Source organism: Centroberyx gerrardi, chromosome 21 (assembly GCF_048128805.1).
Source record: "Centroberyx gerrardi isolate f3 chromosome 21, fCenGer3.hap1.cur.20231027, whole genome shotgun sequence".
Taxonomy (NCBI): Eukaryota; Metazoa; Chordata; class Actinopteri; order Beryciformes; family Berycidae; genus Centroberyx; species Centroberyx gerrardi.
Window position 1 is genome coordinate 7,086,039 of NC_136017.1, and position 71,816 is coordinate 7,157,854.

At 43.5% G+C, this 71,816-nt stretch overlaps 3 protein-coding genes and 1 pseudogene across 5 annotated transcripts; 2 read left to right on the top strand and 2 right to left on the bottom strand.

Annotated features, from left to right (window-relative positions):
- Positions 1 to 25,492: 25,492 nt before the first annotated feature.
- Positions 25,493 to 32,911, top strand: LOC139921158 (cyclic AMP-responsive element-binding protein 1). The gene is made up of 8 exons (XM_071911319.2): positions 25,493 to 25,590; positions 26,616 to 26,707; positions 26,914 to 27,060; positions 27,413 to 27,513; positions 27,989 to 28,128; positions 29,000 to 29,179; positions 29,711 to 29,864; positions 30,718 to 32,911. Exons 2-8 carry the CDS (start codon positions 26,624 to 26,626, stop codon positions 30,860 to 30,862), a joined length of 951 nt encoding a protein of 316 aa, XP_071767420.1. The 5' UTR covers positions 25,493 to 25,590; positions 26,616 to 26,623; the 3' UTR covers positions 30,863 to 32,911.
- Positions 32,912 to 33,180: 269 nt separating this feature from the next.
- On the bottom strand, positions 33,181 to 35,042 carry mettl21a (methyltransferase 21A, HSPA lysine). Of its 3 annotated transcripts, none has more exons than XM_071911316.2 (3): positions 34,793 to 35,042; positions 34,591 to 34,702; positions 33,181 to 33,849 (listed from the first exon to the last, which is right to left on the bottom strand). In XM_071911316.2, exons 1-3 carry the CDS (start codon positions 34,937 to 34,939, stop codon positions 33,458 to 33,460), a joined length of 651 nt encoding a protein of 216 aa, XP_071767417.2. In that variant the 5' UTR covers positions 34,940 to 35,042; the 3' UTR covers positions 33,181 to 33,457. The 3 variants fall into 3 exon arrangements, with proteins under 3 accessions (XP_071767417.2, XP_071767418.2, XP_078147189.1); XM_071911317.2 differs by having other exon boundaries at positions 33,181 to 33,862; XM_078291063.1 differs by having other exon boundaries at positions 33,735 to 33,881.
- Positions 35,043 to 36,231: 1,189 nt separating this feature from the next.
- LOC139921163 (cyclin-Y-like protein 1) lies at positions 36,232 to 44,735 on the top strand. Its single transcript, XM_071911324.2, has 10 exons — positions 36,232 to 37,239; positions 38,350 to 38,424; positions 38,527 to 38,561; positions 39,487 to 39,587; positions 39,947 to 39,982; positions 40,657 to 40,708; positions 40,830 to 40,949; positions 41,759 to 41,925; positions 42,587 to 42,749; positions 43,910 to 44,735. The coding sequence occupies exons 1-10, from the start codon at positions 37,080 to 37,082 to the stop codon at positions 44,024 to 44,026; spliced, it is 1,026 nt and encodes a 341-aa protein (XP_071767425.1). The 5' UTR covers positions 36,232 to 37,079; the 3' UTR covers positions 44,027 to 44,735.
- Positions 44,736 to 46,846: 2,111 nt separating this feature from the next.
- LOC139921166 (frizzled-5 pseudogene) lies at positions 46,847 to 48,598 on the bottom strand (annotated as a pseudogene).
- Between the last annotated feature and the right edge of the window lie 23,218 nt (positions 48,599 to 71,816).

Below are 71,816 nucleotides of genomic sequence, written 5' to 3' on the forward strand. Positions count from 1 at the left end.
TAATGAAAGCCCTAGCCTCAAGGTCTATCTCAATGTTGTAATGTATGGTCGAGTGTCTAGGCCTATTTGTCGTTATAACACTTGAATCTAATCAGAGGATAGGCCGCTTTTAGAGTGTTTGGAGAAACCACTTGTGCCCACAGGCAATCAACACCTCATCAGAGGCCCCCCTCTCATGTGGAGAGAAGGGGGCATGAGGCCCGGCAGTGAAGAGCACAATTTGTCTCCTTGTCTTTCTTCCCCCTTTCTTCCTCTCTGGTACAAGCAAAGAAACATATTTTTATGGTCTAAAAAGCAAACGCACACACACATTGACTATATGTTCGCCTCACAAGCTATGTGAGCAACAAGTCACTGGAAGTCCGTTGACTTTTATGACCTGCGACAAGTTGACCATGGTCACCATCGTTTCTGGTTCTTCAGGAAAAGTTTCATTTATTTTTGCAACAATGCTCATCAGCAGCCAATAAAATACTATCACTTCTCATCACTATTGAAAAATAATGTGTTTGTTTGGTTAGCATTCCAGTAGGATCACAACAAAAGAAATTATCTTTTCATTTACTTCTGCCTTTCACAAACAACGGAACAAGTTACCGCTGATTTAAAAAATTTGATGGTACGCATAATAGAACACAACGCGTGTCTCCACTGATGACAGGTTTAATATGTGTCCAATCCAAAATGCATTTAGAAATATACGGTTGACACATGAAGTTTTGTTCTGACAGAAATTGACAAGCTCAAATTACCCACATGGTACGCACAGTAGCATGGCAATGTGGTCGCTAAGTGGTCTGAATGCAGATTGAGAAAAAGACACAGACTGTTTCTGCAGACGTTGCTTCACAGTTCCGGGTTGAACACTTGGGTTATATGTGCTCTACTGGGAAAAATACAACTTGGGCCCAGAAGATTCACTTCAATTCTGCAGGGGGAGTTGTCTATGCATTCCCGATTGTCACCCGGTAGCACTGCATATCTCTTCACTCCAGCACAGCACACTGATCTGCTTCTGAGACCTAACAGAGGGAATGTATGATGTCTGTTCTCTCTGAATACTCTTCCACCTGTTTCTCTACTATTCCCGTCAAGAGAGACAGACAGGGGGGAAAGCGGGAGAGGGGGTGAAAGAGGAGAGGAGGTAAGAGAGAGAGAGGGGATAGAAGAAAAGAGACATTACACACACACACACACACACACACACTAATGATGTTGTCAGACAGCCTGCAACTGTTTGAAGACACTCCCAGTTGTGTTTGTGTGTGTGTGTCTGTGCGTGTGCATGCCCGTGCACACATCACATGTGGACTAACACATCATTGTATTAGACAGGCACTCCATCACTGTCAAGTGGCAAATTTGGAGGGAGAGGCAGCTTCCTCCAGTTGAAACAAATCTCAAAAAGCCCTTTTGTGTCTGTCAGTCTAGGAGCCTTTCATTTTGACGGCGGAGAGAACCAACAGCATCAGACCCAACAGTGTTCTTTTCATCTTGCCGGGGATAAAGGAAGACAAACAAACCAGTTGTGTTCTCCTCTGTCTCGTTGTCACATAGTCCAAAGGGTATATATCTCTTATAGGAGCCAGGTAAAGATGCACTGGTAGAATGAGGATATCTACTGTTGTCAAACAAGATTACCTGTCTGGTTTTAGCATCTAAACTGGCCTTTAGATGCTAAAACATGCACGCAATGGCATTGCCAATAAACAAGGCATGGTTACCAAACAAAATCTATTATTGAGTTAATTACACCTTTCCTTTGACACCTAGTAAAGTCATACTGTATAGCCGTTATTGTGGGTTTTAATCACAAACGCAGTTAACACTAGGTGTGGAGGGTTAGGATTTTGAGCATTAGTATTATGATAAATATCGTATAAACAGTATATTATTATTATTATTATTTGGCTGCTATACCTTCTCAGCAAGCCCCTGAGCCTATAGTGAGGACAACTTTGCACCTGCTTGGTTTGAGTAATATTATTCATGGCGTACCAGAAATCTTTCCCTGACTGACACATTCATTATCACAACCACTATCTGCTATTATCTGCTATTATCCTGCGTGATCAAGTGTATGGTTCTGCATGTCATATGCTCTAATAGTTAATGTATATTTTGCAGTTTGGTGGCTGCAACATGGATAAGGACATTTACAAGTACAAACAATATCAATTATGATGATGCCACACATCGTAAGTACTGAGTGAGACTATGAGAAAAATGGTGTAAAATGGGTAAAAAGCATTATCTTTAAAATAAATTGCAGTTGCTTTGGTTACTGCAACTACTACTACTACAAAGACGACAACTACTACTACTACTGCAACCAGTATCACTGCTAGTACTACTATTACTACTGCTACTACTACTACAACTACCACTACTACCACCACTACTACTAATAGTACAACAATAGTTACTTCAATGCTACTAATTATTCAATCAGTGATACTACTACTACTACTAATTCAATCACTGCTACTACTACTACTACTATTACCACTAATTCAATCATTGCTACTACTACTACTGCTGCAGCTGTTAACTCCGACTGTCAACTACTAGTTATAGAAGATTAAAACACGAAGGGAGAGCACATATGAAAACACATATGAAAACACATATTATGTTTGTGAAAATGTGCTTTAAGAAGTGATTCAGAAGACGCCACGTTGTTAAATTAGCCTTCCACACCATGTGCTTCAGCAGAGCCGTTAGCAAGCCATAGCGTGTTTAAGACATGTTAGCGCAGCAAAACAAAGACAACAAAATGCCAGAATGTGATACAAATCTGCCTTGTTGTGTGCATGTCTTGGTGGATGAATTGTTTGTTCTCCCCCCCCCCCCCCCACTCCCCCCCACCCCCTCGCCACCATCTCCTCCTCATCCAACTTGAGAGAGACGATTCCTCTGTTCGTTAATGATGTCTGTGTGGGAGGGGCTTTTTCACAGCATCAAAGACAAGACACTCAAAGGAGAGTAAAAGAAATGACTTAATCATTGCACCAGCAGACACACTCTCTGTCTCTCACCCTCTCTCTCTCTCTTACTGACACGCACATGCACACACACACACACACACACATGCACTTCTTTCTCTGTCTCCTTATGTGTAACTTTGCTAGAGGCGGCGGCTTGGCACCTACTCGCTTTCTTTAGAACATTCTAGCACTAATCAGTGGAACCCTGTCCTCGCCCGGCACACAAGGGGGGTTTGTGGGGCATGAATAAGGCACCAGGCTCACAGCCATGTCAGCCATGTTCTCTTTTTCTCTCTCTGTCACCCCCCCCCCCCCCCTCCTAAACCCAACCCCACCCCACCCCTCCCCACCGAGCCCTGGGTGAGCCTTTCTGGAGACAGCACCCTTCTTTTTGATGTTTGACAACTGAGAGAGAGAGAGGGGAGAGAAGAGCGTTGGGGTGGGGGGGGAGGGAAGGACGAGGGGTTAGGGGAGGTGGGGGGACTGCACCTTTCATCCAGCGGATCCTATCCTAAAGGGAAAGAAGGGAAGTGTGTGTGTGTGTGTGTGTGTGTGCATATTTAGTGCTTGTGTGTGTGCATCTGTGCGTGCATGTGCATGTAAGGGGCCAACACAGTCTCAAAAAATCTTGTGGAATGAGACTCTGAAACGCAGATTGTGTGTTATTTGCGGACACAAATAATGTAAAGATTACGTTCCTCGACCCCGAAAAGAATTATGTGACAGTAGCATGAATTGGACAGGCAATTTCCACGTGTTCGTCATGTGAAAAGGTTATAGCTAACAGGGAGGTTTAGGCAAGTAAAACAACTTGGTTAAGGTTAGGGAAACACTTTGGTCATGGTTAAATAAGGAAAATCTTTCCGTCATGTTACCCTTTCATGGTGGGAACATGCAATTCTCTCACTATTCGTGCACGGAGCACGTATTTATATTTTAAGGCTTTGTGCTTATTTCACGAAATTCCAGCAGCTGTGTGTCCATGTGCATGCATACCCATGTGCGCCGCACTTGTGGGTGATGTGCATTCATGAACCCTCCCATCCATGTTCCGCTACGCCGTCGCGCAGTAAGGGGTGAAGACAGGCAGGCCGCGTCCCTTCCACTAACACAAAGCAGAGGAGAATGGAAGGCATGTATGTCCTTGTCCCTGCATGGAGGCTCTTGTCATTGCCGGGCGATAGGCCTATGATCTCCCTCCCTCTCTCGCTCACTAACATAAAGCCCCCTCAGGCTTCTCTCTCGCCCACCTAAGGTTTCAAGGTTGCTCCTCCGCTGTCACATTCTGCCGTGACTATTCGTTTTTTTCCCTTCTCTCTCTCTCTCTCTCTCTCTCTGCTGTGAATAAAGCGCTCACCTCCCCCTCGTCTTCACTGTACGCTCATCATTATGCCCGGATCAGGGTTTGGTAATGGCAAAAACGCAGGAGTCTTGAAGCCAGTTTAGACCCATCTCCTTCCCTATATTCCCCATCATTACATTAAACTATTCACTTCTTCTTTGATTTACAGCAAAAACGTCCGCTTCTTTCATTTAGCAGTGAGGTGAACATTTCGGTCTATTTCTAGATCGGAGTTTGTGACAGCATTGTTGCGTATTAGCGATGTTAACAAAATGAGATTAAAGGAAAAATCCACCCTAAAAACACTTCATCACCAAAGCTCATGTTGTTTGGTGGCGTATTTTTCTTATTCCTATGGATAACTGGCCAAAAAATAGACAATGTGACATCACGCAAAGATATTTCCAGTGCAGCTACAATGCAGTTTGATAGCAGAAAAAAATACAAGATTTTGGTGTCAGTCCCTCAGAATCAAAGAGCGAGGGCTTCTTTCTAGAGTCACCATTTTGCACCAACGTTCAACAATCATACAGGCAGAAATTCATTGCAGAAGAGGCAGTGAGACCAGTTTCTCCACTGACAGCAGCCTCAATAGACCAGAATGCAATGCAGCCACAAGACATGTTGCGTTTCGAGTGAGAGACACAACGAGTGGAAAAAACTCGCTCTCTTGCTGTTATCGTTATCGCTATTTTGCTCTGTCCGCCTACATGTACTGAACGCAACTAGTTCAGGCAACTAGTTCTCTGGGGGCTGTTGAAAGGCATTCTGGGAAATGAAGGAAATCATTAACTGAAGCAGGTGAAGTAGGTTGAGGGAAAAGTCTGTACACCAAAGAAGTAAATTACAACACTTCATCACAAAATAACTCCTGGAATGCCTTGAACATCACAGATCTGTGATATATTACAGTATAAGAAAATCCAAGGATGGATTCTTCCTTTAAAAAATATCTTTAAATTCCTCATATTGTTCTTCTGTTGATTCACACACTGGAAATGGCCAGTATCCTGCATGGTTTGTGAGAGTTGACTCTTTCTCTAATATTCTCTCACTGTTTCTGAGGCATTGAACAAACTGCAGTTTCTTTAGGAGTTTCAGAAGGTCAGGCAGGACACTCGCAGCCTTTACACACACACACACACACACACACACAGAGACACTCAGGTCCATAAATCCAAGCACGTTGGCCTTGACGCAGTAAAACCAGCAGTCCTTATTTCTGCCTCTGTATCATTCCTTACAGAGTCGTCACACAACCCAACACATCCGTCCTCCCTCCATCCCTCTCTCTTTTTACCGACTCCTCTCACCTTCGCTTCATTCAAACACATCCAGGCCTTGGCAAACTAATAATTGAATAGAGTTTGAATGCTTGAAAAAGCACGCGGCGCACTTGAATCACCTTTTCATGAATTGTCTCCTGCGTGCCTCTGAGTCTGCTTAAGATAACGCGAGTGCACTTCAACTCGCTCAAATGTTTGAACTCACATACCTTTTCACAAAACTTTTTTTTTTCGGATTGGCAGCCGAGCATTTTTTGAAATTGTACAATGGGTTTCGAAAGTGTTTCATAAGCCCAGGAGTCATACAAATTCCTCAACCCTTAAAGGATATAATGCTTCAGTTCCAGTAGAAATGCGGAAATCACCAAAATTAAGAGTTATGACAGCAATATTTTTGCCCGGGTCTTATCCCTCCCGCTCCCTTCACCCCAGCGTCCCTCCCTCCTCTCCTCCTCTCCTCCTCTCTTCATCATATATCTTATCCACCCCATCCCTCTTGTCCGCACTTGTATGTGTATGGTTTTATTTTTACAAGGACAGATACAACCGCGATGACATACTGCAAGCAATTGCCCATCGCCTTGTATCACAGTATTTTTGCTGTTATTGGCCAAACGAGTAACGCTCCAATACCTGTCTGCCGCACATAAATATGGATTTTAGGCGGCCTTTGCTTAGGAGCACTGCGGTAGTATTGGGAACTGTCAGTATCAGGTATTTAACTAGCAACCTTTCAACTAGTAGACAGCTTTCCTGGCTGCTTCAGTCCTTCTGCTCTTGAGTAAAAGTGAGTAGGAGGTGACGCAGTAGGAAAAAAAACACACTGCACAAAAACAATGCAGAAAGCTTGAAGGAGGAGGCTATGTGTAGTACATGATGATATTTTCTTCACTTTAAGACTGTTGAGCTGTACTGCTGTCAACATGATGGATAATGTTTTTGGGGTAGGTCTCCTGGGACTGATCTGTTGTCTGTACTATCAACTGTGGAGGGCAGAGACGGAGAGAGACAGCGAGAGAGAGAGAGAGAGAGAGAGAAACTGACGGAGAGAAACAGACAGAGAGAGCAGAACCAGTCCTCATTACAGCCAAATCCTGCTGGGGGTTGACCAAACTGGGGCGATTTGAAGTTTAAAGTTTAAAGAAATTCCCTTTCTCTTTCCAGCACTATCTCTCTGTACTTTAATAACAAGGAAGACACGCACACACACACACACACACTCGCTCGCTCACTCACACACGCACACAGTGCCCTATCTCCGGCCTATGGGAACTCATTATCTTCCCAGACGAGTGGCGCCACAAGTTGCCAGGTCGGTCCCCTGCCACCCTGCCATTTTGTGACATCAGGTTCGAATAGCGGGGCTATAGAGGCGCTTGGATGGGAGGAGATGGCAAAGACTGGCACAGAGGGCGCCATTTTGGCCTTAGGGGTGTCACACCAGGCGCCCGGGGAGCTTTGATGATTCATTCGGATCTCACTTTGGCGTAGGTGTATTTGGAGAGTTAATTTCTAAAACAACATGTATTCATTTTGGAAAAACATCCCCGCTGGAAGTTTGTATGTTTGAATAGCTCTAAAATCTAAAGGATTCAATCTGTGAAAGTGGCATCATTTTGTCAGTAATGGAATCCACATTTCCCATAAACCCTTTCCTGATGCAAAGAGAGCGCCGCTACTCCCCGCTCCCCCCCCCCCCCCCCCCCTCCCTGGCATCGTTGCGTCTGTTTTGAAGAGCAAGAAGAAGGATAACCGCCCTTGATGACAGAGCAAGTGCATTCCAAGGTAAGCGAACGTGAAGTTGAAACGATGCAGTAAGAACTAGAATGAAGTCGTGTATCACTTGCAAAGTAAAAAACGGTCAAGATAGAAGTTACACGGCATACTTTGTAACTTGGTTTAAAGAAAAAAAGCGCTTTACAAATATATTTATTTTTAACACGCAAGCAAAAGTAGGTAAAATTCGTGTTGGATGGCGGCACAAAGACGGCTACGGCTCGTTTTTTTCCCCCCAAAATTCAACCTTTATGGTAAACAGAGGCAGCGGGACTGGATGCCCACTTCAAAACCACATCAACTCTCCTCGAGAATCTATAATGCGAGCGGCGGTTAAACCCGCTATCTCGAGCGCGCCGGCAAGCGTTGATGCAGTGACCCTGGATGGAGGTTACCGGGTCGTCCGCTCGCCACTTCACAGATGATCTACGCGCCGCCTCGGAGAAATAGATCGATGGCGTGAACTAAATCCGATAGGAATATTGCTTTTCATTGATTTTTTTTTATCCACCTTGGGATAATACATGTATTTCAGGGAACGGACGGGGCCTGGGCAGGGTCTGTTTTCTGCGTGCGCGTGTGTGTGTGTGTGTGCACATGCATAAACACAGCACGGGTAAATCCAATGATGATTGGTCGTTACAGTGTGTGTTGACTAATGCCTTCATCATGAGCGCGAATGGAAACGTAACTCTTCTCGGACATATAGGAGACATAATACAGTATAAGACTATAACTTAGAGGGAGTGGGTTATTATTAGTGCACAGCGCTGCGCTCGCCAGCCTGCTGCTGCTGCTGGGAGAGACGGAGGAGAGTTATTTGTTAAATGCCACTGCGACTGTACTGGGGTCCTAATTGGATTTCCTCTCCCGCTCAAAACGTCCGCACCACTCTTTATGGGAATGACCTCTGAGTCGGTCACACACACACACACACACACACACACACACACACACACACACTTTCTTATTCTTACATATTCACCTAGAAACGCAAGCATGTACATATGGGAACCTATGCTCTCTCTCTCTCTCACACACACACACACACGTACAAATATACACTGAGACACACACATTCGGGTGTAGCTACACACACACACATTTGGCATACACGCATTCATACATATATTCACTTACACATGCTTTCTTATCTTACATATTCCCTACACACACACACACACAAATGCCGTTGTCACTCATACACACACCCACACACTCATACACACATTCAGATATACACACACATACATGTATGCATGTGTATTCATGTACTGTACATATGGGCAAGCATGTACACACAGAGCCAATCTTTCTCGCTCTCTTTCACACACACACACACACACTGTCATTCACTCATTCACACACATATATTCAGCTACACATGCACACTTTAAATACACACTGATACGCATAAATATGAACATACAAGTTGCCACAAACAGACAACATAGAAAAAAAATGCACAAATTGATCAACAAATCAACAACAAATCTAATCTTTTTGCTGTCATGTAAAGCATATGTTCCGCTGACTTTGACTATTTATTTATGCCACTTTACTAGCTTTGTCTCATCCTTCTGGAGACAAACCTGTCCGCCCATCTACTGATGGAGCAGCTCAGAATAATCCTCACACACACCCACACACACACTGGCTTCATACCTCGGCCCATGCTTCTACGCAGCAACTGTCCCCTTTTTCTCTTTTCTCTTATACGTTCCGCTCCTACCTTTATAGCTGTCCCTATATACAGGCCTGGAAACTCCCACACATTTCAATGCATGTGTGTGGCGTCGTGTGTGTTTTCTCACAGAGAGCGGGCGGTAGGCAGATGCTGGATTGACGTCTTTAACTATCTTTAAATCCTCAAGACGTGGAAGGAACCACAGGTGTGACACATTGGCATGTTTTCCCAATTAAAGCTAATTAATGCTAATGAGCCTATCAACAAGGAATCATGTGTCGGCAGTGTTTAATTATCGTATGAATAAATAAAGTGAAGCGGTAACATGAAGTCAGCATATTGTTGACTGTTTGTGTTTGGCCAACATAGATCCAGCAAACGTGTTCATTTACATACATGATAAGAAAATGGCTCTGCACGGCTATTAGCATGTAAATGGCTCCATTCAAAATGTTGCCTATTCAGGCAACAATCAAACCTCTCAGCGGGCATAAGAAATAAGCTGTTTCCAAAGGTTTCAAAGGATTTAAATGCAATTTTATGGTGCAAATTTCAACTATAATTCAAGGGGGAAAAATTAAATGCTACGAAGAATGATATAATCTCTGCAGGAAAAAAAAATGGTCGTCATTTTCACCTCAAATTATTATTCCTTCTCTCTCTTTTCTTCTCTCTCTCTCTCTGTGAGGGGAAAGGCAGAATGTCACATTTAATATTCACAACAAGCTTCTCGCCAATCCCCCAGAGTTCCTCGGCGCCAGATGACGAGCAGGCTGTCAGGGGTCACCCGGCAACCCGGCCCGCTCTCTAAACACCCGTCGGTCCTCCGCGGAAGTGACCTAATATCTGTGCCAGGCCCCCCCCCTCCCGCTGCGCCCCCACCATCCCCGACTCCGCCGGCCGCTCGGTGGCCGCAGAGCGTGATCTCGCCGCCGCTGCCTTCGAGGATCAGACCCCCCCCCCACACACACACACACACACACACACACACACACACACCGCCACCCCTCCCCTCGAGGAATCCACACCACTCAGATCCGCTGAACAGTTTTACGAGTTCTGGTTTTATGAGCTTCTTCTACTTCTTTTTCCTCTTCTTCTTCTTCTTCTTCTTTTTTTACACAAGGTTTCTTCAGACAGCTTTCTCAGCTCATTTCCATCGGATGCCCTACAGGGAATTGCGGAGCGTAAAGTTGTGTCTATCCCTAGCCGCCGCTCAACTTCTAAGCCCATAAAGCAAAATAAAAATGTGCTTTAGTGATTTGTCAAGTTGTGTCCTCGGGGAGATATAATGTGGAGATGGGCTATCCTTGAAATCTATTGTTTGGAGATGCTGCGTGAGCCATCTTTCAAAAGTGTTTGTGGCGAACAGTTTGTGTTGTGTTTGTGTGATTGTGTGTGCGCCATATGTACTTTTTGTTTGCTTGTCCCTGCGATATGATCTGTGAAGTTGTTACCATTCATGTGCTACACTGCAGACAATTCATCCATATGCCTTCGGTTTCCACGGCAGCCATCGGACGATATGATGGCTATCAGCAGCCACATGACTCGGTCCTTTCTTCTCCTCCCAGTCAAAACCCCCTCAGCGCACCACTTCATATTCTTTGTCATTCAAACATGACTCCACCTCTTTTATCCTTTTATTCCCTTTTTGTTTTCCTCTCCCTGCTCAACTTCCTCTCAACATGGATCTGGATGAGGGACGGCCTCCGAACCGGGTCTTTGTGACCCCCGCTTATCTTCTATTCGTTCCCGCTTCCCTGCCCCGCCTTCTCCCCCCCCCCCCTCCATTCACACCCAGCCCATTACCATCAGACAGACAGACAGACGGGCACGTGCTGCTCCCTGTCCCTCGCCCCCTCTGACGGATGGCAACAATAGCGACGGGAGAGCCAAAATGGCAGCCGCCCGCCCCCGTCTGGCCGGTCCCCGGGGGCCAGTCGCATATCGGCCCAGCCAATCTTAATGCACGTCTTCCGCAACAAATTGGCCAGTTTACTTAAGAGTCTGCTGTGGCCCATGAATATTTGATGCGGCCTGGGCTGCGGAGTAGAGGGATACAATGACAGGGTCTTATCTTATTTAGCCAGACAGAGGGGGTCGGTTCCTGGCCCGACCCAAAACACTCCACTGCTCTCCTGAGATCTGGAAGAGCCCAATCCAGGAGAAGTACACACCATAAAAAAAAAAAATCAGATTTGTCCACATTTGTCCACACCTTTGATGTGGAAAGAGCCCCGGTCTTGAAATGGTACCAATTGCTGCTGTTGGGTGAAAACCAAATTGAGAGAAGAATGCTTATTTTTCTCAGTGATTGACATATATTTGGGGAATTATACAATGGGCTTTTAACAGGTTTAATGAGCCCGAGAGTGATTTAGCACACCCAGCGCTGTCTCAATAAATGACCGTGTAAATTTCAATTCAAGTCAGAGAAAGAAAACAAATTGCGATCGCGAGGGTTTTTACCCTACAGCAGCGCCGTGCTCGTGTTGCATATTCCTATTACAGCTTCTGGATCTTCTTAAAGGTGAGGGAAATTTCGGCGGCAGTGTCGCAAGATGAGAAGACATTGTTCATGAAGAAGCTGGAGTACGAACATGGAATATGTTATTTCGCTCTGTGATTAACTCCACACACCAAGGTGGGAGTCGTGTTGGCAGGCAGGGAGAGGAAACAAAAAAGGATAGTTTTCTCAATTATTTTCCTCTCTCTCTCTCTCTCTCTCTATCTATCCCTCTCTCTCTCTCTTTCTGTGCCTTTTCTCCGTCCCTCTGGGCTTGGGGTAGCAGTGTGATTTAAAAAGGCCTCTCATATTGCCTTGGCTGTGATGGCTAGTAATACTGTAGCCTCCAAATCAATGGAGCCTGTCCTAGATTTCGCTGCGGTCTCAACTCTCTCTCTATAAAGGGATCTGGAGGGCACTCTATATTTTTATTACCTGCAGAGAGAAATGGAGAGGCCGGGACCTGGATCTCATTTCACACACACACATACACTCACACGCACGCACAGAGACACACACACACACTTGCAGAGACACGCACAGGCACAAGAGCATGCTCAAATGCAGGCATACACGCACACACACATGCATGCAAGAGCACCCAAATGCTCAAACATGCACACATGCACAGACACACACAAGCATGCAAAAACACACATTTGCACACACACACACACACTATTCCATAGGCCCGCTCTGTCCACCTGCCTGAGCCCCCTGGTGGAGGGTTTATGGGGACCCTGGCAGAGGCTGTCTCTCCTCATTAGGAGCTGGAGACACACACACACACACACACACAGACACAGGGGCAGGATGCAAATGCCACAGTGGGTTACGCTGACTACTCTGCTGACTGGGCAGATTGGGAGGCTGCAGCAGGAAAGGTTGCATCCAGTTTCTAGCGCGCAGGGAGGGTGAGAGAGGAGAAGGGTAACAAACAGAACTGAGACGCTGTATATTGTGTGGCAGCGGGAGGGAGGAGGAGGAGAGTAAAAAATCCCCAAAGTTTGCGCCAACTCATGCGACATCAACGGAGCCAATTTGACTTGCTCAGCAGCAACACTGTCTTGACCTTATGCTCGGTTTTTTACCATAATCCTTCACAGTTACCGGTAAACGACTACTTCGTTTCACGCGCAGCGGCGGCGCATGCAGAACGCGCGCCAGCTCGGCAGCTAATGTACCTCGACCTATCGACATCGGCGGGTTAAAGGCGACCCGGCGCTCGTTTCCCCCCTCCGCGAGCCTCTGCGCCCCGTCCGGCATGCCACGCTGCCAGCCGGCCAGCCAGCAAGCCAGCCAACCTTCGTCAGCAGCTAATTAAATCTACCGCTATTCATTTGGCCTAATGTGCTTTTAATTGGATTACAGGGCTGGTCATGGGGAGGGTTCAGGAAGGGGTGAGGGGGACGACAGAGAGGGGGGCAGGAGGTGAGGGGAAGAGGGAGGAGAGGCTGTTGACACGAGCGAGGTAACCTTATTATTATGTGGGAGCAGGGGGCAGAGCGGAGAGGGAAGGATGGATGGAAGGAGGAAGGAAGGAAGGGAGGGAGGAGGGAGAGGAGATGAGGCTTTCTAATGATGCTGCGAGTGTTTGTTTTTGCAGTCGGCAGGAGTCGGGTTTTTAAGAGAAACTCGGCACATCTGCAACTGGCGGAGGGGACAGAGAGGGGCAGGGACGGAGTAGAGACGAGAGGCGGCTTTGATGCGGCGATAATAAAGTTACACTATGTAGGCATGTTTTGGCATTTGTGAGGGAAATGAGAGAGAGGGAAAAAAGCAAGACAGCGCGCGGTGATAGCCAGAGACGGAGAAGAAAAGATCAGACGGGCGAGCGAGGAGTGAGGAGAATGCGGATGGCAGCGAGAGAAACGGAGGGTTCGGTGCCGCAGTAGGAAAATGTATGAGTTGTTTATTGTCTGCAGAAGTCCTGAGGCTTTGGGAGATGCAGACAGCCAACGCAGGGGTTGAAGTGTAGCGCTTTTAATAGTCTTGTTTTCCCAACACTCGCCTGTAAAAAAGAGAGTGGAAGCAAGGGAGAGAAAAATTCCACTTCGCCATCTCACTTTTATCAACTTTTTAAACGCAAAAATATAACAAAAAAAGCCCGCGTTGACACACTCGACCACTTGCTTGGTATTCAAGTCACCGAATCCAACAAGATTAAAAGGCGTATTTTCAAAGAGCGGGGTCAATGTTTAATTTTTGGTTGAATTGATAAATAAATTACAGTTGGATCGATGGAGTTTTAATCTGCGGCTGGTCTTGACGGGCGGCCAAGTCTCGCTCCCCCCTCCCGCCCACTGTTTGCTACAAGCCATGGCCGCCTGATTATGGATGAAACTCGTGTCCAGCAGGCTGACCCTTCATCTCCGGTGCCCGGCCCACCTCCTTTACACACACGTACACACACATACACATCCGCACATGAACACCAACACACATTCGCATGAAAGCACAAAAATGTGTGCACATATTTTGCAAATAAATCTACTTTTGAATATGTTGCATGTAAATGTATGAATGTTCTCTATCTGTAAGTGATTATTTTTGATTGGTATTTGATTCTAGACATGTGATTTATTTCTCTAGTGTGAACTGCCAAGTGAGTGCTTAAAGGTGCTGCATGTGGTATTGTGTGTTTCTCAAAATTAAGGCTAAATGAACCCCATTGCTTCCTATTGCAAAGAGGATGTTGATACTAGTCTCCCCTCCCTCTCCCTGACATTGCTCTGCATGTATTTGTTTTGAAGAAGAAGAAGAAGAAGAAGAAGAAGGATAACTACCATTGATAACAGCCAAAATGCATTCTGACCAGGTAAGCTGGCATGAAATTGAAACTATACAGAATAGTGGAACTGGAATAAAATTGTATATTACTTGCAAAGTAAAAAACGCTCTCTGTTTCGTGTTATAAAGCATTCTCCCTTTGTGCCATAAAGCAATACAGTAGATTTCCAACCCGGTGGTACACAATGTAAAATGCAGTGTAGAGGCTGGTAGAAGCTGCCAATCTTTTCAGCAATGGTCTCATTTGTTTATGGTAATTATACTAATGTCTCAAAATTAATATGGTAGTGATTTGTTGATGTTTAAATGCTACATGTAGCACCTTTATATTGAAAAAGAAAAACAATCAAACCAACACAGGCATACATACATTACAAATATATACTTTGCTTCAGGACATTTAATATCTTAAAGAGGATTCTGGACCTGCCCCAGGTTTAACATAGCTGTGATCCGGGCTCTGACCCGGGGACCTTGGTGGCCCTTTAGGCCCGCTGACACAAACAAGGTGACACTTTGGTTGCCTTGGTTTAAGGCTCAGCCTCTGAAGCACATCCCAACCAGATGATGTCAAAATCAATATGGCAATGTCATCAGGAGTAATGATGGTCGCTCAACCTGGTGTCCAGCCGCGCTCCCTCAAACACACTCCAAAGACATGCACACACACACACACACACACACACTTAAACACACCCACATCACTCCCCCACTTCTTCATCATATCATCAAGCCCATCAGCAGGCTTAATGGGGAAGGGATCAATACATGGTAGGGGTCGAGGTGAGCGGGGCGAGCGCGCCGGCGACTCGTGACACTCGTACTAATGGGCCGCGAGCCAACACCGCTCTACCCATCACTGTCAAACTAACTGTCCCGAATCAGCCGCCCATTGTCCTTATCATCGCCGCCTCCGCCCTCGCCTAAGCCACTCACTGTCGCCACGGGTGACCAGCGCGTTGGATGACAACGGGGCAAAGGTCAATCCTTCTTGATACTGCTTAGTCTTCGGCGGAGTGCGGGAAGGAGCGTTCCTCCTGAAATCCAAATGAGGTCTCGCTGCGTTAGAGCGGGTAGTCGTCGAGGTTTGTCGATTCAGCGGCCGGCCGTGTGTCCGTCGGTAAGAGCGCGGCTGGGAGTTTTCTCGTTGGCTCGGGCGTGGGTTTATGTTTTGCCTGTCCCGTCGCCCTAACCCCTCGTTACAGCCAGTTTATCATGCCAGGAAGAGAGTGGCAAAAACAAATTAGTCCACGGGAGGGGAAAATAGCCGGGGATATCGATTTCGGCTTTTCATGCCAGAGTGGAGCACAGAAAATATTGGGCTATAAAAGGGAAACAAGGATATAAAGCCATTACGGTGCGCACTTAATTGATCCCACTTCCCATAACAAATTAATTGAGCGGAAAATGGCAGATGGCTTTGATGAATGTCATAAAAAAGGCTTGTCAGCAAGCCCTGTGTGCGCGACCCCCTTGCTCACTCGCTGTATCGCATGAAGGAGCTGCTTAAGACAGGGGCTGGTGGGGGTGGAGTGTATATTTCCCCAAGTATTTACATTCCACTGATCCTGACTTTAATCATGTTGACTTATTGACATAATTGCTAATTGTCTACTGTTTCTTTGGGGGATTTTTTTTTTTCTCCCCCTCTCTTTTCTCTTGTTTTTTTTTTCCCCTTCTGCGTTCCTCAACTGCAATTGGCGTGCAGGTGCATATTTGTTTGCCTGTGTGTAAGCGTGCCTGCGTGTGTGTGTGCGTGTGTGTGTGTGTGTATGAATTTCAGTGTATGTTTATACTGACAGGCTGCTGCCCCAGTAGCAGAACAAATGCTAATTTAATCAATCGGCTATAAATCCTACTGGCCGCTGACTCGTGTGTGTCTTCTGCCCCGGGGACTCCAACAAAAACCCTGCCGGTGCAGTTTGTTCAGCACTCGCGCACACACACAAACACACACACACGTATACAAGCATCCATCTTCCATTCCCAGTTTTTTCCTCCCCCCGTCATGTTCACATCAGAATCATTTGAGAGCAGCCAGCAAGCACAAACACACATGCAGATGTTGTCATACTGAGATAATTGCTATTTTTTCTTCAGCTAATATTCCTCAGCTGTGCAGGCAGCTTGGTAGCGAGCTGCAACTGATCCATGTGTGGCAACTCATAAACACACACCACACGTAAATGTGCAGACACACACACACACACACAGGCATCCATCTCACTATAACTTTCCCGCTACCCATCTTAACCAGAAAATTATTTATCGAGAGCAAACATATTCCTCCACACTTCTGCCCCTCTCTCTTACACACACGCACACGCACACACACACACACACACACACACATATGATGCTGACACACCTGCAGTTTCATGACATCCAAATCTGCTAAAGCTGCTGAGACAGCGTCTTCGGGGGGGCTGTGAGACTGGTGGGGGGTGAGGGGCGGGGGGGGGGGGGGAGGGGAGGGGGGGCACGGCGGGGCGATAGAGTGACAGAGAGACAGAAAAACAGGGAGGCAGAAAGCGACAGAGTGACAGAAAGAAAAAAATGCCAGAAAGAGCAACAGAGCGATAAAGAAAAGTCGGAAAAAGATGGAAAAAAGGGGTGACAAGAGGGAGAGGGAGAGGCGCCGCTGTCTTCCGGCAGCATGGCTGGCTGCTACCCACAGGCTCTGTTCAAAATTCTGCGGGGCCTCTGCGGCCCCCGTGTTCCCCATCAATCTCAGCCCGCTCTGGCAGCCGCCAGCGGCCGCATCTTAATCTGCTGGGGCCGGACGTGAGGACGGACAGGTCGCCTGGGCCGCGCAGTAAATAACCCTTCTCCTGACTGTCCCCTTCTATTCCCCTATGCATACACAGGCATGCACGCACACACACACACACGCACACACACACACACACACACACGCACTCATACTTGCTGCTCTTTCTCCATTCCAGTATTTCTGCATCTTCAGAACACTGAAAGACAGTTAAATATGTATTGGGTCAATAGTTGTTTTTTTTCAATAAAACATGCAATTTGCTGTCGTGAAGTAGGCATACATTTAAAGTAAAAAAGTTAATCTTGTTATAAACACAGCAAAAAAATATCTATCAGGTCATTTTGACTCGCTTTGAGTCTTAAAATCTTATTGGAAAAATCTGCCAGTGGGGTGAGATCATTTCACTTACAGTGCAGTTTCACCAGTTTTCTTGAATCAAGTGTCATTATCTTGATACCAATGAAGTGAGCCACCTTATTGCAAGATTATGTCACTTGATTCAACAAATTTCTCCAAACCGGGGAAGCTGCACTGGAAACACGTCAAATTATCTCACTCGACTGTCATTTTTTTTCCACTTATTTTAAGGAAAACAAGATTTTAAGACTCAATACTAGACTCTAATAACTTGAGACTATTTTTGCAGTGCAGGTTAAGTTGACTCCAGCTGGCTGTGCTTTGAAGAAAGTGATCCCAGCACTTCATATCAGTTGTTGATATGCTTCTGCACCAATGTCACCAAGACAAATTCCTGTCCATCTATTGCAAATGGCAAATAAAGAGATTCTGTTTCTGACTAAATGCCAGCTGATAACAAGCTGTAACGCACATTCATGTAGTTATTTGCTGTAAAGTGAGCCGTTTGTAAAATAAGCCTGATGTTCTGTAACTTCACCAGAGGATCTGTCAAATCTTTCAAATTTCCATGATATTTGCAACGTTCCATGCCCCATGGGGACTTTGCTCTCATTCTTTTGGTTGGTAAAGACACCTCTCACATCCCTTTTTTTTCTGTTTCTGTATGTGTATTTGTCTGTTTGTGTCTCTGTCTCACATACACACACACACACACAAATACACACACACACAAAGCCGGCATCCTCCTTACAAGCGACAGCGGCGACGGCTGCAAAGATCTGACACAAAAGATGCACTATCTGGGAAACACGGGGAGGCAAGGTGAGAGAGACCTGCCGGATTAGAGGGCAGCTATCTCGCTCGCCCAGGGCCTTCAGAAATCCAGGAGGCAGCCGGCACGAGTCAGCGGGCTCAGGAGGCTAAGCCGCTCCGCCCACAACCCGACGCCGAGCGGAGCGCCGCCCCCAGCTAGGGGATCAGCTGAATTTACAACCCGCTCCACCGTGCCTCTCCCCCCACCCCCCATCCCCCACCCCCCCCCCCCACACACACACACACACACACACTCCCCCATCTCCATCCGTAAGACCTTGACGGGTCAAAGGTCACGATATCCCCCCCTCCCTATCTCCTAAGCCCACTTGCCCCAGTGGCTCCGGGCCAGAATGAATGGCGTTCCCGTGGGGAAGCTGGGTAGCCATGGCAACCTCTGAACTCCATGGCGAGGGGAGGTGAGTGATGAGAACAGGGATTGTAAACTAACGGTGTTCTGCCTGTGTGACTGACAGCTTCCCAGGGTCTCTATGTCGCACACACACACACACACACACACCAATGTACATACACATTCTCACTCAAACAAACACACATATAGAAAAGCTAAATGTACAAACACACACATGGACATGCATCCCATATAGAATCGCAGTGAATCATAGTGAAGAGTCTGAGATAAAAAGGATGTACAAGTGTATACGCATTCCTATACTGCACACACACACACACACACACACACACACACACACACACTCACACACGCCTTCTCTGTCTGACAGATGACCTTATGCTCTGTGTCACTGAGCTGCAGTGTCTGCCTCTGTCGGGAGTAATAGTGTCCAGAATGACATGTTATGACGGGAGGAGCACTGCGGCAAGTCCACACAAACACACACACACACACACACTAGCATCTATCCCATCATGTCTATGTCTTTGTCTTTACCATTGTCTCGCCCTCCTACTGTCTCAATAAAAGAAAGAAGAAAGTCTAGTTTCTTTTAAGAAAGAAAACAAGGTGTGTGCTCTGGTGAAAAACTTGTAGACCAGAATCTTGCAGCAAAGATATGAAAAAATGTATTGATCTACTTTAAGTGCGCGGATGTTGTTTCTTCATACCCAGCAAACATTTAGACGTTGCGTAGATGCTGCTGTGACACGACTGACAAAATGAAAACCGAGACGACACACACTGAAATCGGGACCTAAATATCATTCTCACGCCGGTTCAAAACAGTTTTCTAAAGCTTCATTTTTCACCATGCCATAATGTCAGATTGTGGAGAATGTTATGCTCGTTTGACTCGACGCTGAACTTGGCAATTCCCGCACGTCGCCGTCCGTCAAACGCTCGCTGGGTTCGGACGGCGTGTTTCACCTCCAGCACCTTACCCGCGAAGAGCTGGATGAGCGCTTATCTCCCTCCACAGAATCTTAATTAAAGTAAAGTAAAGATCCTGGCTCCGGCTCTGCGCTTTGGGTGTCTGAAGGAGGACTGGCCGGCTTCAGTAGAGAAACTCAAAATTGCTTTGACAAACATGGTTGAGAAGCGCTCCTTCGATACCTGTATGCAGCTAAACACACCGGCTGATAAGGAAGCACCACAGCCTTGACTTCAAACTCCTGGCAATCAAAGAAGAAATTATAGTCTGTAAGATGTCTGAGAGTAATTGCAAGATAATACTTTTGAAAATGTCATCCCTCACCTCCGTGTTTACATTCGCAGTTAAATGTTTTCTGAAAGAGCGGTTATTTAATGGGGAAGAAAACAGTGGTTGCACCGCTGAAAATGAGGAAGATGATGATGTGTCGGTTTATTCCTGGATAGCTTTGGGCCCGCAAAGAGGACACGGTCTCGTAGACAGAAAGAGAGAATGAAAGAAAGAAAGAAAGGACTGTCAGATGGAAGAAACAGGGGGAGGGGAGTGTTAGTGAGAAACTGAGGAGGAGGGGGGGGGAAAGGGAGGGAGAGAGGAGCTGACACCTTGACGGATTGATTGAGATCGCCCAATACAGGGTGCACCCTACAGCCCAGATTAACAAGAGGTCTGGGTCAGCACAATCTCCCTCTGTTAGATAACTTTCCTGCCTTGCAGCTGCAGCTTGATACTGCACAATATTTTACTGGATATCTCTGCGACTCACATCTTCAGATTTTGAGAACCTAGAACTGTGTGTGTGTGTGTGAGAGAGAGACAGAGAGAGAGAGAGAGAGAGAGGGGAGACTGTGGGGCCCGGTATCCATGGCAACCCCAGCCAGGTGCACTGGTTCATATGCGATTCAGGTAATTCAGCCCTACAATGAAAAGCATGCATATAAGGTCACTGGTATTCAAATGCACTGCGTGATTCCTCCCCCCCCCCCCCCCCTCCCCTATTCATATGCAGCCTCTCCGGACGGTGTTACGCGGCCTCCTGCACGCCCACGCCGATTCATATCTCCCGCACAACACTGCGCTTGAGTGGCAGGTATGATATTTCCACTCCGTTTGATTGAGGACCGCATTTAAAATTCGACGGCAGTGTGACAGAATATATTAGACAGCGGCGCGTTATTAATACATTCGGTATTGTGGCGCCGGGGCGAGAGGCGCCCGGCGTTGAGGTGTGCTTGTTACACACGCCGCCTCGGGCCATGATTTGGATAGGGTCATGATTTGGGTATAGGTGTGTGTGTGTGATTGAAAGAGAGAAAGACACAGAAAGAGAGAGAGAGAGAGAGGGGAAGAGAACAGCGACAGAGAGAGACACCGAATTTGAGAAATAGAGAGTGTGTGTCACGGGGCTCGCTGTCGATTGGGTTTGGGAGGCTTGTGTTAAGCCAGGGGGTTTGACAGCTGGGTTTGAAGAGAGGGGAAAGGGCTTTGGATCGGAGTCATGCTCCTGTCTCCACTTCATATTCTGGAGATTAAACTCCTGTCCTGTTCCTTACACCATTTTGGACGTCGGCGGTGTTGTTTTACTCCGCTGTTTTCGGCCGTTTCAGCAGTGATTTAGTGCGAATGTCATCCCAGTGGTTTGGCTGCTGCAGACATAGCCATCTATTCTATATGCCAACATTTACCAGCATTATCAGCCTGTCTTGTCTGTAAAGAATCAGAATCAAAAGTCAGTTGAATCACCATGCACACTGACCATGTACATGCACACAAAATATATGATTGTAATGCAGTAAAGACAATAATGCAAGGCAGGACACATGTAAACACCGTGATTATGTTAGTTCCTTTACGCTCTTAGTCATACTAATCGCAATCACAGTATGTGGTTATGGAATATATATCTACTCGCATTAATAGAGACCAGTCGGAACATGTGTACACTTTAATCCCATTTCCTTAAAGTAGTCATGGATGTGTCATGGATTATAACTTTAAGTGTGATCAAGCTGCGCATGTGTAATTGGTGACATAGCGCATGTTGTTGTCAGTTTTTTTGACGTTCCCATTTGAATACCCGCAGTAACCACATGTCACATATAAACCGGATTATCAGGGGAGGTGTCACTGTAAACGGCATAATCACGCTATTTTGTTAGCAATAGTCACATTAGGTTGTGTGCATGTAAACACGTAAACAAAACAATTATATATATACAGCAGGTTTAGCAGGAATTTGCCTTGTTGAGATGGTGCAGAGAGGAGAAGAGGGAGTCTATTTTTCATTCCTTTTCTAGTATAGTGAGCACTTTGTTTTCTGTTACAGCGGAAAAACAGATACAGGAGAATAGAGATGCATAATGCAGCTACACAGACAAGAGTTGATGAAATATACACAATACACATGGCTACAGTTTGCAGACTAGTTTGCACAGATACAATGCAAATAGAGTGCAGAGGGTTATCCCAGCTGGTGATCGGTATAAAGGGAAATCAATGCCCAATCAAGTCAGTTACGTGGACTCAGGAACAGAAATATGTTATGTGACAAGCCTATAGCTGTGTATATGCTCTTCTGAGGTTTGGATGCGGAGGTGTAGGCTGCTATTTGTGCTTCAGTGTGAATGTAAAAGAGCAGAATGTGAAGCTATTTTTCAGCCTTGTGTTTCTATAGTAAAAGACACAATAGTGGATCGGACAGCAGTGGATGTGTTTGCACTATTGGGACGGTTCAATCACTCAATAGGTGAAGATGAGTACGTCTGGAGTGTGTGTGTGTGTGTGTGTGTGTGTGAGGGTACCGAGAGGGCCTCAGAAATGACCTCGCACATAAAGATGATGGTCATAAATTGGTCTGAAGTCTCATTTTCCCCTCAGGATTTTGACCAGCTGCCACAGCTTATAATCCATTTCTCCCCTCTCAACACCCGTCCTCACACACACCATGCGACTGTGTTAATGAGAGCGTTTTATGGTCGGAGTTGATGTGTGATTCCAAGGAGAGGCAAATGTAATGTGCATCACGAGGGTTGTAAATAGCACATAATAACTAATACGGCACAGCGGCCCACTGGTTTCTCGTAAAATCACAATGAGAGGTTTTGTGGTACGAAGCCAATATCGCAGTTTAGACTAACTAACATACAAATATCCGGCAGCATCAGACTGGGGGCAACGAGGAATGTGTGAATGTGTGTCAGAGCTGACTGTCAGGGCTGAGAGAAGAATTCTGCTGCCACCATGTGTGCAGAAACAGCCGTGCAGCCAACTACTCTCAAGCTGAATATTTACTGAAATTTAAAATGTTTTGTGAATTGAAACTATACCTATCTATCTATCTATCTATCTATCTATCTATCTATCTATCTGTCTATCTATCTATCTATCTATCTGTCTCTATCTGTCAATAAACTTTGAAATTCAGTCAGAGTGGCTATTCCAATTTTTTTCTTAGTCTTTACTTTTTTTTCTTTTTTAATGGACTAATTATGAGAAATGAGCTGCAGCAGAGACAGAACAATTTACTGATTAGTTAGACAACACCTGACATAAGTTCAAATGACAAATAGAGGATGATTTGATTGATTGATGATTATCTGTTTTATTGGGAAACATTGAACGTGCATCCGTGAATATAAAATTCAACACTAAGAAGTAGGCCTGCATAAAACTTCACCACAATAATAACCGGGGAAATCTGCTGGAAAAATATATACAATAAAATTCAGAAGTAATATTTAATATCCAATTTGATTTTATTTGCAAACTACAATTTCAGATTTAATTTCATATTTTAAATTATAAATGACTTGTTTCAGTTTCTCTCAATCTCTCAGTTTGGGAACCATTTTTGGTCAAAAGCACATTCAAGTTCAATCTTCAACTCCCATGAAGATCCAAGTCCAAAGAAAGAAAAAAAGAAAGAAAGGAAATACACACACATTGCCTTCAAAGTGACATAGCGCTTATATTCAATTAGTCCATAGGTGCAAATTGCATGATCATTCACATCTGTGTTTAAGATGTGTGTGTGGCTGACAAGCTCACACCACCCTTTGTACTCAAAATGTACGATACAGTAATCAGTAATCAATACAGAATCTTTGTTTGTGTTTTATAGTCTAGATTTGAAAACATAAGATAAAAATCATGTTTGGTGGACATATACAGTAAGAGTGGGACTGCTCAGAGAAAAACAAAGGAAATAGAAAAACAAACAAAATATGGAGAAAAATTAAATATTGGTATTATTTCAATACCAATGCATACATACATATATACACACAATAACTGACTGGTGTATGCTGTACACATAAGTTGTATTGATTGTCGCATATTGATGTGATTTGTTTTATTGATGTGATGTACTGTATATGGATGTGATGTTGTGTTTTACTTAGTGAGACCAAATACGACTTTCCTGCCTTGGCTGGACAATAAAGTTGTATTCTATTCTATTCTATTCTAATAATATATGCATTCTATGAATATGAGTGCGGGAGGAAAGATGGACAAATGGGATAGGATATACTTAGTTCTGTTAATATCAAGAGATGGGAACTCGATCTCCATCTCAGTAGAAATATAGATCCTACATACAGAAATATGTTTGATGATGGACCAGTGGAAACATTACAGAAACACACTAAGATCCAGCTCCCCGTTCATTCCCACTGGTGCGAGAGTCTCTAATTCAGTAATCCAATAAGCTTCACATTTAAGAAGGGCTTCCCTCAGGTTGCCCCCTCCTCTGGAGATTTGAACTTTCTCAGGATTGTGGGAACCCAAATGATACAGTGACGAAAAAGCTGAGTTCTCCTGCAGCTTTGTACTTGCAGATTTTCACAGTTGTCAAGTCAGAACAAATCAAGTGCCCAGTATCAATTTAATTACTTAAATAAAACTAAATATCTAGGACTCAATGCAATATGGTTTTAATAGGATAAAAACTTGGTAAGAGCATCATGAGTTTGATTTCTATAATCAGTTTCAACTTCAATAAATTCAATCATTCCATACAAATTCAGAAAACAGAATTTAAATTCAGTCGTCTGCTGGAACAAATCTCATCACTTTCAATCTAAGTCATTTACACAAACACAAGATCTTTTGTCAAGACTTTAGAAACCTTTTCAAGTCATCAAAGTACAAGTCAAAGTCAAGTCACCAGAACCCAAGTCAAGCCTCAAGTATTCTCTTCATGCATCAAGGCAAGTGTCAAGCAATCAATCTGGGGATCTGAATGTCGCTTTATTGTAAGGGAGAAAAGGAGATGGGAGTGGGAAAAGGACGAGAGGGAATGACAGAAGACATCAGGTCATAATGACAAGATTGAGACTGGGACATTGTGGTTTGGCATGGAGTTTAGCTCGGATCGGAAAGCATGAAGATGGACTGCGTGAAAGCTGTAGAACTGCAGAGACGCTTCATCAAGTCCTTATGGAGTGTTGAATATAGAGAAGAGAGAACAAGAACGATTTGTTGTTGAATGTGGTGTATCGTCCATCAGTCATCAGTTATTTTCTCCACGGATTGGAGGTAAGAAGAAAGTGTAATACTCACAACAAACTGTGAGAGGCAGCAATACACCAACACGCGTCTAGCCTGCCGGAAAGCCCCAAGAAGAAGAAGAATTAAAACCAAACCGACGCATGCTCAGTTCAATTCGTGTGCAGCCGCCTTCCTCGGCAAACTTCGTGATTTCCCTCGTTTCCTCGGCATGCTTCGTGATTTTCCGGCCCTCTCCGTAAACAATCGAGTCCTGTCGATAGAGCTGATTTTCGCTGTCGTCGTCTCCCTCGTCCTCCTCTCCGTGTTGTTGTTCTCGGTGACGCGACGGAGGTGTAGCCTGACGCGGTCTCTTACGTGTCGGTCTGAATAAAAGTGGAGCTCCGTAGACCCGGGAGTGACGAAGCGAGTCTGTGTTGGTAAGAGGATACGCATCCGATGTTTGCTAAAGAGATAGATGGCTGCCCAGAGAAGTTATTTAGGCTAATATTAGCACAAAGCCAACAAAGAGATCATGGCGGCGGGGTTGCAGAGGCTCACAAAATGAGTCAGTCTCTGCATGGCTCGCTGGCTTGCAACACAGCTGAGACTTAGGTATAAATGTGGGAGTGGGCTTGGATCTTGTTCATTTACTCAAACCACTTTATATTACAGAATTAGCCGTGTACAGCTAGTCCATGTCAACTTGGCGCTAAATTAAAATTGAGCCAACAACTTGCCAGTGAAAGTGGGTGCCCTAGTTGCAAACAAAACTGGCATGCAATGCATGCAGACATTTCCCTCCACACAGGCTCACAGCTAGCAACCTACCAGGCAATGCACTGATATTTAGGCTAATGCTAAATCACCAGCTAACACCAGTCTCCGCCAGGAGTTGTTATAAAACAAATGTGTCAAAATAGCATAGATATGGGAATAAAGTTATCTGTCTTGGCTAGCACTTAATGCATTCCTCTTAGCTGACTAGCATGCTAGCAGAAGGAATGAAGCTCACACTTGTCAGCTTAGCTAGCTAGCTAGTTGGTGTACCCAGAGCCCCTTAGCTAACCAAGGGGTTAGCATTAGCCTCCTGCGGTTATCTCCAGTGCTAGCTTTGCAAAATTTTAGCGGCATATTTTCAAATCAGTAGATATATTGTAAAAAAAAATTTGAACGGTACCACTGCACCACATTTTGTTAGATTGTTGACGTTTTTAACCAACGTTACATTACCTCTGGCCTCTGAGGGGAACCATAATAAACTAAGATATTTCATAAATGAGCTATGTGTTAGCATGCTGTGCTAAGCCACACCCTCCCCTACTATCAATAAGCACTTGTGGAAAAGGCGTGTGTCTGCTTTACCACATGCATCACTTTCAGCAGCTTCTGTGCCAAATACTGCTTTTACACACAAATACACTACGCCAACAGACATTTATTCCCAGTTCCTTACTTTTTCTAGATATTTAAATGACCATGGATGCGGGTGCAGAACAAAGTGGTGAAACAGTTGTCTCTGAGTCTGAGGCCCAGCAGATCGCCACCCTGGCCCAGGTACACACAAAAATCAGTTATTGAATGTATGCCTTACAATATCAACTGCATAATTATATTCAAAGTCCATATCCATGGTGCTTACATTTAGTACATCTTGCCTAAATTAAAGCTAAAAGTAAGGGGAATGGGTATAGCTCAAACTGAGAAATGTTTCTAAGTTTACGTACACGGCAGTGTGTGACTGTGTGTTGTGGTGATTACAGGCGACCATAGCAGCAGGCCAGGTGTCTTCCAGCGGTCCCACAGTTACCCTGGTGCAGTTACCCAACGGTCAGACAGTCCAAGTCCACGGGGTGATCCAGGCCGCCCAGCCCTCTGTCATCCAGTCCCCGCAAGTCCAAACCGTACAGGTGGGGGAAAACACTTCCTCAGGTTTCAGGGTTTTTACGACACACAACACCCATCCAGTTGCAATGACAATTCCCCTTTTCGTTGTTGTTTCCATTGTGTTACAATTGCATATTGCAGGTTTAGTTTCCACAGTTAATAATCATAGCATGTTGGCAATATTTAAATATTACATATAAAATGCCTAAGACATAGGATGCAAAAAGTTCAATACAATAATTTTGTTCTTCAAATCATTTGTACTTTATTCAAGCGCATGGTTTCTATTGCTTCCTTGACCGACCGTGTTTTGTTTGTGAGATTACTGTATTGAATTGAGCATTGAATTGTGGTGGTTTTTGTTTACCATTGCAGATTTCGACTGTTGCTGAAAGTGAAGACTCTCAGGAGTCTGTAGACAGTGTGACAGATTCTCAGAAGAGGAGGGAGATCCTGTCCAGACGGCCTTCTTACAGGTATGTTTCAAATCTTAACATTTATGCCAAGAGTAACTGAACTTAATTTGATAAATTTACTACCTATGTTTTCATAGACTTACAACCCCCTTTCATTTCTAATGGATAGTCTTGTTTTCACCCACTATTTTCTTGCTTTTGTGTGTTGTCCTTGTCACATTCCTGATTTCACTCAATGCGATTAAAAGCACTAGCAGAGACAGTACTCCTTATTAGCTCTCCCATTTAAGAGGGTGGGGAGACAGGTGCCTAAAGGCTAGAGAAGCAGGCTTGTGAGTGTAAGGTCCCAACAGTAGAAAACTGTGGTTGCACTGGACAGCTCCCAGTTGTGAAGGTGTGGAACTATATACATGTGAAGCAGAGCGTTGCTGAACAAAAACAAAGCATGCATGCTCTGCATTCCTCCCACAGATGAATTAAAGTTAAAAATGAGGGAAGTTTACTGATGTGTCTTTGTGATTGTGCCCCTTTGCAGGAAGATACTGAACGACCTGTCGTCGGACGCCCCAGCAGTCGCTCGTATTGAGGAGGAGAAGTCAGAGGACGACTCAGCCCCCGCCATCACCACAGTCACCATGCCCACTCCCATCTATCAGACCAGCAGTGGCCAGTACAGTAAGTACTTGCATTACATTTGCAGTGTTTCCCATACAATGTTAATATATGAGTGTCCTGCCAAGGTAAACTAACTGCCCGCCAAGTGAAGTGTTGTTTTGGACTCCTTTTGGGCGCTGTGATGCATGAAGCTGGCGGTTCTTGCCAATGCGGTTTTCAAACGATCAAGTGCTGCCAAGCGCCGAAAGCCTGTTATTGAACTACAATGACCATGATTCATTGCACCTATAATGCAGCGCATCTGTGCTCTTTCGAGTCGCAGTGTGTCTGTGCCGACACAAACTGAACAGAGAGACAGTTTGAAACATAGCCTCGATAATCAGATGGAAGTATAATAGTCAGCTAATGTTGCAATGCCATTAGCTTACACTAGATTGAGTTTAGTGCCTGGAAAAAATGAGTTACTGGGCTTGCTAAATGAAATTTTAATAACAAGTCATCAATAACCCCCTCGTCCTCCTCCTCCTGACGCCACTGAAGTAAACTGACAACCTGTGGGAAACACTGATTTACATTGCAGCCATTTAGCTGATGCTCTTATGCAGTAGCTTACAGTGAGAGAGCAGGTATGTGTTCAATGTCTTCAGCATTTGATGAACACAGATTAGCCGTTGCAAGGTTTAATCCCTGCAACTATTATGTTATATATTCTGCCTTAAAGTCTTGTGTTGTGAACCCCAATCCACCTAATCAAAATCCCAGTACATGTCAGTGTACTTGACAATAAAGCTGTTTATAATTCTGATTTGTATGAGAGATATACCGTGTTTACAGGAACTCTAAATCGAGACCTCATTGAAATCTTTTTGGGACTTGATTTATAGCACATTCCATGCTGTTTCATTACCATCGTGTCCTTGTCCCTCTGCAGTTGCTATCACCCAGGGCGGAGCCATCCAGCTGGCCAATAACGGCACAGACGGAGTGCAGGGCCTGCAGACGTTGACCATGGCCAACGCTGCAGCCCAGCCAGGTGCCACCATCCTGCAGTATGCCCAGACCAGCGACGGCCAGCAGATCCTGGTGCCCAGCAACCAAGTGGTTGTACAAGGTGGGGAGCTTAAATATGATGAGATGTGGAACTCAGGTTTCTGTTTAGATCTGGAAAGTCTAGCAACGTATGGAAAATGACTTTGATAATATCTATGGATTGAAAGATTTAGGACACACAAAATGTCTTAAACATATGGGGGGGGGGGAAACTATTCAGTCCAGATACACACAACATACATAATTATTTTCTGTAGTTGCAGACCCTGTGCCATTTCACATATTGTGATATTTGCTTTTGTAAAACGGTAATTATCAAAGTGGGGTCCAGGGAGCCCTAGGGGTCTGTAAGTGGGGTTCTAGTGGGTCCATAGTTTCATTTCACAAAAATTGAATTCACAATAAATTAACCCAATTAGAGAATGTGTAAGAATGAATGTGCTGAATCGTTGGTTTCACTCTCATCACTTTTTTTTCCAGTGAAAGAATTAAGGTTTGGAAAAAGTATGGAGGTTTTAAAAGGAAAACCTGTAGGAACCCGAGGAACAAAGGCTGGCTTATTGATTCTGTGTTATCTGTCTAAATCCTTCAGCGGCCTCTGGAGATGTCCAGGCTTATCAGATCCGCACGGCCCCCACCAGCACCATCGCTCCTGGGGTGGTCATGGCGTCCTCCCCCGCCCTGCCCACAGGAGGAGGCACCGAGGAGGTCACGCGCAAAAGGGAGGTGCGCCTCATGAAAAACAGGTATGTGTGTTTTGAGTATAACCCATAGTTGATGCTGTTTAAGTGTTGCCAGTTGGTATTAGTGTTGTCACATACCAGAATTTTGACTTTTTGATACTAATGCTAAGTTTAATATCTAAAAATGTGATACAATGCAAAGCAATGTCTCATAACAATCACTGGGATACTTTGCTAAGTTACTTCTGTTATTACACTTGACTTGGATGGTTTTATAGACAGCTTTGTAGCAACTTTCGAACTTTGAGTGTCCCGCCTTTGTTCGCTCTGTAAGCGAAATAATTTTTGGAATAGTTGGAACAAGTTTTGCCAACTAGTTTATGTTGGACTAGGATTCAGTTTAAGACATGGTGGACTGTTTGACGCTGTCTCCATGTTTTCAGCTGTTTTGATTCAAGTTGAATTTTGTGCTGACGGCCACGGTCCATTGTTAAGAGCCAGACCAAAGCTTTGTTTATTCCAGTACTTCTTTTTCCTCTTTTAACTTTTCCAATCTGCATGTATTCACCCTCTGGAGGGAACAGTGAAATGGAATTTCAGCTTGCAAAACACAACTAACACTAGGTGGCATACATCTGTGCTCTTCATCCTTGTGTCTAAATGCTGTGCCAATATAACCAGGGAGGGAAATAAACACCTGACACCAGCCAAGTGTTACTTTTAAGTTCATCTACTCTACCAGCTAATGTGACAGATGCTTTTCTACTCTAAAAAGCAGTCAGGCTTGTAGTATAGTGAAAGAGGCTGTTAAATTTTGGACTCCACTAGCCACTGCGGCCAGTGGATGAAAAGGCTAGTTTCTTGCCGTGACAGTAACCCTGGTCCTACATTCACACACTGTCTGTCTGTCACACAGGGAGGCGGCCCGCGAGTGTCGCAGGAAGAAGAAGGAGTACGTCAAGTGTCTGGAGAACCGTGTGGCCGTGCTGGAGAACCAGAACAAAACCCTCATCGAGGAACTGAAAGCCCTCAAAGACTTGTACTGCCACAAATCAGAGTAGAAACGCCACCAAACGCCTGCCAGGGGCCCCGAGAGGTGCCCGCCTGTCCCCATGTACAGAGACTCAGCACGGAGCCATGCATCTGGACGCCACTCCCCCTTTTCTATCCTTTCGTTTTCTTTTTAAAAACCGCTAAAACGTCTGTAAAAAAATGACTCGCCAGGAATCGACAAAAAAGACCCCTCCTTCCACTTTGATAATTTGAAATCCTCATTCTGTTTCCCCCTCGGTTTGTCATGAAAGGGTGCCGCCATGTTTAGAACGGATGTGGAGTAATTTTCCTTTGAGGAGAGTTCATCAACTATTACAGGGTTCTTGTGGTGAAGTGGTAGCACCTACGTTAACGGGTGTCTTGTACTCACTCCGCCACCGGGAAGTATTCCAGTCACCGGTGCCTGGAAAACACTCGGCAACATCACCAGCAACGAGGAACTGCTCTGTCACCACCACCGCTAACGACGACGTATGGGACTTTTTAAAGTTTTACCTCCCCGAGACTCTTTTGGAGAGGTCACCTTTGTGTGCAACATTTGTAATTGTAACTGCGCTACCGCATTAACGCCTGTTACTTACTAACGCTTTGAACTGTAGATCACGTGTCATGGACTTTTTTTTTATCTTTCTGAGCTATGTTTTGGTTTACCATGTATTAGGTTTTCTGCTTTTGATAATGCCATTCAGCTTTTTTTTTATTTTCTTTTTTTCTTTATTTACCAGCCTTGATGAGACATGAACAAAAAAAAAGCTAACCATTAAGTTGGGGTGTAAAATGGTTTTTCATGTTAAATGTAGCTTTAAACATGTTTAGCGACAGGAGTCTCTGGAGTCAAGACAATGGTGGGATTTGTACACCGTGGGATTCAAAATCCTTGAATTGGGTTGTCTCTGCCTTGCACCTGTTTTTTATGTTAATACTCTTTGACTGGAGGTAAAATGGATATTGTATGGTATGCTTTGGATCCATGTGGCATTACGTGAAGAGCTTTGTTCTAAAAATGAGATGTCCACCAAAAAATGACTCCTACTCTTACAACACGATGGCAAAAAACTGAACCAAACTACGGTATGACTTTGTTAAAAGTAGTAGGTAACTTAAGTCCTTGAATGACAAAATGCTGACCGACTGGGTCATCTATTTTAGAGATATTGAGTGTTGAACATCAATTCATTTCTTTTCCAATGTGGATATAGAGCATTTTGAAATGGAAATCTTTTAAGTGCTGTTGGGGTTTCTGTTGCGTCTTACGACTTGATATGCAATGAAAGGAAAACGTTGGCCGCACCATTTCTGAACAAATTCTGGAGACACATCGATCAGCACTGGAATCATACTGTACCTTGCCTGGCATTTTGTTACGCAAACTGACAAATTTGGAAAATCTCATTTCCCCACCATTTCCTTATCAGGGAAGGTAGAGTTAATAGAGAAAACAAGTTATGTCAGTATGATTGAAGAGTCAAACATATTATTTTTCTGAAAGTGGAGGTTCCAGCGGTGGTGAGGCTGTCTCCAAAGTCTGTTTACAGAATTGCAGAAAAGTGACGCAGGCACTTTCCTTGCATATACGATCCTACTCCATTTCACCTGGTTTGACAGGAATGTCTCAAGCAAAGCCTTTGGCTGCACTTTGTCCTTAAGGTCTGATGCCTCAAAGATTTTACTTGAAAATAACATTGTAAACCGGTAATTAATCACACAATATCCAAGAGTGTTTTGTTACTTGTTAATTAATTATCCAGGCAGCACTATGCAGTTGATACGAAGATGTTACAAATTATGTGGAGTTACCAGAAGCATCGAATCCCGCCAATATTGCTCTATTGCACATATAAAATACCCAGGAAAAGGATTGTAAAGTGCGACCAACTCAAATCCACATCTGACTGACAGCACAGTGAACAAAAAGGATATTCATAAGCCCTGATTTGATAATGGAATGCCATATTGTATTCTTTAGATATTATAGTCATCTGTCATAGTATGCTTTTTTTTTTTTTTTTTTTTAAAGACATGTTGCTATTTTCATTAATTTTGTATTCATTGTATTTCTAAATGTCAGCACCACCTTGTATGAAACAGTAAATCATGTTAGAGCTATTTCTTCAAATATTACATTTTTGGCAGCTGTTAATAAATGTGTTTCTGGTAATCTTTGTCTGACGAGGTTTTAAAACACTGAAGTGTAGGGTGGGGTGATAATACAATATTATAATTTATCATCTTTCAGTAGAATCCTATTGTGATGATATGGTGATTTTGGGGAAATTGTGACAGTAAATTGATGATAAGCAAATTTTATTTAAAAACTTTGTCAAAATGAGGTATGGTAGGAATATTATTTTATCTGACATTACCATTCAGTTCAATGGGATGAACATTCATTTGATTATTTAACACTGATTTGCATATGTGAGCCATATCGTTAATATATATCAATATCGAACAAAAATCCTTAAGATTATCGTGATATTGATTTCAAAGTATTTGCTTCTTATGCAAGTCCATGAATTAATTACAGACAACCACAAAGGGATGTTGGAGGGGAAAAAACAAAAAAATCTCAATCCACTTAGGTCTGAAGGTCTGATCGATCTTTACAAATCCCTCCTTGACGGCAGTTTCACAGCTTTATAGATGTGGATGTCCCTTTCGCTTTCGTAGTACACCTCTTCAACTCTGAACCGCTGCCTCAGCATGCCCAAGAAGTTAGTATCTCGCTCATAGCGGATCTTGCAGGCCAGCAGCACCGCCGCCGTGTCCGAACACAGGTGCTGCATAGTGTCCAGCAGCGGGACGAAGGTGTCCTCCAGGTAAACGATGTCCGCCCCCAGCACGAGATCGAACCCCCCCGCCGGGTAACGCTCGAGAGCCTCGCCCCAGGTCAGCTCGGACACCGCGGCCACTGACCCCTGGGGCACGTTGGCCTTCACGTTGGCGGCGAGGAACTCCAGGGCGGGTTCTCGGTCTGTGATGGTCACTTTGGCACCTGGAAGGGAAGTCTGCGCTGAGAACGGGACACTTTAACAAACCCTATGGGGACAAGGGTTCGACCGATATGGAGTTTTGACAGAGGTGTGGCCAAGTCAATTTTGCGCGAGTCCATGTCATTAATGTCAAGTCTCAAGTCTAAATGTAGAACAGCAAGTCAAGTCAGAACAAATCAAGAGTCCAGGATCAATTTAATATCTTAAAGAAAACTAAATATCTAGGACTTTTCAATGCAATATGGTTTTAATAGGATAAAAACTTGGTAAGAGCATCATGAGTTTGATTTCTATAATCAGTTTCAACTTCAATAAATTCAATCATTCCGTGCAAATTCCGAAAATGGTATTCTTCTGGTGGAACAAATCTCATCACTTTCAATCCAAGTCATTTACACAAAGACAAGATCTTTTGTCAAGACTTTAGAAACCTTTTTAAGTCATCAATGTCCAAGTCAAATTCAAGTCCCAAGTCACCAGAACCCAAGTCAAGTCAAGTCTCAAGTCTTCTCTTCATGCATCAAGGCAAGTCTCAGTCATTTAAAATTGTGACTCGACTCGATTTCCAAGGACCGCAGGAACCCTGATTCAAGTCATTTGTCCAACACACCGTCCTTGTAGAAGCACACTCACAAGTGCAGTAAAATTATTAAATTAGGGTTTCTAGTAGAGGAGGGAGAGGGGGGCATATTTGGGTGCTATACAAACAGGTCCATGTACATGAATGGTTGAAACACACTCACCTAGCAGAGCTGCCACAATGCCCACCAGTCCAGTTCCAGCTCCCAGTTCAATGGCCACCTTCCCCTTTAACTCCACCTGGCCCAGCTCCAGGTACATACACATGACGACTGCCTGGGACATGGGGAACATGGATATGATGAACAAGAGCATATAACGAGTATGGTAGTACTATATAATCATGTATCTATGGTTCTCACTTACTGCATCCCACACAACTGCTGCTACCCCAAGCTTTTTCCAGTCCTGGGCAAGACTGAGGTTGTGGTTGGCGAAATGAAACTGTGCTGATGAATTATGGAGTTTGGAAAGCGCAGGCAAGGAATTCTCCGTATACGGAACGAGTGCCATATTGTGGAAAATAAAACAAAAAACAAAACAGAACACAATTTCAATTCATATTTCGCACGTTGGGTTTCTCAGTTATCACGCGCAAGGACGGTTCAACTCGGGAAGAAAGACGAACCGGAGCTAGCCATGGTGTGCGTTTGTTTTACTACGCTGAGCAGCACGAAGGAGCGGATTTTTGTTTCCTGTGCGATTCGAAAAGAGTACTCACCGCGGCTCAGCCCATTCAAGCTACCCCTGTATTTTAAAACGAGCACACCCCTGTTGTGACACGTGTCAACGAGCGATTTCAACCAATCGTGTAACCCCAGAGGCTAAAAATGACCAATAGGAAAGCCTGGTTTGGGTTGGGCGTGTCTTAAAAGGTTTTCTCCAAAAAGGAGGCGGAACCCTGCAGATGATGTCCACTTCTAGTCTAGCCCTGTCAAGCTAGCAACATTTAGCACTAATATCGTTTCAGATTTGTGGACCTTGTCTTCAAAATAAAAGCATGAGAAACGAGCGCTTCTGTAATTAAGTACAAAGTACAAATCTGTATATATCTCACCCTCTAGTTTGAATATGAAGTGAAATAAGAGCTCAAACTGTAAGAAATAATTAGCTTTTTTAGAGTTGAAAATCAATATATTTGTCTAAGGCTCTATTGATCCTATTCAAAATAAGAGCACAACTTACGCTTTGAATTGTAGTCCGTACCACATAAACTACTATATATCACCTATGATGTGTTTTAATGCTGTTTTTCAATATTTGCATTATGAAAGCTGCTTACTCATATAGCATCTGGGTATTACATATGCTACGTATGTCTAAACTTGAGGTGATGTAGAATTTCCCACTCTGCACCATTTGTTACACTTGTTTTATGCTATGTGTAAAATTCAATATGTACGAGTTGTGCCTTTTTATCCAGACATGGAGTTTTGCTGAAATATTGTTTACTGCTGTTTGCATCTGTAAATGTTGACTCCTGATAATTATGCATTCATATTCCATGTTGTTTGATTAATTTTATGACAGCTGTAGCCTGAATAGGCCTACTCATTCATGATGACTTTCATTCAGAAATACTCAAAATGTTATGAAAAATAAATTATATTTTACAGCCAATACACCAACTTGACTCTTAATTCACACGCGTGTTTGAAGCATTATGTCACTGAACCTTGGGTCCACCAAGTAGAACGTTTTCAAATAAAGACTTTTATTTTGAAAGACGGCAACCGGAAATCACCTCTGAACTGCTCCTGTCGGCTTGACATCTAGGACGTGTCTTCTGCAAATGCGATGAGATGAAAGCTATCCTCTTAAAATGTCATTACCCGCTGCCTTTGTGCTTATCTAGTTATCTCCAGAGGTTTTTCATTTAGCGGATTTGCATGCTAGTTTAACGGAAAAGCCTTTAATTGAGGCAGGGATTTCAACTGCAGTGCCTCTGGATTGATCCATGCTGCTGTCCTGAAGCCAAAGGATCGAGGTTGCGGAAGCTAGCGTTAGCCGGCTAGCCATGGAAGAAGATAGAGAAGCTCGCGACTTTGTCTTGCTAGCTCTTACTCCATAAAATGACTTGAAATTCGTTATTCGCCGTCCAAGACTAGGCTGCCAGAACATTTAATGCTTATTCAAGTGCGCCAATACTATGCTGCGCACACGCCCTCAATATGTCAGCTGTCCTGACTGTACCGCAGATAACCAGTCTCGTTGGCTATCATTAGAGAAATCCCATACTATACTGCTGCTCAAAGCAAAGTCAGATTTTTCACTTTGCAGGCAGACAGCACAGGGTCTACTGGTCCTTAAAAAGTCTTAAAATATCTCAATTTAAGGACTTAAAAGGTTTTAAATAGAGTTGAAATAGACTTGAGGTCTTAAATGCAGTGTCAGGTCTAAAAAATATGCATTTTCTCTAATGACACACCAATCTGGTCACACCAAACTAAATTCAGATAGATCTAGTTTGTTTTGGTTTCAGGCTTACTTGTGCCCTAAAATTTTATTCTAACTGGCAACTTAAAGGGCTTAAATTTGACTTGCTGAGAGCTGCAGACTCCCTGCAGCAGAGTGTTTGTCAGCCAGACCAGAGAGTGATTCCCCTCAGTTGTATGGGAAACAGTGTTGGCTGCAGGACTGTTGTAGGTCAGCGATGGGAGGGTCGGTGTCATGCTGCATCTCTCCTGGAGAGAGTCCCAAAATCCACAGGAGGGAGGTGGAGCTGGAGGAGTGTCCCATCACCACCACTGAGGACGTGAGTGAAGACACCGGGACCTACCTGCAGCACATCAGCGACAGGGAGCTCCCCGATGGTGAGTGATGATCAGTCAAACTATAATACAAAGAATAGACTGTGGTATTGTCAGTGGTTCTCAAAATGGGGTTCGGGGACCACCAGCGGTCCTGGAGGGGGCTCCAGGGGGTCCCCAGTAAATTGAGTTATAGTTTAATTTTACCATAATGTAATTTACTAGAAATTATCCCATCCAGAGAACTTATAAGAATGACTATTCTAATTGTAGGTTCTACTCTTGCCTCTATTGTCTCCCTATGTATAGTGTACTGTTATACTATTCAATACTAAATCAGCAACAACATAAAATCATTGGGGTTCTGCTGTGGTATACCGCCAAGGAGCCATTTTCTGGTACTATATAGAACTGTTTTGTCAAGAGTATACAGTGTAGACAGTTCAGTACTAAATGAACAGTATACAGTGTAGACAGTTCAGTACTAAATGAACAGTATACAGTGTAGACAGCTCAGTACTAAATGAACAGTATACAGTGTAGACAGCTCAGTACTAAATGAACAGTATACAGTGTAGACAGCTCAGTACTAAATGAACAGTATACAGTGTAGACAGCTCAGTACTAAATGAACAACTACAAAAGTCTTCCCATATGGGGATCCTGGGACAAAATCACTTCACATTCCGAGGAAAACCCTGTGATGGAGATTTGTGTTGATGTAGCAGCTGTTTTAAAATGAGTGATGTCACCAGGATTTCTTGACTTGACAAAAAATGAGGCCTCTATGATGTCTTATTTGGACCAGTGTCATATCTTACCCCAAAACATGCCAATTTTGAGTCCGTGAATTTCACCAAACAAGACCTTGAAAGTCATTGAAAAGTCCTTGAATTTGATGTCCAGTTGAGTGTGGGAACCTTGGTTGACATACATCAAATTCAAAGATCAATCAGTTCTGAATGCAGTGAATGATGACCCGCAGATCTGTTATCTTTGTGACAGTCTAAGAGACAAAGAAGCTACTGTGGTTCACCAAGCCTGTGATTTTTGATTCCATGAAGTCGAAATCAAGTGGTGAAACACCATTTCTAATGTGCAGCACAACACAGTGCCAGTTGTAATGCCTAATCAAGCACTTCTTGCGCTCATTTTCATATCTGCCTCCTCCAGAACTGGCCCAGGAGGCCAACCCATCTGACCACCCCAGAGCCAGCACCCTTTTCCTCAACAAGTCCCAGACAGATGGTCAGTATTTCTCTGTAAATAAAAGATACGATCGGTTTATCTTTTTACGGCTGTCTGAATCTCTCTAATCTCACTGACATGTCTTTTCTCTCCCAAATACAGTGCGTGAGAAAAGGAAAAGCAATTACCTGAATCATGTAAGTAACAAGTCTACCAACTGCTACTTCTTGTGGTTTTGGGTGCTTATGACTTTAACCTTTTTTTTTTTTTTTTTTTTTTACATGAATCCATGGCAAGTTGACTGAACCCAGGTGTTCTTTTTCAGCACTGTACTGCTTCATACCCAGTACAGTTTTTTCCTGCTGTTTTCCACTGGAGCAGTTGGAGGAGTGTTGTAATTAACTTTTTTGGTGTGCCCCGCTTTGGTTAACCTGCCTTGTCTTCTTCTACTACAGTTAGCAATTTGCTACATTTCCCCGAATTCCTTATGACAAACCCCTGAGAACGGGCGTGAACTTGTTGTATTCGTTATGGGTAGGTGGAGAGAGCGATAGTGACAGTGTAGCACAGTAACAGCAAAAGATCAAGTTTTTCCAGTCGAGTAAAAGCGAGAGTCAGTCGGCCCCTTACTCAGACAGCAAAATGTCTTGTGGCTGCATTGCATTCTGGTCTATTGAGGCTGCTGTGGGTGGAGAAACTGGTCTCTCTCCTCTCTCTTCTACGATGGATTTCTCCCCCGTATGATTCTTGAACATTGACGCAAAATGGCGGCTCTAGAAAGAAGCCCCCGCTGTTTGATTCTGAGGGACTGACACTAAAAACCTGACATTTACTGTTGACGTTTAAGATAGTTGAACATTTTTCTGCTATCAGACTGTATTGTAGCTGCTGGCAATATCTCAGCGTAACGTCACATCATCTATGCTTGGTTAGATCACCAATAGCTGTTTTTTTAAAGCATTTTAGGGTGGATTTCTCCTTTAATCGCCTTGTTGCAGGGCACTTTGACAGTACATGGTGAAGCAAGTCCACCTCACTTTCCCTATAGCCGGTCTGGGATTCAAACTGGCGACCCTCTGTGCTGCCCCTCCCCTTTTAACATCACCACCTCTTCTCCATCAGATGTCCCCGGGGCTCCTGACAAAAAAGTACAGTTCCTGCTCTACAATATACATCGACGATAGCACAGTCAGCCAGCCCAACCTAAAGAGCACGGTCAAATGGTAAGTCACCTATACGTCTTCAAAGGCACACCTTGACATTTGAAATTTTAGCGTGTCGGTTTTCTTGAACAGACGATGGTTATGGGGGAAAAGCTTCAGCGTTTGTCCTGTGCTACTTTCAGATGTTTTGGTGGCAGTCTTGGTGTCATTTCCCTGTCATTTCTCTGTGAAGTGCAAATCAATGTCAAGGTGTCACTTCACCCTTAGTTATAACAGTTATGGTGTCTATATCAGTAGGTAACACTACAGATACAGGGAGTTCGTGATATGTATGCGAAAGTTAACGCAACATCGGAGCTCTCCTTTGCTGCAGAAGGATGAGTTTCACTGTTTTGTCTGTCTGTCTCTCTCTGTTCCAGTGTCACATTGGCCATTTACTATCACATAAAGAACAGGTAGGCAATGTTTATGATTGTTATTTCTTTAACAAGTGTTAGCCTAATACTGGGGCTCCAAACGATGATTGATGAATATTTACATGCAGGCTACAGGGCATTTACAGTGTAATATGTACTGTTCCAAATATTTAAAACAATGGCTAAATACTGTTGAAATCCTTTTTTTTTTTCCTTTAATTTTGAATGAATCTTTCCAGTGATCTTGTTTTCATATTACACCAAAGTTGGGAAATCCTGCCCTAAACATGTGTTGAGCAAGTTAGGTGATAGATGTTTGGCCCTAGCTCGGCATTATGTAATCTGTCACTTTGATCAGCCTCTATCGGCGACCATAGGGATTTCAGCAACATCGACAGGTCTCTGGCACAGCAAAAATAATAAAATCAAACAAAACGTCTTGCTCACGGCACTGTTCTTCATCTCGGAGCCGTTGAAAGTGAAAAATATGTTTGGGCTGACTGGAATTTTCGTTCGAGTACGGGCCAGAAAATGAGTTTTTAAAGCCAGAAATCTCAGCACCTGGCAAAGTAATCGTTGAGTCACTGGTATTGATCAACAGCTCTATCAAATCCCCACAGATAGATGAGGGTCATTCTGTGCTGTGGGACAGTAAAAAATCGTACTGCATGCACCTTTAATGCTGACTTCTTGTTTATGTTGTTTTCCTTCAGAGATTCAAACCGCTCTCTGGATATATTTGATGAGAAGATGCACCCGTTATCGGTGAGTTGAGTTCTTCAGTTAAAAGAAGCAATTACTTTTAACTGTTATCTCGGTGTGTGTGTGTGTGTGTGTGTGTGTGTGTGTGTGTTTTATGCATTCACACTCTGTCCTCCCCCACCAGCGAGAGAAGGTTCCAGATGATTACTCGGTCGTGGATCCAGAACACAAACTCATCTACCGCTTCGTTCGAACGCTCTTCAGCTCCGCCCAGCTCACCGCCGAGTGTGCCATCGTCACTCTGGTGAGATTACACAGTCAGATTATCCATTAAGGGGAAGTTTGATGGAAGATTGCAAGCTCGATTGACGTTTTTTTTTATCTCCGTCTCTGTGAGAACGGGCGGATCCCTATCTAACAGGCTCTAATGGTGCAGAACACAAGAGTCACATTAGAGCAAGTTTTATAATAAATAACAATAAACATTATGAGTAGTATTTTTAAGAAGTACGTCGAAATTATTAGACTGATATATTGGTTTGCCAGTATTGGGTTGGACTTTTATTCCGATTATGTTGTCCACATCTGATATGTGACCACAGCTACGGAAAAATAGTCAATGCAATAGAACTTTATTTTGTTTGCACGTTTTATTTATTCATTTAATTCTTCAATTATGTTTTCTGTAAATAAAATGTAAAGGCCTAATGTATACTATTTACTATTATTTACTATTTACTATAGGATAAGGTTCACTCTGCCTTAAAGAGCTGCTAACCCTGAAAGAATTTCATTACAGGCTTCAATGGAGAGTTTTAGTGTCATGTGATGCTCAAAATGCAGGATAAAATTATGGGTAAAACACTGAATACTTGTAATTTTTAGGCATCAAAATGGTCATGTTGAACATCGGCATACAATATCGGCTAATGGCTGTATCGGCGGCCTTCAAAAACCCATATCGGTCAAACCCTAATAAGTAGACCTATCTATTAAAAATCCAGAGTGACACTGGATTGAGTCCAGAGTGAGTGAGCGATCGAAGTTATTACTTTTGATCGATAAGTTGTGTGTGTGTATACCTTCCATGGATCTGTGTGTGTGTTGTGTCAGGTGTACCTGGAGAGGCTGCTGACCTATGCGGAGATGGACATCTGTCCCTGCAACTGGAAGCGCATCGTTCTCGGTGCCATCCTGCTGGCCTCCAAGGTCTGGGACGACCAGGCCGTGTGGAACGTCGACTACTGCCAGATCCTCAAGGACATCACCGTGGAGGACATGTGAGTCCCCTCGTCCTGCGTGTAACTCGGTTGCTTTTGATGCCTGAAACTGTTCGTTGAACTTAAAACCAGGGCAAATACTCTGCGGCCCCAAATTGGAAGCAAGAGGCAACTGTTTGAGTTTTGCAGACTTTAAAACACAGAAATCGTGTAATGTGGCCGTGGAAACTGCACACAGGACATGTTTACCAACCTGGCTGGTCTGTGATGCTTTATACTAAAGGATACCAGAGGGATGAGAGACGAAGGTAGTTTGTTAGTTTCGTGGCATCACTGCATATGGGGAAAGAAGATTTCCCACCAGTGTGTCCATACCCCAAACCAGAATCTAATTTGAGTAAATAGGGTGAATGTACATCATCTTTATGAGGGGGGGGATGGGACGCTCTTCTCTACTGTAGCCCCACTTTGTGATTTAGGCTGATGAGACGGATCTATTTTTACATAAAAATCTTGCTTAGTGCAGCTTTAAGTACTCTTTCACCCTCTGTCTGCTCCCAGCTAAATCAGTATTATCTTTGTGTTCCTTGCTTTGCTTACATTGCTTTTTGCTCTTACGGTTTATCTTTTGTCGTGTTTAATTTAGTTGTTTTGTAAAGTGCTTCGCAACGGTTTTGCAAAGTTTTGTTACTCCTTTTGTTAACCCTTCGACGCTCCACAGGAACGAGATGGAGCGTCACTTCCTGGAGCTGCTCCAGTTCAACATCAACGTCCCGGCCAGCGTCTACGCCAAGTACTACTTTGACCTGCGCTCGCTGGCCGACGACAACAACCTGAGCTTCCCGCTGGAGCCGCTCAGCAACAAGCGCGCCCAGAAACTGGAGGTGAGGAGATACTAAGCTCAAAGTGTCCCGTTTTCCGTTTTTTTTCCCTCTCACTTGTGACACAGATCTGATGTTTTCTAATCAGTGTGAACAGAAAAAAAAATCTTCTTGGAGTCACATGTTTTCAGTTCCCATCTTGACTACATGATATGTGGTACAAAATCGAATCCTGACACATGCGACTTGTCTTTGAACACTTAAATCTGAATTTGTAAGTAAATCTGATGTAATTTACATGAGACAGCTGTCATAATTTTGGCACCCTTGGGAATGGGTGCATTGAATATACACTCACCGGCCACTTTATTAGGTACACCTGTCTAGTGCCGGCTGGTCGTCTGTTGCTGTAGCAACATTTATCATAACAGCCAACAACTCTTCTGCACTCCGCTGTTGTAAAGACTGTTATTGGTGCATTTGTGTCCTTTCTGTTAGCTTGAACCAGTCTGCCCGTTCTGCTCTGACCTCTGACCTCTCTCACTAACAAGCTGCTTTCTCTGTAAACTCTACAGACTGTGGTGTGAAAATCCCAGGAGGGCAGCAGCAGTTTCTGATGCTGAATCAGCAGTCAGACGTTCAAAGTCTCTTAGATCACACATCAGATAACTAAACCACTTCACCATGTCTGCAGGCTTAATAGACCGAGTTGCTGCCACATGATTCACGTTTGGAGGAGCAGGTTGTTTGTGTTAATGAGCATGTGTACCTAATATAGTGGCCGGTGAGTGTATATCCTGGATTAGCACATCTGAAACGAGGGTGAAAACAGACAGAAATGCTTAGTCATTTAACACACATGCACACACATTTTTGCTGGCTATTTTCACATCTCATGTCAGTTAAGAAAATACTCTCAGTACAGAGAGATATTTAAATAAAATAGAGCGTACTTGTAGATTTTACAGGCCTCACAAGATCCCTGTGATCAATACATTCTCTTTCAAAGGAAAATGATGGGATGCTATGCAGAATTGTCAACATTTATATTTGTTCTTTAGCTCACTTTTGTGCCTTTTCCCAACATTCCGACTCGCTGCCTTGATGAAAATTGCCAGGAACGCATGAGGGAAACGCCGGGTCGTGTAAAGCGGCCCGGCACGCCACCAAGTTACCGTTGTTCAAGCAGTAACAGCGTTGTGCTTTGCGATGTTGTTTTCTAGGCCATCTCCAGGCTGTGTGAGGACAAGTACAAGGACCTGAGTAAATCGGCGATGAGGCGGTCCCTCAGCGCCGACAACCTGGTGGGCGTCAAGAACTCCCAGGCTGTGCTGTCTTAAGTCTGGCAAGGGGGAGGAGAGCCGGGACGCAGAGCCGAGCTCCGGGAGGCGGCGCCACGCTCAAGAAGTCGGGCGGCGTCCCTCGAAAAAGACATTTCCAAAAAAAAAAAAATAGATGATGTTAATATCAGTAATTGACGAGTTCTGTCCCAAAAATGTTAAATGTCCACTTTGGGGGAAAAAAACGTTACCTGAAGTTTATCATTCGATATCTCTAAAAATCGATCCTGTTCATTACATCAACTTCTGCTACCTACCATCCTTTTTAAAATGAACAATAATTTGGTTAAATATATTGCCATCAATTATTTGAAGAGTAGCGGTCAGATTTTTCAACTGGTAGATGTCTAATATTGGAATGAAACGCTTCAATTCAACATATGAAGGTGCTCCCTGAAGCCACACGAACTGAGGACTTCATTTTTTGTTTTTTTACATCAGCCTGTCTTTTTGGGAAGTCCCAGTCACCTTGCTCACTCCGGCTTTAGCCTCCTTCTTTCCACCAGCCGCCCCCACCCCCCCACCCCCACCCCCACCCCCCCATCTCCTCATTCAGACGACGACAGACCGCCTCGAACTACCCTGTGGTGTAGTTCTACACATGGACAAAGAGTAGACTGTTTTTTTGCTTACTATGTAGGCCCCTATAGCTGTGAAATGTACGAGATTTTATTTAATTCAAATAAATTTCAGTCGCTGTATTTAAAGTAAAGGCTAATTAGGCGAGAAAATGTGTCTTGGTGGATTTTGTCAGCGAGAGCGGCGAGGTTTCGTTGATGCTACACACTCCGCAAGCTGTGATATGATTGGCAGTAATGATGACCTGAAGGAACCAGTAGAGTAAAAACACAACTATAATGCTGCACAACACAAGGACTGGTACAATTAACTCTAATTTGTGGCTTTAGTATGATGTGAAAGTACTGAAAACGGCCAAGCAAGTCACAATTTTAAATGGTAAGTTGAGGCTTTTGAGCTTTAAACACAAACAGGAATATGATTTTGCCCTACTGAGTTTCCTCAAGAGTGATGAAACTTCATGCACCAAAAAAAAAAGTTGGATTAAACAGTTTAATTAACCAACTTGGATCATATTGGTCCTGACTTTCCAGGTGTAAACAAGCAACTGAAGGCAATCACCTCCTAGATATCAGTTGGTTTTGATAAATTTAGCAGTTAATGAGATTATAAGATTCACCGGAATTTGCCATTACACTGCAAAGTGTTAAAAAAAGGTTATTTGGATGCAAATCCCAAACAAATACTTGATGAATCCATTAAGGTAATCACTTAGGCACAACAATAGGGACTAGACGATGAGGTTTAATCCCCTCAAAAACAAAACAAAAAGACTCCTAAAACAGTCTATTGGGATATACTTTTATTATCTGCAGTGATTGAGTGAAACAACTCAGAAAATCCAATCTACATTTTGAGGCAGACCTGCTGTGTCCTCATCACAAACTGCTACAAGTAGCCACTAAACTCAAATATGACTTCAATTCATTCAATTCATCTTGGCACAAATCTTTCACTTTAGGTACATACATACATAGACTATAATTCATTCAGCCGTAACACACGGTATACAAAGCTTAGCTAATTCTAATTCTGATCCCTCCCTCCACTCAAAAAATATTCAACAGGTGAAATCAATAAGCGATCATAGCTTTCACCCAGTCAGAAAACAAACAAGGTGTTCCTAACGCACTGTAAACTCACTGTATAAAGAAACAGAATAATTCAAGTGCTATGGTAAGTACACAAAGGCACCACACGGGGGCAGAAAAAAGTAGCCTATCACTAGAGAAGTTTTTTCTACATTTGCTCAGTTATTTGTTGTTTTAAAAATGGAAGAGTGATTTTATAAGAAACAAGCCATATTCAATGTATGCACCTAGTAATAAAATATGCACCCATACTGAAGTACAAAGCCAAAGAGTTGTGACCATAAGAGAAATTACTTCCAAGTTTATCTCCTGTCCCAACTATAGTATTGATGTTGCACTATATATCGTTTAGTAGCATTTACGGTTAACATGTATGTTTAACATGAAATCTAAACCCTTGTTGTGACCTTTGACCTTTTAAAACTCACAAAAACTAGTCACTGTCATTTGCCTTTGTAGACGAGCACAGCGTAAAGAAAAATAACATTTGTGCTTTGCAAGGGCTAATTCTAGACAAAGAAAACATTGAATATTAATAAAGATAAACAACTGCAAATTATGATTCAAGATAAACAGTTGCAAATGTCCTGGTGTGCTGAATCAGACTTGGAGTGGTCAAGTTGAATCATCCCTTATTCCTTGTTTTAACATAGTACCTGCTCAGTTTGCAAGCACGTTTTAGAAGCATTATTATAACATTACACATTCTCAATTCATACATTCACATTGAAAGTGTTACAGCTCGTTTTTCCTGAGAGATCTTGCTTCACAGAACTCATCTTATGAAAATTAATATCTTCGCGGTTGTATGAAAACTTTAGTTGAGATGGTTCTGACATTACATGATTAAAACAGAATGAAAATATTGGTGCATTGGCTTGTTGCACTGTGCCTGCCTTATTCTACATAAAACTCTTACTTACGACGACAGTGTTTTTACAAAATACTCCAGCTATAAGTCCAGAAACGTTAAACTTCTTTTATGAACACCATTTTTTTTTCTGTCATCATAGACACAAAATTATATTCTCCAGTCTGCCATCCATTTTGATGTCCATTCTAGAAAAGTCATGAGGAATAAATATTAGAGATTATCACTTTCTCCACATTGTCCCTTTTCAATAAATACATTTTGGACTCAGGCCGATGGTCACAACATTGGATGGGACGCTGACTTGTGGTCCGACTGGGACGGGGTGATTCCAGTCCGGCAGGTGAGGGAGGTGCTGGCCTCGCTGTACATGGAGGCACTGGACGGTTGATGCCCCCAGCAGGAGCAACGCCACCGCCCCAGGAGCCTGCGCCAGGCCTCCACGGACTTCCCCAACCAGACCCACACCCCGGACGTGACGCCTACCACCAGGCTCATGAAGTACTTGAGCATGAAAACTGCGTGGTCCGGCCCCGAGCCCAGCTTGTGTCGCTCTGCCTGGCAGGAGCAGGCCAAGGCTCGGTCCCACTGCGGCCGAAGGTGCTGCTCATACACCAGGCAGGCCACCACCACGGTAGCCGGGACCATGTAGAGCACCGTGAACAGCCCCAGCCGGATCGTCAGCCTCTCCCGCTTGTCCGTCTTGGTGCCTCCTTGCTTGATGACGCTACGGATGCGGAACAGGGCCACGAAACCCGCCAGGAGGAAAACGGAACCGGTGAAGAGGTAGACCACCAGAGGAGCCAGCACAAAGCCCCTCAGGCTCTCCACGCTCTGGTTCCCCACGTAGCAGATCCCAGCCACCGGATCGCCGTCCACGGAGCTGAGGGCCAGGACGGCGATGGTCTTGATGCTGGGGATGATCCAGGCGGCCAGGTGGTAGTACTGAGAGTAGCCCGCTATGGCCTCACTGCCCCACTTCAAACCCGCAGCCAGGAACCAGGTGAAGGAGAGGACCACCCACCAGATTGAACTGGCCATGCCGAAGAAATAGACCAGCAGGAAGACCAGCGTGCACAGGGCTGGACCGGAGGTGTCGTACAGGACGTGCTGGCGGTCCTCGGAGCAGGCCACCCTCTCGTGGCTGAACGCCAGCCGCACCAGGTAGCCCAGGGACACGCACAGGGAGCAGGCGGCCAGGTAGACGATAGGCAACTCCGGGTACTTGAAGCGCGCCCTGTCGATGAGGAAGGTGGCCACCGTAATGAAGGTAGAAAGAAAGCAGAGCACCGACCACAGCGCCAGCCACAGGGCGGTGAAGGCGTGTTCGTCCTGAGTGAAGTAAGGCTGGTGGCATGGCTGAGCGCAGTTGGGAACAGGACCCGTGTGAGGATGAGCCAAAAGCGGGTGAACGTCTCCCTTGATGGGTACCAAGGGATGACGGCAGCGGCACCCCGGGTCACAGTCCTGGTGGCTGTGGGGCTTGGGCAGGGAGGGCCTGCGCCGGGGCGTGTGGTGAGGGGTCTTGGGGGTGGGTTTGGGTGTAGCCGGCGACAGGGTGGTGATCTCGCTGCTGTTACAATCCATACACAGTCGCTCTGCATCGCCCGGCTCCGGAAGCCTCTCGCAGCTCATCCTCTCGGGCCACTCGAACCCGTACTGCCTCATCAAAGGGGAGCACCCGCGTTTGGCCCTCTCGCACACCGAGCGGCAGGGCGGGAGCGGCTTGCGGTAGTCCGGGATGCAGATTGGGGTGTACACGCCGCACAGGAAGAAGAGCAGGTCGGCGGAGCAGTGGATCCGCACCAGGGGCCAGAACTGGTGCACCTCCAGGCCCACCTCGTCCTGGGTGTCGTGGTTGAACTGGTTGGGCATGTAGGTGAGGTTGTAGCCGATGCCTTTGCACATGGGCACAGTGATGGGTTCACACACTATGTCCTTGGAGGCGGGCTCCACCAGCTGGGAGCACAGCAGCAGCAGCAGGGGCCACACCAACCGTCTATGGATAGGAGAGATGTCTGTGGTCGCCATCTGGAGGCCCTGCAAAGCCAAATATGAAAATAAAACGGAGTTACATGACTGCTAAGATTCTAAACATTTTAGACTCTATTTTACATTGATATGAGCGCACAGGCACAAAAGAACAACAACCAGGGGCAATTTGTAAAAAAGCCCAGCAACGACTGCACTTCCTCTGGAAACTTAATTGGTTTGGTGTGTGTACTAAACCCATGACGCTCTTCTACACCTCCATGGAAGAGTCAGTCATCACCTTCTCTATTATTACTTGGTTTGGTAATCTCTCAACAGGTGACAAGAACAGGTTGCAACATATAGTTAAAGTGGCCAGTAAGATCATTGGTGTTAAACTGCCTGATCTGTCTCACATCTTCAGTAAGAGAGCAACTTCTAAGGCTCGAGATATTTTACAGTGTCCTCTTCATCCTTTGTATGGAGAATTTGAGCTCCTACCCTCCGGATGGAGATTTAGACTACCAGGTCTAGGCAGGCCAGGCCAGGTCTAACAGGTTGAATAATTCTTTTATTTCTCAGGCCACCAAACTGTTAAATGCTCATGATGACCCAGCTGATGATTAGTTTCCCATTTAACTACTGGGGGCTGATGATGGTTTTAGCGATGGCTAAACATACTCTAGGTTTCCTGTTGTCACTTGATGTATTCATGTATTTTACCATGTTTTTTGTACCTGAGTCCGTGTGCCTATGTCTCTGTGTGTTCTATGTTTTATCTGGCTGCAAGACAAATTTCCCCTCGGGGACAATAAAGTTGAAGTTGAACAGAGAACTTACCTAACTGATAGAAAAGCAAGTTTTGCTTTGCGCATATCACTTCTCCCTCCCCAAACAGCGGAGTGCGCAAGGAGAGAAAACCTGGGAATTGTTATCCATACGGTGCGTCTGCATATTAACAACAGCGAGTGTAGATCCACATATCACAACACGAAATCACGCAGCTCCTCTGTTTGCTCGCCGGACACCAAACGCGCTTTAATCCAGTCCTTCAACTTTACGCGTCGCATCGGTCACGCAAAATTAGATGCATCCAGACCCGAATCTTTAAAAATGCTTCTCCAAAACTATTCCGTTAAATCAAACATCTCTCACAGAGAGGCGACGGGTAGTGTAATCTGTCCCACTTGTGGAGGATCTCACGCTGCTGCTGTCCCGTGCAAACAGTGGGAACACCTTCCCCACACCCCGGGCTGCCTGCCGCGCCCACGACGCCGCGTCCTCTCCAATAGCAACGCATGGACTTGTTAATTCAGTTGGGAACAAGTCCATTCATTTACTTGACCCCGAGAGAGGCCGGGGCACTGAGGCTCAACATGATGCTGTAGGGGTTCCTCAATTCTTTTTTTGTTTTTTCATGTCAAGAACCCCCCACCCAAATCTATCTATCTATCTATCTATCTATCTATCTATCTATCTATCTATCTATCTATCTATCTATCTATCTATCTATCTATCTATCTATCTATCTATACTGTAAGTAGACAAGTAACTGGGGAGAGTGGAACCTGTGATGAAAGTAGTCATCCATATCAATTCTCATTGTTGTACCCTCTAGTGAAATTAAACTGCTCTCTTTTTGAACCCTCCCTTGACCCCTGGTGGTCCCTGAACCCCATTTTGGAAACCACTGCTATGTTGTATGGTTTCAACATACAGCATTTTGATTGATTCATGCAAATTGAAAAGTGTAATCTTTGGAGAGATAAGGGAATAGCCGCTGACTTTTCTGTGGTCTACAGGATTTATCTGCAGCTAGGTTATATCAGATAGGGAATAGCCTAAATATCAGGTTAACACAATTAAATCAAACAGTCCTTGACTTGAACTAAGAAAACTGACAAGTTGTAGATGCTATTTGCGTGTCAATATTGTGAATAGGGAGTAATGTTTGTTTATGTGTGGGCATGACATTATGCAAGCTGTGTCCTAGCGCTTGTCCTGACATGGGCCACCATGAAGCACTGTGGTTATTTCATGATTTTACAGGTGGTATCATGGTTCATGGTTATACAATGAATATACAAAATACACTTTTTATGGAGTAGACTGATGAGGTGAATCCAGGTAAAAGCTATTATCCCTTATTAATTTCCCTAATTAAATCTATACCGATCACAAAGGAGGAGATGTAGATAAAGAGAAGCAGAGGAGTTAGAGAAGGATTTTTAAGCTTTGAGACAACTGAGATGTGGATTGTGCAAAAGGAGCTGCAACTTAATATCAGGAAGATGTCCCTAATATATTGTATATTCAGTGTATTTAAACACCAATGGAACAAGAGTTTGTTTTTGTTTTCAATGCATAAGGAATAGCAAATTAAATTTGCATGGTTTCACTCACTTTTTCTCTCACACAAAAAACTGCACTGAATGTAACATGTTCCACACAGTTTGAATATGCATTGATCGAACCACATCACTTGGTGTCAGACATGATAGCGATCACGTTTTGTGTCACCCCCTCCCTGTCCCTCTGTCCTGCGTTGCTGCGTTGCCTTTTGTTTGGGTTGCTGAAGGCATCTGAGGTCGTTAGGGGCCCAAACGAGCGCTCATTGTCCCCCAGGCAACTGGAGAATCACAATGAACACTTTGCCGCTCGCTACTGTTTTGCCATTGTGGCCATTGTCCAGACATTAATTGGCCGTGACATTTGCATGTTAGCATACAATGTTCATTTTGCCCTCATTTTGGACTGGATGTATACTCACATGGGGCTGTATGTTATAAAACAACACAAAATGCCAAGTCATGGTTCACATACTGTCATGTTATTACATTTTACATTTTATATTTTAGGCATTGAGCTGATTCTCTTCTCCTGAGAGTGCAGCAGTAGAATAAGCTTTACTACCAATAGGAGTGCAGGGGTTTGATTAGGGTCACAGTGCCCTGAAAATATCTCTGTCATACTAGAATCATTAGAGAGAAATGAAAGGCAAAGAAGTAAGGAGAAAGGTTTTTTCAGTCAATATTTCAAGAGCATATAAAATTGAGTGGCTATAGGTGCTTCACAGTGTTTACGCCATAGGATAGGGTTTGAAGTGAAGTGAAATATAGGGGACTATAGGAGGCTTGTGTATTTTGTATGTCATACAAGTACATCCTTTGCTAATGTACGCTTTAAGAGTGGAGAGCTGGGCAGTGAAGATGAAAGGCAAGTGAGAAACACCCCCGCTATGGAGGAAAACCCCCATCTGCTCAGTGGCTGCCTGGTGTGAGTGTGTGTGACTGTGTGAGAGTGAGTGTAAAAACAGTGTATAGTGTTTATAGTGTAATTTAGACTCATTCAGCCATGGTCATCCACACCCTTCACTACTGTTGGTTGTTGTGAGTCATTAGCAGGTTCAGTGATTGGGTTTTAGTTTTCGTAATAGAGCTACAGAGCACATGTGCGATATGAGATGCTGACAGCATTGATGCCATTTACTTTGATTTCACTTTGAGGAAGTAATGCTTATCGCCTACAGTAAGGAAGTCATAGCCATAGATTTTGGCCAAACAATTTCCAAGAAAACAGCACACATTTGATGCTGTAATGAAAAAATGAAGAGTTGTCCTTAAGTTTTGAACAACAGGTCAAGAAGTCATGATTTTTTCAATTGAGAAAAAATTGCCAAAATTACCCACTGTGCAATTTAACATTTATTAGCCATTTAAAAGACGTCTAAAATGGTTCTAGACGTCTAAGCTAAAATGAGACTATCTGGTTTAAAAGTGACACAACTTCTGGGATATATGACAAAAATAAAGCATTATCCTGTACGGACTTCTCTGGTGCATATGGTCGATATTTACAGCTGTTTATGCATTGTTTACATATGTAATAATGTATATGCTGCTTGGTCTAAAACTGGGCTATACATTGCCAAAAAAGATCCTGGGCTTTATGGGATCAAAGGCATAGCTGTGACGTGGATAATCCTTTTTAGTCTTTTCACAACACTGAAGAGGTTATTCATGCCTTTGCATTGCATTTAGTCTATTGTAATGCCTTGTTCACCTGTCTGAATCAGTCTGCCAGTAAGTTCAAAACTGCGGATTGTTGACTAAGACTAAACGCACGCCACACATTTACCCTGTCGTGGCTTCTTTTATCTACAATTAGCCGCTATACACCGTAAAGTTCCAACGCGCAGGTACTCACAGTTTGTTGATCTTGTGTTCTTGTTGGCTTGGATTACTTGGCTTGTTCCGAACAAATAATAACTCAAATACATTCATAAAAATAAAACAGGCCTTTACATGGTCAAATGAAATCCAAAAGGAGCAAAACTCAAATAAAATATTCTTCTCTCTCTAATAACTCCTTTCTTTACACTTGTTTCGTTTATATTCTACTTTCTTTCTTTGTTTCGGTTGAGAACTGTGGCTCGACGGCGTCTTCCAGCTACTGCTTGCACACCTGATTCAATTAACTGGCTGGGGCGCTGCAAGCTATTTGCCCCTATATTGCTTTGCCAACCTTTCACCTATAGGTGACTCATTGTCTTCAACACAAAACTGGCTCTAACATACCCACCTAATTTTCCAACCATTACTTCTACATGTGTAAAATATTGAAGCTCTCCTTCCACCTCTACTCATGGTCTATGGAAGTGGCAAGAGCCATGGAGAAGAGATGATCTCATGTCCATGTGTTCCTCCATGTGTTTCTTCCCCATGGACGCACACACAGCAGACCAGGTGGACACTCTTTGTCCGGCATGTGGAGGGACGATCGCATGGAACCAACGTTAATGAGGATGGGGATGAACCGGTATAAAAAGCGGGAATGACACAGCATCACACACTTCATAATCTGTTGCCATGGAGAACACTATAAAAGAAATTAAAGAAGAAAAGGAATGCTGCTTGAGTGTATCTAGCATCTTCTAGTACCTTCCACTGGTGCGCTTTAATGACAGGGATCTGAGTCTTCAATGGAAAAAACAAAGGTCAGAGCCTTTATGAAGTGTTGCAGCTACATCGTAGGTCACCAGCTACTTTAATGTTTTAGCCCAACTTAAAGACTATAAAAGAACCGTTGCTTTGCAAGTGTTTGTGTCTGCCAACGATTTGAATAGAATGTAAAGATTAAAATCACTTCCATTTGTAGATAGATTTGCTTCCACCCATGCTCGCAATCATCAAAAAAATATGCAACATTTTAGGCCGTTTCACACCTTTAATTCGCAAAGAATTATGGGAAATCCAAATCAAGAAACGAGACGCCCTCAGAGGGGGGGTAATCGATGGGGAGGGAACAGTGACTATGTTTACATGGACAGCAATAATCCCATATTAACCGATAGAGAAGATAACAGTCTGAATAAGAAAATTGCCATGTAAACAGCATTTTCTGATTACCTGAACCCGAATGAGGAGAGTAAGCAGAATCACATTAAGAAATGTGGAGTATTCTGATTTTAGTTGCATTATTGAAGGGCATTTTAGACATACACATACACAATGTTGACTCTCTATCGGAGGATTTGCGGCTTTTTGCAACACAAGCGGCGATCCAACCGCTTGATAACGCTCGCTCTGCCTTCCAGCAACTAGTTTACGGAGGAAAAAGACGACTCACAGCAGAAAACAGAAGTCCCACCATTTTTGGGGTGAAGCTGAAACGGTCAGCATGCTCAGGATGTTGAGGGAAATGGATATCATGAAGTTTTCAATGAAGGCTTGAACTGTCCGTGTACTCCAGTGTCTTCTCCTTTGTCCTATTAATTTTCTTCTTTGCTCTGTTGCATGTAAACAGGAATCTCAATGAATAGTTCCTATGAGCAAACCATGTAAACATCTTAAAATCTGAATACTGGCCAATAGTCAGATTATTGCTGCCCATGTAAACTCCACTCCACACTGAAATGGCCCGACGCTCCAAAAGTGGGTGTTGCAGGAGTGAGGAGGGAACGCAAAACACTCGAAAATGAGATTCTGCCATTGTCTCGTCTTGTGTAGGAAAAGCTGCTGCTAATGAGGGATAATGGCTCCACATCAGGCCAGCTGGGCGGCCCACTCCTCAGGCCATTGTTACCGGATAACGACCTCATGGCCTCCAGCTGTACGTTGCATTGTCCCGGGCCCACATATGGCATCATACTATAAAGCAAGGAATCTCTGTCTGTGTGTGTGTCCTTCGCATCTCTCGAGAACCGTTCGTCCGATCTACTTCACACTGGGCGGGTGTATTGCTGGGGACCCAAGGACGTGCAGTGTCGGATTGGTCACGCGACACGTTCAGTATTAATAAACTTTGAATAAACAAGCGAACAGCGCTCTGTGCAGCAGCGGGGCTCAAAGCAATCGACTGATAGCCTACGCCTATTTTGAACGGGCACTGCACTAATTAATATGCAAATACTAGAAAATAACATATTTTTGTTTTGAAGAGTGGAGCGTTTGGACTTGGGTTTATGGATGCTCTTTAGCCCTTGAAATCAACAGATACGCAGCTCTCATTATCATAATCACTTTAATTGCCAGGTACAATAAACAATCGGGAATTCGGCCTGCAAAACATCCCAATCCATACTCAGTTTTTCAGTTTGCACAGATAATACACTTCAAACCAGACTAAATTAGGCTTGTTTGTTTGGTAGGCAAACCTTTTATTTAGCCTGCCCACTCACCCACACAGAGGATCATCGTGTCTCTTCTGAAGTGGTAAAGAGACTGTTTTGTCATACATATGGGGGCTGGGGCCTTCAGCATGTGGAAAAAAGTGAAATTATTATTATTGAAATTATTTTTTTTACTTGTTTTAAGGAAAACAAGATTTTAAGACTCAATTCTAGACAAAAATGACTCGCGAAGGTGGACTTTTTTTTTTGCAGTGTGTGCAACTTGCGTCTTTGTACACAACACCACCTTTCACCCCATGTTCTATAATGCTCATGATTTATTTTGTGCATTTCATCTTATTCAGTATAACCACATCATGGTCTATGGGTTCAATACACGCTTAGACACTCACAGCACATCTTTTACCGCTGCAGTCGTGCTGTGTGTGCCATGTTGCCTCAGTGCACATAGTGACATGTAACAAAGTCTTGTGTTGAGTTTCTAATTCTCATTTCAGAAAAGATGAAATACAATTCAACAAGTGGCAGTATCTAAAATGATCTGCCTTTAAAATTGTGCCACTTGTCTCTAGAAAATTCTACAGACAAGTTGAAATTGATTGAACTAAATACAATTTTCACCCTGCATGCTTATATTTTTTTTTACTGTTTCAAGAAAAGTACAGTTGTAAGACTCACAATAAAAGATTAAATGACTTGTTTAGATGAACATCTTTTGCAGGGCAGTGACAGGTATGGTCTGCTGTCTGTTGTGTGTCTTACACTGTCTCTTGGCATCCAGGACACCTAAATATCATGTTTTACTCCCAAAGAGTACAATAGATAACTCGGAAGCATATATGTCACACGGGACAGACTGTGTAAAGATGGCTCTTATTTATTTTCATAGGCCAGCACTTTTATTATTTTTGTTATTATACAGAATGTCAGCAAATGCCTAAACTGTATGTGTCATGTAAAATGTAATGCAGGTTTGGTTTGCTGCATGATGTTGGAGCAATAAAGTGTCTCAAAACTATGACAATGACACCAAGAAAACCATTACTTTATTTGTAACTTTTCTCTATAATTAACATGCATTCTGTATGTAACTGTATAGCCCAAATTACAGTTACATACAGATGTCATGAAAATAACTATTATTGATATTTTTCAGAAATGTAAGGACAGCAAAGCATTGATCTGTTTATTGCCATTTCAAAATGGCCTTCAATCATGCCTGCTCCTACAAATAGATTGTGCACACGAACGTCACCGATTGAATCATCTGTGTTTTTGTAATATTGACCAGGTATTGTTTTTTTGTTTTTTTTTATTTCCGGAATAATGATTGAAACCCCTAAAATATAGATTCAGTGAGAACGACACAATTTAAAAGTCACTATTGCTCTCTTGTCAATTATACACATTGTACCATTCATACTCTGTTCAGTACATCCAATCACTTTAAATAGGCTACATGGAAAGAAGCATTTGTTGTCATAGTGACCTTAGTTCTAGAAATGCGTACAACTACAAAGAGATACCTCCCCACACATGCAAATCCTTCTCAATAAAGCCATCACTCCTCTTACGTGTCTTGGTTTCTTCTCCTGTGAGCTGATGACTTTAGCTCCTCCTCCCCATAGAAGGAGGATTCTGTGGAAGGAGCGATCTAGTCCACTCCATCTCCTCAGAGAAAAGTGCATACTGCTACAGGCATGAAGAATGAATCGCGGCCATCTGAATGCTACAGCCAGCTCTCTCTCTAACCCACACGCGATTAACATGACAGCCACAGACGACAAGGATCAAAATGTGGTTAAAGTTTCCAACTGTCTCTCCTGGAACTTCTTCTTTTCGGAGAAGGCATCTCTGCCGTTTTTTCTCATTCTGCTACTTGGCCTTGTCCTTCTTTCATGTGCAACGAATGGATCCCTCTTTTTTCTGATAGTGAAATACAAACAACTGTTGTGGCAGCCACAGTACATCATGCTGAAGCACATATCGGCCTGTGGAGTTGGGCTGAGTTTTTTAACCGCTCTTGTTGTGCTGTCCTCTGTGGTGCGGGAGCAAACTCAGGTGTACGGCTACTGGTGCATAGCACAGTTCAGCATGTTGCGGTGCTCGTTCTTGGTCTCCCAGATGACCCTGGCTCTAATGACAGTAGAGCGCTACATATTCATTTGTCACGGCATCCACTACCTCAGGATGATCAAAACTGGCAATGTTCACCTTGGCATGGGACTCGTATGGCTGGTCAGCGTGACACTGAGCTTTCACACAGCGTTTCTGCTGATCCGGGGACAGCGTGGCTTCAACCGGCAAACCACCGGGCTCATGTGTGACGCCGTTGCTATAGAGGAACACATAGGGTTTTCTCTGGAAGAGGACTTGCTGGTGTTTGGGCCACCTGCCATCATAATGACTCTTTGCCTTTTGGTCATCTGCTACTGCTATGCGTGCATGTACAGCGCGGCACTCAGGGTGACCATGGCTCTTAAGTGTAGCAACCACCGGGCCAACCGCACCGTGAGTTTCTACCTCTTTATATATTTACTGCAGCTGGGGCCGAGCCTCTTGGTTATCCTCCTTACAATCATGGGGAAGAGAAATGCCTCAATTGCCTTGTGCAAGAGGTTCAGTTCCATAGTAACGCCTCTGCTAATCATCGCACCTACCTGCGTCAACGCAGCTGTCCCTCTCATCCGTAACCCACAGATCAAGAGAGCGCTCGTCTCTGTGTACCGGCAGCGGTGCCAGTCCAGAGTCCAGTCGGAGATGGAGTTTCGGCAGAGCAGGAGGGTGGATGGGATGGGACGTGTGTGGCAGGTTGAGGGCGAGAGGCAAGTGGAGCCGGAGAGGACGTCGGCTCCACCTCCCCCTCTACCTGGCCACGCTGTTCCCTCTGTCCCTGAAGACTGTCAATAGCTCATAAGCTTCAGGAGTCGAAGTGTGCTGACAAAAGGGACACTTGGATCAAGAAACACACTCGGACTTATAGGTGTATGAATTGCATAGGTGTCATTTACACTGGGGACGCTGGGGACCCATGTATGTAGACATCAAGGCTGTGTTGTCAAGTCAGTGACATGGTATTTCCTTCAGCTGTTATTATACAATAAAAAGTACAATCAACTCATATGTTTCAGCTTGTTTATACTTGACATCTCTGCATACACTTTCCCTGTAATCCACTATAACTGCATTACAACTTTTTGATCCTACATATTATATTTGGCGAGATAACTAATTGTGTCATGGACTTGGACCCTGCTTTTTCTGTCTTTATGCTTTTAGATTTTAATTTGCAAAGTCGGGTCATAATGCATAGTAAAATATCAGTTAATTAGTTTAAACATCGCAGGATAAATTGGTGCAGTGCAGATCCATCTCTTTTTAACCGTAGGCAGGGGAAGTGAAATCAAATGACAGCAAGAATAAGAGAGAATGAAGGCTGATGATGACCTTTGTTGCTGTTTTTCATTATCGGGAGGAAGGATCATGTCAACATCTCATCATGGATTTTGCCACCTAGCAGAGATGTCCTCTAGCATGACAGCCACAGAACTTGAATGGATACGGTCTTTCAAGCTGCCGCTGGCTTTTTAATTAGCTCAAAAGTTTTGACATCGGTGCACAGTGAGTAGAATGAATGAATGATTTTTATTTTTTTTTAATTTACGTGTCATGCCACTTAGGTGGCCTATCCCACATGGGATTACAAGACACCGATAAAATAAACAAAATTTCAGTTTGCTATATTATAGCTATAAACAATACTCAATTCATTACAGTAAGCACATTAAGTACATTAAGTACATTCCGGTACTATAATACTCCTAATATGACAAGAACAAATATCCATGGAAAAGAAGAAAGAAGAAAAAAATGAAAAAAGAAAAGAACAGAAGTACATCAGCTCATCTATAAAGTGTTGTCTTCCTTCTAGTCCAAGCTTTTTCTAAATAGTCAGCAATTAAAAAGGTTTTGTGTACAAACAGCCATGCCAGTATATCTGTGTCCTACATATGGAATAGATCATTTTTTCCCTCCACGTTATTAAACAGTCTTGTTCTTAAATCATGGTAATGTGGGCAATACAAAACAAAATGGATCTCATTTTCAATCTCATTAAGCTCACACAAATAACAAAGTCTCTCTTCCTCAACAGCAACCGCCCAACGACCTGTTTCAATATGGAGAGGGAGGATACCTGACCTAATCTGGGCACACAGAGATCTTTTTTTCTTTGACAGGTTATACCGCACATAGTTCTCCGTACCAAATTCATGTTTAATTTCACAAAATGTCCTAAGTTTTGGTTTATTCCTTACATCGGAAGCCCATTTCATTCCTGATTCAACAGACATTAATTCTTCAAGCATACTGATGTCAAGTTTTACAGTGTTGATATACAAATCCTCACAGCCTAATCTCACACACAAACTGTGTAGCTCTCTTGCCCATACCCCATTTGTCTGGATGTCCCACAGAAACACTCTTTTAGTTAGTCTGTTATCCCTCATCTCCAGTAACCTGTTCCACAGCCTCATCATACAGACACTCCAGCGCTCCTCACAGATTTCCACCCCATGTCACCAGAAATTGCTAGGATAGGTGCAAATTTGTGTACACCCAAAAAATATCTAAGGGCCCTATTCTGAATTTTTTCACGTGGGGCGATTCTCATATCCCCAAACCCCTGCTACATAATCTAGAATTGGACATACACAGGCTTGATAGAGTTTGGTGTATGTAGAGAATGAATTTTAGGGGCTATTTTAAGTTAAGTTGATACCAACTAGGTTTGCTAATATGCTGATTTTCCCTCAGCATCTTTGTTTTGCCAATAACACCACCAAGAGCTCTGCTAGCTGACTCAGAGAGAAGTGTGGTACCTTTTACAAAACTCATATGTTCATCCAAGTATAATCCTAGGTATTTGTAGTATTTTGTGTAATTCAACTTTTTCCCCCCAAAATAGAATTGAAACTTACTAATACTTTTCCTTGGGTTTCTAAAATGCATTATTTCTGTTTTCTTTTCGTTTATACTCATTCTCCATTTACTGCACCACATCTCAGCACATAACATTCACATGCTTTGCTCTATTATTGCCAAACCACACATAGCCCTCTAGATCAGTTGAGTCCTTTCCCATTAAATGAGTCTCATTTAGGGAGATAATGTCAGGTCGTAAAGAATGCAGAATAGCAGCTCTTAACTTACAGTGCAACAGAGAGAGTGTTTCCTGAGCACCTGCCGACGCGGTGCTCCATTTCAGTCCTGTACCGCAGCACAGTCACTTTGCCCTGGACTGTACGCAGCTCTGCTTTAATCACGCCCGGGCCCCGGCCTCTCGGTACCATTCGTTCCGCAGTTACCACCTCTGGCACGGGGTCACACTGGATTCCTTCCGCCAAGAGCTTTTTCACCCTCTCCGTGGCGCTCTCGCCTTCCTCGAACCGCAGGCCCGAGATTATAATGGACACCTCAGGATCAAATTTGGGCGTCTTCGCTTTGGCGAAAATTGTAATATAACAAGTTCAGATTGTCTTCGTTTGGTAGCAGCGCACCTCCTCACCTCCAGCGGACCTCTTACCATGGAGTAGAAGTGTAGGCTATAGTTGATTTAATCTGTTTCAGCCAATGTCTATTAGCTGTTTGAAGTTAGCGAATGCTAACCTTTCTTCTCCACTAAATGTAGGCTAAGCTTAGTTTATAGCATTTTAGGGGCTATTTTAAGTTAAGTTGATACCAGCTAGGTTTGCTAATATGCTGATTATGCTACGTTAACTTTGTCGCTAACAGCAGCTTTCCAGTGAGTTTTGACAATTTGCAAGCAGTCTTGACGTGCAACAGACACATCTGCACAGTTCTCAAGCAAGTGTGACAAACTTTACGGCCTTAATGCTCGGACTTTCGTTGTGACCTTAGCAACTAACCCTTAAAATTCCATAGTCGCCATTTTATGGTGTACTAGCCAAATTACCATGGCAAACAGAAGAAGGACCGTTCTAGTTCGTTCGGCCAAGTTCTGTGATGACAGCAGCCCTATCATGGCCCAGTTCAAGTCAAGTCCATTTATTCATCACAAGCATGTCTCAAAGGAAAGAACAAGCCTACCTAAATCTAACTAATCAACAATCTACAAGCAGTTAATTATAGGTCAGTGTTCTGCTCTCAACCATTTTTTCTGTAATTACTGTATGTCAATAAACAGCCATTCAAAAATGTAGTATTTTATAAGGATACATTTACCCATTTACTTCAATGTCAAGATTAACATTTAAAAAAAAAAAAATTCAACACGTGATTTATACCTTTGACAGAGCATAACAGAAAATGAGGGAATTCGAGAGCTTTCAGCCATTTATCACTATCAAATGTAGAGTGCATAAAATGATGAACAGTGATCATTATGACTTGTCTCCTAAGGCTCAGCTGAACATCACATGTGCAGTTAATGAGGAAAAGAGCCTGTCACTATGCAGATGCAACAGTTAAAATGGTGTAGGCTACTCAGACTGTGAAGCTAAGATGAATTTATTTTCTTAACAATACACTTAAACGGTGGCTTATTTTGCTTATAAGCTTAAAATGTCAACATCAGACTACCAGTAGATGGATAAATGATAGTTTAGCCATCCCAGATTAAACACTGACACTGACCTCAATATTTGAAACTGTCAAATCTGAGGTTGCTATGACTGAATTGACCCCATTGCATGCAGCTTAACCTAAACTGTATGTGATAACGACTAACTCGAGTGTTTAATTTAAGGTGCTGTGAAAAAAGTAGCTTACTTGTAACAAAAGGCAGAAATGAAGGCTTGAATTTGCAGCTGGCTGCAGGAGAGAGAGAGGTAAGTGCAGTGTGTACGTGTCAGTCTGCTGACATGAACAAGCACAATTGGTTTCCTATTTACTAAAGTACTCAGTAACATCTAAGGGGAGATACAATACATAAGGTCTAATAGCCCTCTTCTTTGTTTAGACTACTGCACCTGCACTGCATTTGTCTTGGCTTACTGTAACGTAGCTATAATCACTTTTGAAATCTTTATTTAAAGTCAATATATGTATGTTTCTATATATGTGTGTATATCTATCTATCTATCTATCTATCGTATCTATCTATAAGACATTGTGAGAAATAATTATCGGGGGGGTAAAATTCTCTCACCTCCAAATGATGTGAACATGTCTTCCCTGTCTCACCCAAAACCTACGTGTACGGATGTGTCCGCTTCTGCATACTGAATAGTAATTCTGACTGGAGAATGGAAAATTGTGAATGAATCAATAAGAGGAGGCTTGGAGCTGGAGAACTTGATAGAATAGTGTGAATTAGTGTACACTATATACATATATTGATATATAATGCATTGTAAAAAACAATTCATAAGCCCAACCTGAGGTGAAATTGCCACCACCATTTGCAACTCTCCATGTTTAATCTACCTTGATGAGGCAATCTGTTCGCCAATTGCCATTGATAACGCACTGACAGAAAAGGTGATGAGGCAATCTGTTCTTCCACAGCCAATAATAATGCATGGACAGAAAGTGATGAGGCACCAGGCCTGTGCATGTTGAATGGAAATAAGGTGCTGCACTGTTTTAATGGGATGTGTCGAGTCTTGGAGCGCTTCACATTTATCTCCCATATGCACTGGGACCAAGCCAGGCTGCTATCATATAGCTCTCAACTTTAGAACTGGGGCCAAGTGTGGGCAGTTTTCTTAGCAGGGTAGGCTATACAGAACATTCACACTAAAGAAAAAATAATGATATGCAGACTTGCTGAAGACTTAACTGGTCTGATTTCCAGAACAAAGATTAGTGCTACTTCAGGACTAAATTAAATTAAAACCTCCAAGGAGGCAGATTCAGCTTCAGATTAATGCCGTTTAGGGAAGATACTACTTCAATGTAGACCGAAGAGCAGCCAGAGAAGAACTTCATGACAGGAGCAACCTATTACATTCTTTGGTAACGCTTTATTTTCCAGGTCCGCAACTTCCAAGTAATTTTCTAGAAAGGAGTTGGTAAGTAACTGTTCGTTTCTTAGGAAGTTTCCTGGAATGAAGCATGACATTATGTACTATTTATAGGGAAAATAGAGGAAGAGTTCAACGGTGGAGTTGGTAAGTACCTGGTCATTTCTTTTGGAGTTTCCGAGATAGAGCCATGAAATTAGTTGCAATACTTTCTACCGGTTAGACCTGAAATTTCCAAACAGGTATATTCAAACAAGAGCAGTTACAAAGATAAAACATGAGTACATAAAAACTCAAAAACATATTGCTTTATTAAAAGTGACTCAGCAACATTTATGGTATTTTCACACCTGCGCAGAATACATGAAACTGCATTTACAAAATAAGTCGGTCCCACAAACAAAAATATCTTCGATTTCAGCCAGTAAGTAAGGCAACTGAGCCCTCCGCTCTCAAAGCTCCGGTTTCAGAATAAAAGCTGCTTGGCTGATTAGGTTGCTATAAGGTCAATATTTCAAACTTTTAACACATGTTTACAATGTTTACTGCTGCCTTGTATTAGGAGTACAGAAATAAAGTTTTTTTTCAAAGCTGCCCTTCTCTTTCCATCAAAATAAAACTCTGAACCAATGTATAAAAACTCTGAACCAATGTGGCTGAAAGGAATACTGTAGAACAAGCCACATATTTTGAACAATCTCACCGAGTTGTTTGCTTGCTAATTTTAGGACTTTACTTTAAAGGCAGCAACTCCTTCAATTTTCTCTTTGCTGTTTTATTTCCGGGTTTTCATCAAGAAAGTCCTTGCAAATGCGGGCATATCGAGACAACGCTTCATCCTGTTTGAATTCTGGTCTGCCTGCACCATTCACCACAATATGAACTTGCAATGATGGCTGAGAGCTGGATTGCCTCCTTGCTCACTTTGACTCTTCTGCATGCTGCTGTGACACTCAGCGTCTTCTTGTATTCCTTCAAGATGACCTTGTAATGGTTGGTCACCTCATCTGGTAATAAGCTCTAAGGTACCATGGCCATGTAAGTACTTCAAATTGAGACATTTCAATATGCATGACTTGAGTGAACCGTTGTCCATTACCTCGTTTTCCAAACGTTTATCCCAACTCATCCTTGCTCTTCTTCTTAGCCTTCTGGGTCTTCTTTTCTTCTTTGATGAGTCCGTTGAAGAAGTGTCAGCATCAGAAGAGTCAGGAGGATCCTAGGTCTAAAGAAGTGGTTGCAGTCCAAGGTGTCTGTCACTAGCAAAGAGAAAAAAATAAATCCACCACAAGACTTGACCAATGTTCATCATATTAAACAAACAAATTGCATTGCTATGGACGACTAGAAGGAGTTGATGGTGGTCAGGAAGGTTGAGGAGAGCAAGGATTGCCTGGAAAAGGGAGGAGTGAAAGCGGTTAAGAGGACAGGTGGTAAGACTTCATCTGGGGAGACATTAAGCTAAAGTCAGTGGTGTAAGAAGAGGAGGTAGTCAGAGATTTGGGAGGACAGCTAGTTGGGTGTCATCAACATTCTGCTCGGGCCAAAGTCCTCAGCAGAAAGAGGAGAGAGGGAGGGGTCTCGGAGAGAGAGTAGTTTAATGAGGTTACAGCATTGAATTATACAACTGTGAAATGCAGGAATGCATCAATACTGCTACTGGCAGCCCATAACAGGCCAACTCTGGGCTGAAGTACAGTGTCAGTATCAGAGTATTTCCCCAACAGCAAAATCGGATACCAACAGCCATGTGCAATGTGTCAGAAATCAATTAAAAATGCTACATTTTCTGCATTTGTGACACAGAAATATGGATGGTGAAAAATGGATGACATCTTTCTCCTGAGAATACTGTTCCGTAAAACCAATGGATGTGACTGGTTCTTTGTATTGGCCACTACTCAGAAAAACAATGGTATTGTAATTCCTAGTAGAAGGCTGCTTTAACAACAGAGGCAGATGAAAAGAAAGAGGACAGGATACTGAAAGTGAATGAGATCTATAGACAAGCCAACCTTGAGCCACTTTCTCTCATCTAACTGAAACACTGTTCGCCTACTTCAAGTTTCCAGATAACCACAGAGCAGGTGTGGACAGGTAGATAGCTCCAGAGGAGAGGTGGCGGAAAAGGTCAAATGATGACTACATGATGACACAGTATAACCTCAAGCACAACACATAAAGGTTCCTTGGCCAATACAGAAATTGTCAGCTTCTTCCTGCAATAAAATCAGCAAAAAAGGAGAATTTATGTATTTATATACAGTATATATATATTCAATTTATGTCCTAAAAACAACATTTCCATAAACTTGAAACTTGAGTTCATATTGTAAGACACTGTTCAACTAGTTTTTCATCATTGACTACCTGCTCCAGTTGAGTTTTTGGTCCTCCTCTTGATGTTTGTTCCACTCATTTTCATGTTTTCTTCATTTGCGTGTTTCGCAGTTGAAGAAGCCATGACTTTTGGTGCATCCTTTGGTGTCACCGCTGGTAGGCAGAGAGGACGACAAATAAGACGGAGGTTGTTTCATTTGAGAATTACTGTCTTTCAAATGTCAGAGGATGAGATTAAAATAACTTATAGATTTATGGCAACTCTTCATCTGCTGGCCCATGACTCAGCTACAACAGGGATATCGCAGTCTGTTCTCTCACCTGTGCAATGTTAAAGGCATACTGAGCAGGATTTCCCCCCTTGAAATAGCATTCTTCCAGGCTTCTGTCTGGATTTTCTTATTTCTGAATGTTCGGGTCGTTTCTGGGCGTCAGCCTTTTGGCAGTGGGTGTGTCTGCCTGCAACCAGAACCACTGCTGAATCGTTCTATATCTAAAAGCCACGCTGGCTGCGGTAGCGGACTCAAGTAAGTGGAGTTCTGGTCAGAGCGAGTGTGTGTCGTTAGCTGGCAGCTAGGTACCGTTGTTAGCGTAGCTTCATTGTAGTAGAAAATATGATATAGCTACCTAGCTAAGTTAACCGGCACCTACCTGTCCAACAGAAAACAGGCCAACTCCGTCGCTCTTCATTCCCATGGATCCTCACTTTCAATACTCGGGTATTCAACGGGTGAAAGCCAACCCCAGATTCACTCTCGTTTTGGAACCTTGTCTGCTTGGCATTTTGCCTTGGTGTACTTTTTTTTTTTTTACTGTTTTTTACCGTTCTGGCAACCACATGGAGGAGAGATCAAAAGTTGAAAGTTGTGTTTGCATGCCACAGCCAGCAAAATCCTACTCAGTATGCCTTTTAAGCTGCACTCATTTTTTGCGTATGGTAGTAATTAGCACGCAAGTAAATACAGCGCTAAATGGCCTGTAAACGTTGTCATCTGCTATTGGCTGATCTTTGGTGCCAGGCGATGTCACCTGGCACCAAAGATCAGCCAATAGCAAATGACAATTTCAGTAGCATGCTTTTTACTATTAGACGTCAGGCTTTACACAGATCTGCCAAAAATCAGCCATTGGCAATTTCAGTAGCATGCTTTTTACCATCATTTACACAGGTTTGAGTTTGGGGTTTAGTTACTCTTTAATAGGACAACTGTTTTAGCTCCCAGCATTTGGCGGCGGCTCAGTTTGACATTGAGAACACTTTCTTTTGACAGTGTTCAAATTAAGGCAGACAGTCTGAAATTCAGTCTTATTCTCACTGTGTCATTTTACATCCGAGCTGATAAGATTAGAGAGGCAGTTACAAGTCAAGCAATTACAAGTTAGGCATTTAGTGGATGCTGTTATCCAGAGTGAAGGGATTGGGTCGTGGCTTTATGACAGCCTTCGAGGGTCTAATCAAACTCCACACCTCAGAGCCTGTTCTGCCTCTACAAGGGCGACTTAAAGTGAGTGAGCAGGTGGGGGTTCAGTGTCTTGGTCAAGACACATGGGCAGATTGGCTGTTACGGGGATTGAATCAGAGACAAGCTTCTGGTTATGGTGTGATTTCTTTACACCACCTCCATGCACTGGGATCACTGTCCGACTACTTATGGAGCTCAACGGAAATGTATTTTTTTGCAATGTCAGAGGGTAAATATAGAGGGTATGTCAGAGAGAAATACCCACCAGACTGCAAAAAATCTCCATCTAAACAAGTCATTTAGTCTACTATTGAGTCCTAAAATTAAAATTTTCGTAAAACAAGTGAAAAAATCTGCCGATGGGGTTAGATAATTTCACTATTTGTTTCAAGAATTTTGTAGAATCAAGTTTCATTTTCTTGATAGTAGTGCAGTGATCTGCCTTTTTTCTGACTTGTTTCAAGATACTGACACTCATTTCTAGAAAATTCCTTAAAAAAAAGGAAACTGCATTGGAAACAGTTTACGCAATTTAAATCAGGAAGACAAAATCCACCCACCTCTGTAGTTCATTCATGCTTTCTCTTTACCCAATCAGAGTTGGCGAACACTTTCCCTCTTTTTCCAGAAAACCAATCAGTTAGCCGTCACTTCCCTCTCTTTTTCATAGAGCCAATCGTCTAAGTGACGGGAGTATATACACATCACCTACTATGCTATTACCCTTCTCTCAGATCTATGCTGTATGCTGCTGTCATTCCAGTCGCTGTGCTTACCTTCGCCCCTCCTCCACCCCATCACCACCAATGTCCAGGCCCTAGAAGAACTCCCCAGGGGGGCGGGGCTTCCTAATTCCTACGTCCATCCACAGATGTGCTCCTAACTTCTCCATGGAGCTTGCGCCAAAGTTTCCATCATGTTTCGCTTCAGACTAAAGTTTTCATTTGAGCATTCAATCTAGTCTCTCTAGTTATCTCAGCTCATTGGCAGAATTTTTCTCTTGGTTTATGAAAAATAAGATTTGAAGGCTGAATATGAGACTAAATGACTAGTTAAGATGGATGTTTTTTTGCAGTGCAGAAGTGCCGCTTGGAATTATTGGTCCAAACTATCTCACTGCCTCCCTTCTTCCGAACCTCACATCGCAGGTGGTGGCTATACCTTTGGGGCAAAATTTTCATTATGTATTATATAATATAAATGGAACAAATGGAGAGAAGGACCCATTTAGAGCTTCAATTGGTCCTTCAAATAGTTCCATGTAGGACCATTTTCCCTCAAAGGACCATCGTCAGTATTGAGAGACATGAGCTTGCAGGTTGCAGAGAAAGAGCAATGCCCATTGTTGACCACAGAGTGGCAGTGCTGCTGTGTGTAAGAGAGCCGGCCTGACTGCAGGTGTGAGGTTAGCCCATGCATTAATGCGACACCTAAATCCACCAAGCTCTGATGCAGCTCACCTGTATCATTGTCCTGTCCTTGTCAGATGAATAGTAAAGTCTTTCCCATGAGGACCCACTGAGGGTACGTGACATGATGCAGAACTGACAGCACACAGTCAGAAAAAGGGGTCCATTTGTGTTCTTTAATGTACAGCTGCCATTAATGTTCTCTCAAAGGGTCAAGGTAGTAATTTGGAGCTAAAAAGGTACATATAAATTCCTGACTGGCAAAGGGTAGTTACATGTTTGTACCATTTTTCTCTCATCTAGAGGTACAATCAGTTTAGGTCTTTCTACAGCAGACATTAAACTTGTGGTGGGCTATAGGCCTAGTCGAGACTGTGTATAGCGTACTTTGCATTAGTTATTAATTGAGTGTATTAATTTAGTGTTGTCAGGAATAGGCAGGGCACCGCACAAGAAGAACCATGCTAGATAAGGTCCTTTGTTTAAGATATGTTCCACTTGAAGATCCACACTGAAAGCTCAAAGTAGGGTAGTAATCATTTACAAAAGATGTAAAAGGACATTTTGAACAGATAATCCTATTAAAATCCATTGTTAGGGGACTACAGCTTGTCAGGACATGCAGTAGGAAATTGGCTGCTATTAATGTGCTTGCATGCAAGTTTGTCTGTTAGAAAGTTTAGGTGTAACCTCTGTCCTCTATAAAACGTGTGTACCATGTTTCTTCTGTTAAATACCTGCATCCTGTAAAGCGGATATCTGTACAGGTACATGAAAACCGTGATATAAAAAAAGGTGTGTGTGCGTGCGCGCTTGTGTGTGTGTCCTGTAGGGATCATTGTGTCAGCGCAGCTTCATTAATCTCCCAGTGTCATGGGACTCGTCTGAACTCCAAAAGAGGGCCAGAGAGAACAAGCTGCCCCCCCAGGGAGCCACTCCGTTTACCCTCCACACACTCGGGTCACTCCTCACATCACACACACTTAGACAACACAATGTCAAACCCCAGCAGCGGGCCCGGAAGCTCCGTGCTGAGGCCGCTGAGATCTATAGGAGGCAATGCTGTATGTGTGTTTGTATTTTTGTGTGTGCATGCATGCATCAGAGCGTCAGAGAGAGAAGGTGCGAGAGAGAACGTACATATTTGACAATGCTGCAGTATGTGGGTCATATGTGTTACAGAAAGTTACATGGTTTCCTCAAGTAGCAAAAGGCAAAACTGTGCCATGAATATATCATAAATATTTATTTCCTCTCAATAATGCATAGGAAAGCACATATACTGATTACATTCCAAAACATGCTGCTATAAATATCTCAAAACTCTCACACCGGGATGAGCCTCACATTATACAGTTATTATACAGTTTCCCAATGGACTAGGATCAGTGTATCGGTTTACTGATATATCAGGCTGATATTGGCCTTTTAATAAAAAATGGATATTGGCCAGTCAATGTCATCCACCTCCAATATGATGGAGGTGAGGATATGATTTTACTTTATGATTTTGCAATGGAACCTGCCTCACCCTGCTGCTAACCCACCTAAAATAAATTCATTAGTGGCATTATGGCTTTCAATGGAGAGTTTTAGTGTCCCATGATGTCCTAAATGCTGTTTCAGAGGCTTTTCTACTCTGATAAGAATAAAATTCTGGGGGAAACACTGAATATTTAAATTTTTTGGCATGAAAATTGTCAAAATTAAAGATATATCACCAGATGAAAAATTGGTATCAGCCTTCAAAAATCCATATTGGTCAAACCCAGCAATACCCTACTGTATCGGTTATTATCTTAAGAGCCAGTTTTTGAAAAGTGTGTGTGTGTGTGTGTGTGTGTGTGTGTGCGTTTGTGAGTGTGTGCGTTCATGTTTTTGTTTGTGCCTGTGTCTGTGAATGGGATCCAAATTCCTACTGTCTCATGGCACGGCGTCCATCTCAACTTTGCCGCCCCACTGTCGCTGCCGATGAGCTGGCACAAAAATGGCGGTCGACTGCTGCTGGCTCCTCTCTCCTTTAATGAGCTGGTGTGCGATTCAAACCGCGTCTCGCGCCCCTGGCTCCTGGCAACGGGGAAGCACCGGGCCGGGCCGGTTTTGTCAATGTTCAACCAGACACGGGCAGAGACTCGCGGCCAAATTGGTCCAAAAACTAGCCAAATGCACTTTGACCTTTAATACTAGGGAAAGTGAGGAAGGGAAATTGTTTATGCAGCACACCCAGTCACACACCCATGCATTGGCACGGCCTCTCTCAAACACACACACACACACACACACACACACTGATAAGACACCCCTGACAAGACCTTTAATACTTGCCCTTTTGACTGAGGGAAAAGTTTGTGTTTGTTTATCTTCCTATGCCTTACTGCACAGTTCAACTAAATACTAGGGAAAGGACATTGGACAAATCAAGGCGTAGCAGGTGTGCTGCTAACGTTACACAGACTTCTGGGATTGGAAATGTTATACATGACTGAACCGCTATGCTGCCGTGGCTGGTAAGAGTCCCGATAAGTCGACAGCCTATTTCACAATAGTTCTCATCAAAAACACAAAAACTGCTTATCCATATCCATGTTTTCATTTGGACAGCAAATGTGAAAATGCTGGCTGCGCTGAATTGCGGGCGCATATTTTTCTGCGAGCTGGAGGCATTTTGATGTGATATGTCCTGAGTTCTGCTTTCTAGGGTGCTGGGGCTGTGAAGAGTGCACAATATATGCAGTCAAATGCAACGTGGTGTGTGTGTGTTGGCATGTTTCGTTGGTGGTGTAATATTTCTGAGCTTATGGGAAGGTCAAATGCCGTTTACTGTCATTCCATCAGTGAAAGGACTACATCCTTAAGCCTAGGTCACACTGCAAGACTGTTCAAATCTTGCCCCGACAAGAGCAGTTCACACTAAATGACTGGTGACTAGGAGACAGGGCAAATATGTGCGTCACACACATGAAGATGAGGCATTACACGCTACCTGATTCTGTCATTCAAAAACGTTTACCCATTCAACCGGAACATTTCACTGTAAATACTGTTACAAAATAGCTGTTGATGATCCAAGCATGTTGCTATTTCATACCATTTTATATGAGATGTATTCCTCCAAATTGTGTAGCAACGTATCAAGAGTGGAGCACATTAGTTGGGAGTTGGAAATCTTACTGATGTAAACTATCTATGTGGGTGAGAGTTGTTAAAAGCGACTTCTCTTCTCTTGATGCTCTTTTTCTTGGCCCTTGAGCTAAACTCCCATTGGCTGTTGCCAGCATCAAACAGATTTCAGTCTTGGTGAGTCTTGGACCGCTTCACACTACATGAGCCTGGCCAAACTGGACCCAACAACTTCGTCAACACAAAAAAAAAAAAAAAAAATCTTGTCGGGCCAAAGGGCAAGCCAGTTCACACTTCAGGATAATTTGCGCTGATGGTCGGGATGAACCA

What these genes read in the sequence shown, in the direction of transcription:
- mettl21a (XM_071911316.2), bottom strand. Translation starts at nt 34,939, where the DNA reads ATGGCACTCGTTCCGTATACGGAGAATTCCTTGCCTGCGCTTTCCAAA. An exon ending in CAGCAGTTGTGTGGGATGCA is followed by an intron (nt 34,703 to 34,792) that starts GTAAGTGAGAAC and finishes CCCATGTCCCAG; the next exon opens with GCAGTCGTCATGTGTATGTA. An exon ending in CATTGTGGCAGCTCTGCTAG is followed by an intron (nt 33,850 to 34,590) that starts GTGAGTGTGTTT and finishes CTTCCCTTCCAG; the next exon opens with GTGCCAAAGTGACCATCACA.
- LOC139921163 (XM_071911324.2), top strand. Translation starts at nt 37,080, where the DNA reads ATGGGAGGGTCGGTGTCATGCTGCATCTCTCCTGGAGAGAGTCCCAAA. An exon ending in AAAGCAATTACCTGAATCAT is followed by an intron (nt 38,562 to 39,486) that starts GTAAGTAACAAG and finishes CTTCTCCATCAG; the next exon opens with ATGTCCCCGGGGCTCCTGAC. An exon ending in GACATCACCGTGGAGGACAT is followed by an intron (nt 41,926 to 42,586) that starts GTGAGTCCCCTC and finishes GACGCTCCACAG; the next exon opens with GAACGAGATGGAGCGTCACT.
- LOC139921158 (XM_071911319.2), top strand. Translation starts at nt 26,624, where the DNA reads ATGACCATGGATGCGGGTGCAGAACAAAGTGGTGAAACAGTTGTCTCT. An exon ending in TCCAGACGGCCTTCTTACAG is followed by an intron (nt 27,514 to 27,988) that starts GTATGTTTCAAA and finishes GCCCCTTTGCAG; the next exon opens with GAAGATACTGAACGACCTGT. An exon ending in CAACCAAGTGGTTGTACAAG is followed by an intron (nt 29,180 to 29,710) that starts GTGGGGAGCTTA and finishes TAAATCCTTCAG; the next exon opens with CGGCCTCTGGAGATGTCCAG.